The sequence below is a fragment of the Chlamydotis macqueenii genome, chromosome Z (genome assembly GCF_036417535.1).
Source record: "Chlamydotis macqueenii isolate bChlMac1 chromosome Z, bChlMac1.mat, whole genome shotgun sequence".
NCBI classification, from domain to species: domain Eukaryota; kingdom Metazoa; phylum Chordata; class Aves; order Otidiformes; family Otididae; genus Chlamydotis; species Chlamydotis macqueenii.
The window spans coordinates 84,157,889-84,224,946 of record NC_141593.1 but is presented as its reverse complement, the minus strand read 5'-3'; the positions used below and the strand labels follow the sequence as shown (position 1 = coordinate 84,224,946).

General features: G+C 54.4%; 6 protein-coding genes across 6 annotated transcripts in view; all 6 read right to left on the bottom strand.

Moving 5' to 3' along the window:
* Positions 1 to 5,712, bottom strand: part of LOC147596487 (dynein regulatory complex subunit 4-like) — a 6,332-nt gene extending 620 nt beyond the window's left edge. Inside the window, exons 1-8 of the mRNA XM_086771441.1 lie at positions 5,701 to 5,712; positions 5,329 to 5,421; positions 3,928 to 4,059; positions 3,112 to 3,166; positions 2,505 to 2,710; positions 1,641 to 1,727; positions 442 to 651; positions 39 to 104 (exon numbers count right to left, since the gene is read on the bottom strand). Coding sequence (XP_086627567.1) covers positions 39 to 104; positions 442 to 651; positions 1,641 to 1,727; positions 2,505 to 2,710; positions 3,112 to 3,166; positions 3,928 to 4,059; positions 5,329 to 5,421; positions 5,701 to 5,712 — 861 coding nt within the window. The remainder of the gene's footprint in view (positions 1 to 38; positions 105 to 441; positions 652 to 1,640; positions 1,728 to 2,504; positions 2,711 to 3,111; positions 3,167 to 3,927; positions 4,060 to 5,328; positions 5,422 to 5,700) is intronic.
* A 5,889-nt stretch (positions 5,713 to 11,601) lies between these two features.
* Positions 11,602 to 17,921, bottom strand: LOC147596486 (dynein regulatory complex subunit 4-like). The gene is made up of 12 exons (XM_086771440.1): positions 17,910 to 17,921; positions 17,538 to 17,630; positions 16,071 to 16,268; positions 15,668 to 15,874; positions 15,321 to 15,375; positions 14,726 to 14,931; positions 14,285 to 14,452; positions 13,862 to 13,948; positions 12,663 to 12,872; positions 12,260 to 12,325; positions 11,765 to 11,940; positions 11,602 to 11,653 (listed from the first exon to the last, which is right to left on the bottom strand). The coding sequence occupies exons 1-12, from the start codon at positions 17,919 to 17,921 to the stop codon at positions 11,602 to 11,604; spliced, it is 1,530 nt and encodes a 509-aa protein (XP_086627566.1).
* A 5,889-nt stretch (positions 17,922 to 23,810) lies between these two features.
* LOC147596485 (dynein regulatory complex subunit 4-like) lies at positions 23,811 to 29,845 on the bottom strand. Its single transcript, XM_086771439.1, has 11 exons — positions 29,759 to 29,845; positions 28,292 to 28,489; positions 27,889 to 28,095; positions 27,542 to 27,596; positions 26,935 to 27,140; positions 26,494 to 26,661; positions 26,071 to 26,157; positions 24,872 to 25,081; positions 24,469 to 24,534; positions 23,974 to 24,149; positions 23,811 to 23,862 (listed from the first exon to the last, which is right to left on the bottom strand). The coding sequence occupies exons 1-11, from the start codon at positions 29,771 to 29,773 to the stop codon at positions 23,811 to 23,813; spliced, it is 1,440 nt and encodes a 479-aa protein (XP_086627565.1). The 5' UTR covers positions 29,774 to 29,845.
* Positions 29,846 to 36,031: 6,186 nt separating this feature from the next.
* LOC147596484 (dynein regulatory complex subunit 4-like) lies at positions 36,032 to 42,066 on the bottom strand. The gene is made up of 11 exons (XM_086771438.1): positions 41,980 to 42,066; positions 40,513 to 40,710; positions 40,110 to 40,316; positions 39,763 to 39,817; positions 39,156 to 39,361; positions 38,715 to 38,882; positions 38,292 to 38,378; positions 37,093 to 37,302; positions 36,690 to 36,755; positions 36,195 to 36,370; positions 36,032 to 36,083 (listed from the first exon to the last, which is right to left on the bottom strand). The coding sequence occupies exons 1-11, from the start codon at positions 41,992 to 41,994 to the stop codon at positions 36,032 to 36,034; spliced, it is 1,440 nt and encodes a 479-aa protein (XP_086627564.1). The 5' UTR covers positions 41,995 to 42,066.
* A 6,186-nt stretch (positions 42,067 to 48,252) lies between these two features.
* Positions 48,253 to 54,595, bottom strand: LOC147596483 (dynein regulatory complex subunit 4-like). Its single transcript, XM_086771437.1, has 12 exons — positions 54,584 to 54,595; positions 54,212 to 54,304; positions 52,745 to 52,942; positions 52,342 to 52,548; positions 51,995 to 52,049; positions 51,388 to 51,593; positions 50,947 to 51,114; positions 50,524 to 50,610; positions 49,325 to 49,534; positions 48,911 to 48,976; positions 48,416 to 48,591; positions 48,253 to 48,304 (listed from the first exon to the last, which is right to left on the bottom strand). The coding sequence occupies exons 1-12, from the start codon at positions 54,593 to 54,595 to the stop codon at positions 48,253 to 48,255; spliced, it is 1,530 nt and encodes a 509-aa protein (XP_086627563.1).
* A 5,889-nt stretch (positions 54,596 to 60,484) lies between these two features.
* Positions 60,485 to 66,816, bottom strand: LOC147596482 (dynein regulatory complex subunit 4-like). Its single transcript, XM_086771436.1, has 12 exons — positions 66,805 to 66,816; positions 66,433 to 66,525; positions 64,966 to 65,163; positions 64,563 to 64,769; positions 64,216 to 64,270; positions 63,609 to 63,814; positions 63,168 to 63,335; positions 62,745 to 62,831; positions 61,546 to 61,755; positions 61,143 to 61,208; positions 60,648 to 60,823; positions 60,485 to 60,536 (listed from the first exon to the last, which is right to left on the bottom strand). Exons 1-12 carry the CDS (start codon positions 66,814 to 66,816, stop codon positions 60,485 to 60,487), a joined length of 1,530 nt encoding a protein of 509 aa, XP_086627562.1.
* Positions 66,817 to 67,058: the final 242 nt, after the last annotated feature.

The following is a 67,058-nucleotide window of genomic DNA, read 5'->3' as shown; positions in this document are numbered from 1 at the left end:
CCTGCAGGGCTCAGGGAAGCTTCATCCCCTTCCCTCACCTTGCAGACTTGGGCTAGCTGCAGCTGCAGCTGCCTGATGGTGGTGTTCTTCGAACTGACCAAGTCCTGCAAAGGGAGATGGTGCATCAGGCAACAGCTACACGGCCCTGGGGACACGGCGGCTGTGAGCAGTGTGACAGAGTGCACAGAGGAGCTGCTGCGCAGCGGCCGAGCTGGCAGCAGGACTTAGCTTGCAGTACAGCCTGACAGGTGGCCACCGCTCTATGTCCTTCCAGCCAGAACTGCCAGGGACAGCCAGCCCCAGGCAGAGGTGAGGGACATGGATGAGTGACATGGCAGCTTCAGCCACGGAGGACGAGGGCTTGCATGGCTCAGGGTCAGCTTTCACCATAAGGCAGCCTCTGCCCTCCAAGGCCAGCCCTCACCGGGCCCCACACAGTACCTCCAGCTTGCTGGAGACCAAGAAGAGGGCATCCGGGTCGAGGTTGGAGGCTGCAAAGGCCTCACTGAGCTCCACATCCTTTTTCTCCACCATGCTGAGGAGCCCTTTCAGCTTGCGCTCTAGGAGCAAGTTCTTGAAGCCCGTCTTCTGCTGCACCTCTTCTGTGGCTTGGGTGAACTTCTGATAGAGCTCATCTCGCTCCGCCTGCACCTGCTCCCAAAGACAGCGTGCCTTCACACCCGGGCTGGCGGCAACCCCGGGCCAGCACCAGACAGGTCTGGTGGCTTGGCCCTGCCTGCTCCAGCCACGGCCTGGCCATTCCCCATGGCACCTGCAGCCCACAGGAAGGCAGGTGCTGGAGCACAGCTTCTCTCCCTCCCTCCCTTCATGGCTGGCACTCCCTCAGCACCCACACTTCTGCTCTCGCCTCCCCTCCAGGCCCGAGACACCTCTGACAGCAGAATGGCTGGATGGGCACTGGTTTACACTTCAGAGGGGGCCCCACAGCACACAAGGGTCTCTCCTCTCCTCGCAGCTGGCAGGAGTCCCTGGCTCACAGCTGGTTAAGAAGTGTCCTAATTAGGACACAATTTCTCCACCACAGCTTATTTTGGAATGCAATTAATATGTTGCTGCCTTCATGATGGATCGATAACAAGGCCTCAGACCAGTCTTCCTGTTCCTGAGGATTTCTGCTAATTACAAACAAGCTCTCTTCTTGCCTCCAGAGATTTATCTTCGCTGGGAGGGGGAGAGGCTGAGTCTGGGAGAACTCAGACAATGGGACTCATCCCGAGCCACTCCCGCATGGCAAACAAGGGAAGCAACCCCCAAATGCCAGCAGAAGGAGGGAGCGAGCTCCCACCGGGGGTGCTGACCCATGACAATCCCTCGCCACAGCTCTGCTCCAGAACTGCTGCTGCAGCCAGTGGCTCCCTGGCTGGGAGGGGACTACCTGAGCGTGCGCGCTTGCTTAGCCAAGTACAAGGCCAGGCCTGTCTGCTGAGCTGAGTGGAAGATGCCAAAGCTGTGAGAAGCTTCACTGGAAGTAGCAGTTATCTCAGGGCTCTGGATCAGATCTTCTGAAAGCCCTTGGCTAAGCACAAACTCTCTGCTCAGTCCCCATGACCAGCCCTCTGCGGAGGGGCCAGGGTTTTGGAGAGGGAAGTGGGATGCCCAGACCCATCTGCAGCTCTCACCTTGCTGAACCTCTGCTTCAGGACCTCGTGTTCCCACTGAAGAGCCTTCAGTTCCTTCTGGGTGAGTTTCAGATGGGCTCTGATGTTCTGCGAGTGGGAAGGGGCAGTTAAAAAGCACAGGTTTCTCTGGGAGGTGTCGGGGACACGTTCGGGCAAGGCAGGAGAGTGACCAGCAAAGAGAAATGGGTGAGAAAAAAGAAGCAGTACCCGCACCAACACCCTTTCCTCTCTGCTGTGGAGGCGACTCTACTTTCTCGCTACCGGAGTGCCATTTGAGATCGTACAAGCACCCAGCGAAGCCCAAAGGAACTCGGAGGACTTTGCTCAGGGATCTGGCCAAGCCGAGTGGCAGAGGTCACTGCTGAGCGGCTGCCTCCAGGACAGAGCCAGGGCCACTGGGGAGAGGACAGGGCTGGCACTCACCCTCAGGGCCTCCTTGTCCTTGTCATAGTTGGCCAACTTCTTCTGCAGCTCAGACAGCTGCTCGCGGGCCTGCTGCAGGGGCTCCTTCAGCTGCTTGTTCTGGAGCAGCACACGTGCCTTCTCCTTTTCCAAGCGATTCCCTTTCTTCTTCATCTCCTCCATCTGCTCCTGTTCTTGGAAACACAAGTGCCAACTCCTGGGGGCTGCCCAGGTCCTCAGGGCTTCCCCAACCCTCCGGACACCCTCCTGCTGCTGGCCCAGCAAGACCCTGTGCTCAAGAGCTTCACTCCTGGAATGGTAGCAGACCCTCGGGAGAGTAGCAGCACCCACACGGCCGCCTGGGAACCGGCCAGACCTGGGTGAAATCCTCACAGGAGCGGTCCATTGCTGGAATGGTGACACTGCAGGCCAGGCAGGCTGAGGCAGGGGGGCAGGCAGTACCTTGAGCAAGTCTATGAGCGCCATGTTTTTGTCACGCATATCATTGTAGTAGTCCTTGATGTCACGGAAGGCTTTCTCGTGGTTCCTCATCAGCTCATCAATCTGGGTGTTCTTCCCCTCCTCCACTTTGTGGACCTCGGTCGTTCTACACAAGTCAAGCTCGTCCCGCAGCACTTCCATCTTGTTGGTGTACTTGGCCTTGATCTCTGGGGGAGCACACAGAGAGCTGAGTGAGGACCTCCTGGAGATCGCACGTAACATGCCCCAGTGCCATTAATAGGTGAGGTGCCAGAGTGGCGTGTGCCACTGTGGCATCACTGGAGTTCAAGACACTTGTTAGCAGTGTCACCACAGCTGCCACCAGTGTGCGGAGCAGCTACACTGGGACCACGGAGAGCAGAGCAACAGGCGCCCTGCCTGCACCCTCTGGAAACTTGGGGAAAACTGTCCAGAACTCGGGGAAAACAAGCCAGAACTGGAGGGAAACCCATCCCCCTTTCTGCTCGAGGCTCTGCCACGGAGCCCGGCAGCACAGCAGAGCTCGGAGAAGCCTCCCCTGGCACACTGACAAAGGGAGGTCACGCAGGAGCTACGCGCACGGACTCACCTTTCACCTGTCTCTCAAAGTTGTTGTGCAGCTGGGTGATCTCCTCCTCTTGTTTCTGTTAGGGAGAAGCTACATGTCAGAGACACATAATCAAATCCTCAGGCAGCTGCATCCTGAAGGATTCCCTCCTGCTCCCTGGGAAAGGCCCCTGCTGTGGTGCCAGTCCCACGTTATCTCTGCACACGGCAGCTCATGGGTTCTCCAGCAGCTCTCACAGCTCTCCGTTGCAGGAGGGGGATTTCGCAGGAGCTGGGAGCCCCAGGAAGCCCTTCTCCGCAGCCCCACCACCTCCCTCTGCAGCAGATGCACACGGCTCATACATGGCTCCGGCCCGGCCAGGGACCTACCAGGTGCATGTTTTTCAGTGCCTCCTCACTGGCCAGCTCCTGCTCCTTCAGCTCCATTTTCATGGAACGCATGTCCTTCCTCAGCTCCATCTCCTGGGCCCAGTGATCCTTCTGGGCCCGCTTCACGGACAGGGTGCCCTCCCCCTTCAGCTCGGTGAGGTTTTCTTGGTGTTCGTGCAACAAGTGCTTCACCTTCTGCTTGTAAACCTAAAGACAAGCTACAGACTGGGTGAGGGGCTTCTGCAGGAGACATGTGGACCTGGGATTTTTATCTGTGACGCGTCTGGGTTGCATCTCACCCAGCTTCTCCTCCTCTAGCCCTTCCCTCACCTCCTCAGAGCTGCCCAAGGCTCAGACAGAGCTTGGGGCACTCACAACATCTCCCAGCCTCCTGCCCTCCCACCTTCAGCTCCACTTGTTGCTGCTCCTCCGCCTCCTTCATCTCCCACTCCTTCTTCCGCAACTCTGCTTTCTGCTCCTCCAGCTGCCGGCGGGTCATCTCCCAGAAGCTGTGAAACTTGTCACGTTCCAGCTGGAAATAGTTGCGCTCTTCCCGTTCCCGGTCCAGCTCCTCCCGCAGACGCGCAACATGCTTCTCCAGCTGCAAAGCCAAGGGGAAGAGCCAGGGAGGGGAAAAAAGAGGCCTCAGACAGACACCTCCACAAGACACCCGTGGCAAGCCATGTCACAAACCTGGCAGGCCACAGTGGCCATCAATGGGATGGAGGCGCGCAGGAGAGAAGGGGACGGGCCCTGACACAGGGACATCTGGGGACTGTGGGGGTTGCCCAGGGCCTGACAGAACCCATCAGCCCCTGGAAAAGGAGTAACACCATTCCCAGGTGCCTAAATACTACTGATTTGTAGAATCAAATCATAGAATCGTTTAGGTTGGAAAAGACCTTGAATATCACTGAGTCCAACCGTTATCTCAACACTGCCAAGGCCACCACCAATCCATGTCCCTAAGCAGCACATCTGCGTGCCTTTTAAATATCTCTGGGGGTGGTGACTCCACTGCTTCTCTGGGCAGCCTGTTCCAATGCTTGAGAACCCTTTGGGTGAAGGTGGTTTCCTCTCACCCTACCACTTCTTACTTGGGAGAAGAGACCCACAACCTCTCTGCTCCAACCTCCTTTCGGGTAGTTGTAGAGAGCACTAAGATCTCCCCTCAGCCTCCTTTTCTCCAGCACAGGACTCGGGCTCCAGACCCTTCACCAGCGTCGTTGCTCTCCTTTGGGTGTGCTCCAGCACCTCAATGTTTTTCTTTCAGTGAGGGGCCCAAAAGTGAACACAGCACTGGAGGTGCGGCCTCACCAGTGCTGACTACAGGGGACGATCACTGCCCTAATTATCCTGGCTACTCTCTGAGACAATCCAGGATGCTGTAGGCCTTCTTGGCCACCTGGGCATGCTGCTTGCTCTGAGATGTGCAAGATCTTTCCCAAGGAGCAAGGTCCCCAGCCCAGGGCCATCTGCTCCTCTGTTGGTAGGACACTGGGCAAAACAAGGGGACTTGGAGCAACTGAGGGCGCCGCGAGCAAGAGCACAGCAGGCTGCCATCACAGAGCTCCCAGCTGAGCCATCAGCTGGCTGAGCAGGCTGCCGGAGTTATGGAGTCGGGGAGAAGACAGGGAGGGCACAGGGCTGGAGAGCAGAGTGGGCCGGACCAGCAGAAGGGAGGATGGGACGAGGGGGCTGCTCCTTCCAGGACCAGTGAGAATCCCTCACCAGCACAGCTGGCCATCAGGCAGGGAAATGATCCTCAGCTGCTTGTCTCTGTCACCCTCCGCCACCTGTCATTGCCGGAGCCAGGTGCTGAGCTGGGCTTCCTAAGCGGGACTGGTGTGGAAGATGAGGGCTCTCTCACCTGCTCCTTGCTCATCTCCTGCGGGGACAAAGCATCCACCACTGCTGGAGTTTTGCTTTCTTCCCCTTTTTTCCCGCCTTTCTTTTTGGGTGCCTAAGGAGAGAAAGCAAAACACACGAGGTGTGTGCATGGCTCAGGTGCTGGGAAGAAACTGTGCTGCTCAGAGCTCCCACAGCAGCCCAGGCCACCAAATGTCCCTGCTCTCATGGCTGGGACAGGGTGAGGAGGGGGACAGGGAGCCAGGGTCCGTGGAAGGGGCCTGGAAGCCCCTGACAGCCTCCAGCACAGCCACGGCTCATACCCAGCCACTGCTGGCCCAAAGCGAAGCCCAGAATGCCCGTACCCAAAAGAAGGGCTCGGGAGCAGCATCACAGGCCTGGGCATGGCGCTGAGGGGCTCCCTCCCCAGGGCTGGGCCCAGGACAAGCTCAGGCCCTGCTCTCACCATGGCTGCTGCCACTCACACTGTGGTCTCCAAGGCAATGGGAACGCGCATCTGGAGAGAGGTGTGAGGTGGTCGGACACGCCCGTTAGCAACGTGGGGCTGCACCGTGGCAACGGGGGTGGGGCCTAGTCCAGGCCCTGAACCAGGTCGCCACGCCAACAAAGGCAACAAGTGGTGCCGAAACCCGGGAAGTCGCCTGGACGGGTGAACGGCGGCCGGAGCGGCAGGACCAGCCCGGCGGGGAGGACGCTCCCGGACCAACAAGGAGGATGGAAGCCCTTGTGAAGGTCGTATCACAATTACATAAGCAGTGGGGTATTGATTGTAAGCCCAAAGATTTTACTGTCGCAGTTGCGAGGCTTTTACAAATTGGGGTCATTGACCAGCCGGTGGATATTCTCCACCCTGAAGTGTGGGATAAATGCACTAAAGCATTAGCCGAGGAGACGATGTCCTCGGGTAGCGGGAAAAACCTTAAGTCGTGGGGGAAAGTCGTACAGGCCCTGCAGAAGGCCTTACAAGAGCAGGAAACCTGGAGGGCGGCAAGGGACTGTTTGTTAGTCACTCCGAAATTGGGAGTCGGGGCAGCTACGCAGACTCCGCACCCCCCAAACGGCGGTGATTCCACGGAGTCCAAAAACTTACAAGAGGGCGACACGCCCCCTCTACCCCTGAACCCCTCGCCCCCTCAGTCCCCAAACCCTGACCCGATTACGGAGGCACAGAAGCGCGCACTGTCCTTCTGGGGTGGGTTAACTGAGGAAGCCAGGGGCGCTGAAGCCCGGGCGAGACCACCACCTTATGCGCCTCATAATGGCGCCGAACCCCGGGGGGAGGGCGGGGCGAAGATGTCCCCGGTGGGAACAAAGAAGAAGCGCTCGAGCTAAGAAGCGCACACAAAGGTGAAGGGCAGGAGGACAAGAAGGAGAAGAGTGGTGGGGGCGACCGGGGAGGGGAGGGGAGTGTGAGTGAAGCGCCGACAGCCAATCAGAGCGGCCCGCCGAGCAGAAGGCGGGGCGAACCAAAACGGAGGGACAAGCCAAGGGGGAGGGAACGGCCCGCCCACCAAGGAAGTAGGCGGCGCCCAACAAACAGGCATCAGAACCCGGAAGTAACCAGTCAGTCGAGTTCCGACTCCGGAACAGCCGCGAGCTGGGGCGAGCGGCTCGTAACCGATTCAGACTCAGAGGAGGAGGACACGAGGGTAAATAAAATTAAAAGCAAAAATATCCCCAGCCAAAATAAAAAGGAATCGCGAGGGGAAGGAGTTCCTCTCACGGATTGGAGGGAAATAAAGATTGCCTGTGCGGATTGGGTCCCAACAGCCACGCTGGCGTTCCCGGTCCGGGTGGCAGACGGGGGACAAAGGGTTTACTCGCCACACCGTGGTTAACCACCCTGGTATCTACCCTGGGAGGGCCAGTCACAATGATCGTGTTAGCATTGGTCTTCGGACCCTGTATATTAAACAGACTCGTGTCGTTTGTCAAGAGCCGATTAGAGACGGTTAACGTCATGTTAGTGGAACGCATGGAACACCGACAATTGCTTTAAGGTTCTGTTTGTTTAGAATTATCCCTAATCGTTCCCCATTTACCATCCGCCCAGCGTGCCTTACACTCGCTATCGCGAGATGATTACACAGTATTTTCACTCAGGTTTACTAACAGTATTAGGCTTGCCTTCGCTTTTACGCCTACTCACAAAGTGCCGTTAATCGATCTTTTTAAGGTAACAACTATTTTAAGATATATATATTCTTTACGATTGCTGTAAAACGTAGAACAAGAACAGAATATTTGAACTAACTTAACTATACGTTTAGTATGTTTTTATCCGAGATCACGGTGTACGTATTCTTGAACTGGATCCAAAGTGCGTCTTTGTAGTTGCGGTACCAATTTATTGTGTTCTGTCATTGTAGATTTCTTTGTTCCCTTGTAGTGGGACCCCGATGGCCCTGAATGGTATCCTTTACACCGCGATACCTCTTGTAAACCTGTGTTTGTTCCAGAGTGCAAGTAAGTGCTGCAATGAAAAGTTGTGAGCAGTGTTTAGCTGGAATTTCGAGTGTTCTAGGTGAGTAAAGAGAGGGTTGTGTATGTGTACGCTGGAAAGAGGAAGTCGGGCTGAGGGAAGAGAGGAAGTAGTCGCCCAGTCGGATTCTGGGGGAGTGGCAGCACCCCTCAAACTCTGGGGAAGGGGTGGTACAGCAACTGAGTTGCTGGACACGGAGTAAAGACAGGATCAGAGAATGAATCAGTAAATATGGGAGGAGGTCAGAGTGGAGGAACATTAAAGAAAAGCCCTTTAGGTTGTGTACTTGCTCACTGGAAAGATATCGTTGGGACTGGACGTACGGAAAGTAAGAAGACCTCTACCCAGCAGTGGCGGATCCATACGCCCTGCTGACTGTGATGACACCTGAACCACTTTGGCTTGCTGCTCCGGATTTGAAAGGACGCTTTTTTTCTTTTGCCTCCCTCTCCATGAGGCCAGTCAAAATCGTTTGCATTCGAATGGGAAAAGACTGTGATATTTTGATCAATTTAATTACGCATAGGGAGGGGGGAAATGTGGGTAGCTAGGGTCTGGCGACCGGAAGATATCGCGCTGTACAGAAAGATAGGGTCTCTCTCCTGATGACCAATAGCGGTCAGTTTGTGATGCAAGCAGACGGAAATAACGTTGTAAACCTAAGCTATATAAGGTCGTGTTACCCCTCAATAAACGCCATTTGCCGTCCACCACACTGGTGTCAGCGAGCTGATGGACCGAGCGGCCTGGGGTTGGTCGCCGTGCCGTTCCTGAACCAGGTCGCCACGCCAACAAAGGCAACAGGAGGTAGTAGAGAAAATGTTAAGCCCGGGAAGAGGGAGGGGTGGGGGGAGGTTATCTTGTTCCCTGTCTCATTCTCCTGCTAGTTTTAGAAATAAATGAGTGTTTTTCCCCAAGTCGAGTCTGTTTTGCCCGTAACGGTAACTTTAAGGATTTCTCCCTGTCCTTATCTCAAACCTCGAGCTGTTTTTCCTTATATTATCTCTCCCTATTCTCTCGGAGGGTGGGGGGAATGAGAGAGAGACTGCGTAGTCTGGTCCCGATCGGGGCTGAACTACTACACAGCCAAAGAGGGATTATGGTTTTTCATAGGTTGCAGTACATGCTTACAATCATTGTTAGCATTTTCAACAGCCAGTTGTAATAGCAACATCCCTCTTGCATCATCATTGTCGAACTGCTGCTCGAAAGTAGCTTGCAGACGATCTATGAAATCTGCATATGGCTCATTAGCTCCTTGCAGCACCTTAACAAAAGATTGAGGTCCTTCGCCTTTTGATGCTGGGATTTTTCTCACTGCCCTAAGAGCAATATGTCTAATTTGAGCATACGCTTCTCTCGGGAACTGTGCCTGCAGGAGCGAGTTACTATAAGCATTTTCTCCTGCCAGTTGTTCATATCCTGTTGGAATCTGTTGATTTAAATTTTGTAATACTTTGCACAGTCCATCCTTCTTTAAAATCATGGACTGTGTAGGTGTTAACACCATTTTCATTAACAATTTCCAATCATGTGGATCCAGAGTATACGACTCTGCTTTTGCCTCAAGTAAGGGTGTAGTAAAAGAAGAATGTATCCCTCCCTTCTTTACTGTCCGTCGCAGCTCCTTTATAGCATCATAACTGAGAGGCTGCGAAACCAGCTGCTGATTAGCTTGATACATAACTGGACAGGCTAAAACAGTTTGCCAGTCACCATTCTGCATTGCCTCTTTTTTACGCTCTTCCCAGATACCACACATTTCAACATTCACAGCTGCATGACTAACATTCACATTTCACGGAGGAGGGAACAGATCAGGTTTCTTTTCAAAGTCTTTTGAACCCACATTAAATACATCTACCTCCAGAGAGGTTTCGTTATTAGCAAGCGCAGTATCAGGAAAAGAATTGATAGGTGAAACCCGAGGCAAATCTGGCACGCGAGACTGTGGTGACGACAGCGACGGTAAAAGCGTGGAAGCAGGGTGTACAAGTGCAGGTTGCAGGGGAACAGGAATACAGCACGGAGTTTTCTGCCCCGACCCGCGGCACGGAGTTCTCTGTGCTAATCCCTCCCCCCAACCAGTTTCTGGGGAGATGCCATTGTTACAGGGGGACACGCTTACAGGTTGAGGGTCTGGTAATGGAGATGCCGACGCCTCAGGCAAAGAAGAATTAGTAGACTCTGTTGAAACATTGTCGAGGGTTAGCATGATTTGTACCCAAGTGGCTAAGTTTTTGCAAGCTTGGCTGCAAAAAGCTGCTGCAGCGATTTTTTGAAGGCTTGTGCCCACTTTCTCCCAAGCCTCTATTTGAAAAGTCCCGTCTGCAGGAAATTGCGGATGATTTTCACGAATCCACTCTAATAAAGTCATTAACTGTGGGCTGGTAACAGTCCTGCCCTGCGTTTTCAGCATTTTTCCCATTACATCAATGCTTTGCATCTCATCTGAGGATATTTTCCCTCCCATGATTCCCAGTTGCTCACCTGTATGCAAGTGATGAGCGCGCTTTCTGATGTGTGGATCCTCAATCCCGGTTTCTGGATTCCGGCCTCTGGTTCAACTGGGCTATGCCACCAGTGCAGGCTTTGTTCAAGCCTCTTCAGAGTTTCCGTCCTTGTTCCTTTTGAAGTTTAAGTGCGTCCCTGTTTGGGCGCCATCTGTGGCATATTGGTGGGACAGAGTAACGGGCAAGACAGCAAGTGAGCCCAAAAGGCCAAAGTTTATTTTTACAGCAGTGTTTTATACTCTTTACCTGGATGCTCTTTGTCTACGATCTCTATTCCTATAGGGCAACTATTAGCACGATCTCTACCACCCCACTATTTGTCCAATTTGCTTCACGCTTTTGATTGACGTTGTAGCATTGTTCTTCATCACGTACTTCTTCACACCGTTGCTTCTCAGCATGTACTCTCGCTTTGCCCATTGTGCTCAGGTCCTGTTTGCTTTGATACATTCACCCCTATTCCCATCCGCATTACTCACTTTGCTGCATTTGCTTACATCGATACACTTGCTCATATTCCCATCCACTACAGTCTCCCACAAATGGATCACACCAAGTGGGACCCTCTGCAGTGTATTTGAACAAAAAGCCTTTACAGATTCAGCTTTCGAATACATGTGCATTACTATTCTATAGAATGATTGGTTCCAGTCTCCTCGCCCGGCCCGTCAATTCCTACGCGCACTCAGTCCTGTTACTCCCCCCATTTCTTTTAAATCAGTGGTAGGAATGAAGTAGAGGGTTGGTGAGTCAGTGGTCGCAGGGACTGATGCTGGCATGACCTTTTCCCTCATTTCTCCAGTAGCTGTGTCACCAAAATCGGGAATCAAACTCCTGAACAGCAATATAGCATTAAGAAGCAGCATTCTTTGTTGCAGCGCTGGATGCACGGGGGATCCTTCCCCCCAGCATACATGCCGGTCTGAAAATCTGGACAGAATCTATTTAGTGATTTCATACATCATCATTAATAATTCCCTGAACACTAATACATAATCATCAGTTTTCCTGGAAACCATTGTAATATTCCCCACCCACTTGTGCATGCTCAGTCTTTTGAGTCAAGGGTCTTCTGGTGGTCTTGGGGGTTGTCAGAGTGGGCCCTCCTCAAATTCTCTGGCGGAACCCTTCCTTAAAATCTCCATCCGTGGTCTTGGGAAGGTCGCGTTTTCCTTGATTTTCTGGCTCCAAAGTGATGGCTCAGGGCCTATCTTCACAGCTGGGGTTTGAGGCCTGCCTTTGTTCTACCACTCTTCTTAATCACCCCAGACATGCTGGGCTAACTGCTAACAAACGAGATGTTGTAGCAGTTCTGAGACTCCGTGTTCCCTCTAAGGGCACATAGATTTCATACAAAATTTACCCTATGTGACTACAGTGAGCCAAAGGCTCACTGGGCTCTGTTTATTGTCGCAGAGCACCAATGAGGCCCTGCACGGCACAGCGGGTCCCTTCGCGCCAGCTGGCGCCAGGAGGGCACAGCGATGAGTCCCGCAGGGCCCTGTCCCAGCACCTGCCCCAGCACGGGGCTCGCCAGTGGCTTAAAGCCCAGGTTGTCCACGGGGATCCCAAAGGCTCTCAGCTTGGCCTCCAACGTGTGCAGCATGTCATTGTGTGCCTGCAAGAGAAGCGTCCCATGCTCAGCCTGATACCGAGCTCCAGCCCAGCACCTCCCTGCCTTGCCATGGACGCTCTGCACCTCCCTGCATGGAGAGGACCCCAAAATGCCTTCCTTTGCAGGGGAAACCGCAGCCTGGGCTGGCTCCTGCCCAGGCCATGAAGCAGCTCAGCCGGCCTGCTGGAAGTTCCCTTCCATCCACTTGGTGCAAGGCTTGGAGTAGAAATTCCCATTTCCACCCCACCAAGCCACAGCCAGCACCCACCAGGCCCCAGCCCTGACCTGCAGGGCTCAGGGAAGCTTCATCCCCTTCCCTCACCTTGCAGACTTGGGCTAGCTGCAGCTGCAGCTGCCTGATGGTGGTGTTCTTCGAACTGACCAAGTCCTGCAAAGGGAGATGGTGCATCAGGCAACAGCTACACGGCCCTGGGGACACGGCGGCTGTGAGCAGTGTGACAGAGTGCACAGAGGAGCTGCTGCGCAGCGGCCGAGCTGGCAGCAGGACTTAGCTTGCAGTACAGCCTGACAGGTGGCCACCGCTCTATGTCCTTCCAGCCAGAACTGCCAGGGACAGCCAGCCCCAGGCAGAGGTGAGGGACATGGATGAGTGACATGGCAGCTTCAGCCACGGAGGACGAGGGCTTGCATGGCTCAGGGTCAGCTTTCACCATAAGGCAGCCTCTGCCCTCCAAGGCCAGCCCTCACCGGGCCCCACACAGTACCTCCAGCTTGCTGGAGACCAAGAAGAGGGCATCCGGGTCGAGGTTGGAGGCTGCAAAGGCCTCACTGAGCTCCACATCCTTTTTCTCCACCATGCTGAGGAGCCCTTTCAGCTTGCGCTCTAGGAGCAAGTTCTTGAAGCCCGTCTTCTGCTGCACCTCTTCTGTGGCTTGGGTGAACTTCTGATAGAGCTCATCTCGCTCCGCCTGCACCTGCTCCCAAAGACAGCGTGCCTTCACACCCGGGCTGGCGGCAACCCCGGGCCAGCACCAGACAGGTCTGGTGGCTTGGCCCTGCCTGCTCCAGCCACGGCCTGGCCATTCCCCATGGCACCTGCAGCCCACAGGAAGGCAGGTGCTGGAGCACAGCTTCTCTCCCTCCCTCCCTTCATGGCTGGCACTCCCTCAGCACCCACACTTCTGCTCTCGCCTCCCCTCCAGGCCCGAGACACCTCTGACAGCAGAATGGCTGGATGGGCACTGGTTTACACTTCAGAGGGGGCCCCACAGCACACAAGGGTCTCTCCTCTCCTCGCAGCTGGCAGGAGTCCCTGGCTCACAGCTGGTTAAGAAGTGTCCTAATTAGGACACAATTTCTCCACCACAGCTTATTTTGGAATGCAATTAATATGTTGCTGCCTTCATGATGGATCGATAACAAGGCCTCAGACCAGTCTTCCTGTTCCTGAGGATTTCTGCTAATTACAAACAAGCTCTCTTCTTGCCTCCAGAGATTTATCTTCGCTGGGAGGGGGAGAGGCTGAGTCTGGGAGAACTCAGACAATGGGACTCATCCCGAGCCACTCCCGCATGGCAAACAAGGGAAGCAACCCCCAAATGCCAGCAGAAGGAGGGAGCGAGCTCCCACCGGGGTTGCTGACCCATGACAATCCCTCGCCACAGCTCTGCTCCAGAACTGCTGCTGCAGCCAGTGGCTCCCTGGCTGGGAGGGGACTACCTGAGCGTGCGCGCTTGCTTAGCCAAGTACAAGGCCAGGCCTGTCTGCTGAGCTGAGTGGAAGATGCCAAAGCTGTGAGAAGCTTCACTGGAAGTAGCAGTTATCTCAGGGCTCTGGATCAGATCTTCTGAAAGCCCTTGGCTAAGCACAAACTCTCTGCTCAGTCCCCATGACCAGCCCTCTGCGGAGGGGCCAGGGTTTTGGAGAGGGAAGTGGGATGCCCAGACCCATCTGCAGCTCTCACCTTGCTGAACCTCTGCTTCAGGACCTCGTGTTCCCACTGAAGAGCCTTCAGTTCCTTCTGGGTGAGTTTCAGATGGGCTCTGATGTTCTGCGAGTGGGAAGGGGCAGTTAAAAAGCACAGGTTTCTCTGGGAGGTGTCGGGGACACGTTCGGGCAAGGCAGGAGAGTGACCAGCAAAGAGAAATGGGTGAGAAAAAAGAAGCAGTACCCGCACCAACACCCTTTCCTCTCTGCTGTGGAGGCGACTCTACTTTCTCGCTACCGGAGTGCCATTTGAGATCGTACAAGCACCCAGCGAAGCCCAAAGGAACTCGGAGGACTTTGCTCAGGGATCTGGCCAAGCCGAGTGGCAGAGGTCACTGCTGAGCGGCTGCCTCCAGGACAGAGCCAGGGCCACTGGGGAGAGGACAGGGCTGGCACTCACCCTCAGGGCCTCCTTGTCCTTGTCATAGTTGGCCAACTTCTTCTGCAGCTCAGACAGCTGCTCGCGGGCCTGCTGCAGGGGCTCCTTCAGCTGCTTGTTCTGGAGCAGCACACGTGCCTTCTCCTTTTCCAAGCGATTCCCTTTCTTCTTCATCTCCTCCATCTGCTCCTGTTCTTGGAAACACAAGTGCCAACTCCTGGGGGCTGCCCAGGTCCTCAGGGCTTCCCCAACCCTCCGGACACCCTCCTGCTGCTGGCCCAGCAAGACCCTGTGCTCAAGAGCTTCACTCCTGGAATGGCAGCAGACCCTCGGGAGAGTAGCAGCACCCACACGGCCGCCTGGGAACCGGCCAGACCTGGGTGAAATCCTCACAGGAGCGGTCCATTGCTGGAATGGTGACACTGCAGGCCAGGCAGGCTGAGGCAGGGGGGCAGGCAGTACCTTGAGCAAGTCTATGAGCGCCATGTTTTTGTCACGCATATCATTGTAGTAGTCCTTGATGTCACGGAAGGCTTTCTCGTGGTTCCTCATCAGCTCATCAATCTGGGTGTTCTTCCCCTCCTCCACTTTGTGGACCTCGGTCGTTCTACACAAGTCAAGCTCGTCCCGCAGCACTTCCATCTTGTTGGTGTACTTGGCCTTGATCTCTGGGGGAGCACACAGAGAGCTGAGTGAGGACCTCCTGGAGATCGCCCAGTGCCATTAATAGGTGAGGTGCCAGAGTGGCGTGTGCCACTGTGGCATCACTGGAGTTCAAGACACTTGTTAGCAGTGTCACCACAGCTGCCACCAGTGTGCGGAGCAGCTACACTGGGACCACGGAGAGCAGAGCAACAGGCGCCCTGCCTGCACCCTCTGGAAACTTGGGGAAAACTGTCCAGAACTCGGGGAAAACAAGCCAGAACTGGAGGGAAACCCATCCCCCTTTCTGCTCGAGGCTCTGCCACGGAGCCCGGCAGCACAGCAGAGCTCGGAGAAGCCTCCCCTGGCACACTGACAAAGGGAGGTCACGCAGGAGCTACGCGCACGGACTCACCTTTCACCTGTCTCTCAAAGTTGTTGTGCAGCTGGGTGATCTCCTCCTCTTGTTTCTGTTAGGGAGAAGCTACATGTCAGAGACACATAATCAAATCCTCAGGCAGCTGCATCCTGAAGGATTCCCTCCTGCTCCCTGGGAAAGGCCCCTGCTGTGGTGCCAGTCCCACGTTATCTCTGCACACGGCAGCTCATGGGTTCTCCAGCAGCTCTCACAGCTCTCCGTTGCAGGAGGGGGATTTCGCAGGAGCTGGGAGCCCCAGGAAGCCCTTCTCCGCAGCCCCACCACCTCCCTCTGCAGCAGATGCACACGGCTCATACATGGCTCCGGCCCGGCCAGGGACCTACCAGGTGCATGTTTTTCAGTGCCTCCTCACTGGCCAGCTCCTGCTCCTTCAGCTCCATTTTCATGGAACGCATGTCCTTCCTCAGCTCCATCTCCTGGGCCCAGTGATCCTTCTGGGCCCGCTTCACGGACAGGGTGCCCTCCCCCTTCAGCTCGGTGAGGTTTTCTTGGTGTTCGTGCAACAAGTGCTTCACCTTCTGCTTGTAAACCTAAAGACAAGCTACAGACTGGGTGAGGGGCTTCTGCAGGAGACATGTGGACCTGGGATTTTTATCTGTGACGCGTCTGGGTTGCATCTCACCCAGCTTCTCCTCCTCTAGCCCTTCCCTCACCTCCTCAGAGCTGCCCAAGGCTCAGACAGAGCTTGGGGCACTCACAACATCTCCCAGCCTCCTGCCCTCCCACCTTCAGCTCCACTTGTTGCTGCTCCTCCGCCTCCTTCATCTCCCACTCCTTCTTCCGCAACTCTGCTTTCTGCTCCTCCAGCTGCCGGCGGGTCATCTCCCAGAAGCTGTGAAACTTGTCACGTTCCAGCTGGAAATAGTTGCGCTCTTCCCGTTCCCGGTCCAGCTCCTCCCGCAGACGCGCAACATGCTTCTCCAGCTGCAAAGCCAAGGGGAAGAGCCAGGGAGGGGAAAAAAGAGGCCTCAGACAGACACCTCCACAAGACACCCGTGGCAAGCCATGTCACAAACCTGGCAGACCACAGTGGCCATCAATGGGATGGAGGCGCGCAGGAGAGAAGGGGACGGGCCCTGACACAGGGACATCTGGGGACTGTGGGGGTTGCCCAGGGCCTGACAGAACCCATCAGCCCCTGGAAAAGGAGTAACACCATTCCCAGGTGCCTAAATACTACTGATTTGTAGAATCAAATCATAGAATCGTTTAGGTTGGAAAAGACCTTGAATATCACTGAGTCCAACCGTTATCTCAACACTGCCAAGGCCACCACCAATCCATGTCCCTAAGCAGCACATCTGCGTGCCTTTTAAATATCTCTGGGGGTGGTGACTCCACTGCTTCTCTGGGCAGCCTGTTCCAATGCTTGAGAACCCTTTGGGTGAAGGTGGTTTCCTCTCACCCTACCACTTCTTACTTGGGAGAAGAGACCCACAACCTCTCTGCTCCAACCTCCTTTCGGGTAGTTGTAGAGAGCACTAAGATCTCCCCTCAGCCTCCTTTTCTCCAGCACAGGACTCGGGCTCCAGACCCTTCACCAGCGTCGTTGCTCTCCTTTGGGTGTGCTCCAGCACCTCAATGTTTTTCTTTCAGTGAGGGGCCCAAAAGTGAACACAGCACTGGAGGTGCGGCCTCACCAGTGCTGACTACAGGGGACGATCACTGCCCTAATTATCCTGGCTACTCTCTGAGACAATCCAGGATGCTGTAGGCCTTCTTGGCCACCTGGGCATGCTGCTTGCTCTGAGATGTGCAAGATCTTTCCCAAGGAGCAAGGTCCCCAGCCCAAGGCCATCTGCTCCTCTGTTGGTAGGACACTGGGCAAAACAAGGGGACTTGGAGCAACTGAGGGCACCGCGAGCAAGAGCACAGCAGGCTGCCATCACAGAGCTCCCAGCTGAGCCATCAGCTGGCTGAGCAGGCTGCCGGAGTTATGGAGTCGGGGAGAAGACAGGGAGGGCACAGGGCTGGAGAGCAGAGTGGGCCGGACCAGCAGAAGGGAGGATGGGACGAGGGGGCTGCTCCTTCCAGGACCAGTGAGAATCCCTCACCAGCACAGCTGGCCATCAGGCAGGGAAATGATCCTCAGCTGCTTGTCTCTGTCACCCTCCGCCACCTGTCATTGCCGGAGCCAGGTGCTGAGCTGGGCTTCCTAAGCGGGACTGGTGTGGAAGATGAGGGCTCTCTCACCTGCTCCTTGCTCATCTCCTGCGGGGACAAAGCATCCACCACTGCTGGAGTTTTGCTTTCTTCCCCTTTTTTCCCGCCTTTCTTTTTGGGTGCCTAAGGAGAGAAAGCAAAACACACGAGGTGTGTGCATGGCTCAGGTGCTGGGAAGAAACTGTGCTGCTCAGAGCTCCCACAGCAGCCCAGGCCACCAAATGTCCCTGCTGTCATGGCTGGGACAGGGTGAGGAGGGGGACAGGGAGCCAGGGTCCGTGGAAGGGGCCTGGAAGCCCCTGACAGCCTCCAGCACAGCCACGGCTCATACCCAGCCACTGCTGGCCCAAAGCGAAGCCCAGAATGCCCGTACCCAAAAGAAGGGCTCGGGAGCAGCATCACAGGCCTGGGCATGGCGCTGAGGGGCTCCCTCCCCAGGGCTGGGCCCAGGACAAGCTCAGGCCCTGCTCTCACCATGGCTGCTGCCACTCACACTGTGGTCTCCAAGGCAATGGGAACGCGCATCTGGAGAGAGGTGTGAGGTGGTCGGACACGCCCGTTAGCAACGTGGGGCTGCACCGTGGCAACGGGGGTGGGGCCTAGTCCAGGCCCTGAACCAGGTCGCCACGCCAACAAAGGCAACAAGTGGTGCCGAAACCCGGGAAGTCGCCTGGACGGGTGAACGGCGGCCGGAGCGGCAGGACCAGCCCGGCGGGGAGGACGCTCCCGGACCAACAAGGAGGATGGAAGCCCTTGTGAAGGTCGTATCACAATTACATAAGCAGTGGGGTATTGATTGTAAGCCCAAAGATTTTACTGTCGCAGTTGCGAGGCTTTTACAAATTGGGGTCATTGACCAGCCGGTGGATATTCTCCACCCTGAAGTGTGGGATAAATGCACTAAAGCATTAGCCGAGGAGACGATGTCCTCGGGTAGCGGGAAAAACCTTAAGTCGTGGGGGAAAGTCGTACAGGCCCTGCAGAAGGCCTTACAAGAGCAGGAAACCTGGAGGGCGGCAAGGGACTGTTTGTTAGTCACTCCGAAATTGGGAGTCGGGGCAGCTACGCAGACTCCGCACCCCCCAAACGGCGGTGATTCCACGGAGTCCAAAAACTTACAAGAGGGCGACACGCCCCCTCTACCCCTGAACCCCTCGCCCCCTCAGTCCCCAAACCCTGACCCGATTACGGAGGCACAGAAGCGCGCACTGTCCTTCTGGGGTGGGTTAACTGAGGAAGCCAGGGGCGCTGAAGCCCGGGCGAGACCACCACCTTATGCGCCTCATAATGGCGCCGAACCCCGGGGGGAGGGCGGGGCGAAGATGTCCCCGGTGGGAACAAAGAAGAAGCGCTCGAGCTAAGAAGCGCACACAAAGGTGAAGGGCAGGAGGACAAGAAGGAGAAGAGTGGTGGGGGCGACCGGGGAGGGGAGGGGAGTGTGAGTGAAGCGCCGACAGCCAATCAGAGCGGCCCGCCGAGCAGAAGGCGGGGCGAACCAAAACGGAGGGACAAGCCAAGGGGGAGGGAACGGCCCGCCCACCAAGGAAGTAGGCGGCGCCCAACAAACAGGCATCAGAACCCGGAAGTAACCAGTCAGTCGAGTTCCGACTCCGGAACAGCCGCGAGCTGGGGCGAGCGGCTCGTAACCGATTCAGACTCAGAGGAGGAGGACACGAGGGTAAATAAAATTAAAAGCAAAAATATCCCCAGCCAAAATAAAAAGGAATCGCGAGGGGAAGGAGTTCCTCTCACGGATTGGAGGGAAATAAAGATTGCCTGTGCGGATTGGGTCCCAACAGCCACGCTGGCGTTCCCGGTCCGGGTGGCAGACGGGGGACAAAGGGTTTACTCGCCACACCGTGGTTAACCACCCTGGTATCTGCCCTGGGAGGGCCAGTCACAATGATCGTGTTAGCATTGGTCTTCGGACCCTGTATATTAAACAGACTCGTGTCGTTTGTCAAGAGCCGATTAGAGACGGTTAACGTCATGTTAGTGGAACGCATGGAACACCGACAATTGCTTTAAGGTTCTGTTTGTTTAGAATTATCCCTAATCGTTCCCCATTTACCATCCGCCCAGCGTGCCTTACACTCGCTATCGCGAGATGATTACACAGTATTTTCACTCAGGTTTACTAACAGTATTAGGCTTGCCTTCGCTTTTACGCCTACTCACAAAGTGCCGTTAATCGATCTTTTTAAGGTAACAACTATTTTAAGATATATATATTCTTTACGATTGCTGTAAAACGTAGAACAAGAACAGAATATTTGAACTAACTTAACTATACGTTTAGTATGTTTTTATCCGAGATCACGGTGTACGTATTCTTGAACTGGATCCAAAGTGCGTCTTTGTAGTTGCGGTACCAATTTATTGTGTTCTGTCATTGTAGATTTCTTTGTTCCCTTGTAGTGGGATTCCGATGGCCCTGAATGGTATCCTTTACACCGCGATACCTCTTGTAAACCTGTGTTTGTTCCAGAGTGCAAGTAAGTGCTGCAATGAAAAGTTGTGAGCAGTGTTTAGCTGGAATTTCGAGTGTTCTAGGTGAGTAAAGAGAGGGTTGTGTATGTGTACGCTGGAAAGAGGAAGTCGGGCTGAGGGAAGAGAGGAAGTAGTCGCCCAGTCGGATTCTGGGGGAGTGGCAGCACCCCTCAAACTCTGGGGAAGGGGTGGTACAGCAACTGAGTTGCTGGACACGGAGTAAAGACAGGATCAGAGAATGAATCAGTAAATATGGGAGGAGGTCAGAGTGGAGGAACATTAAAGAAAAGCCCTTTAGGTTGTGTACTTGCTCACTGGAAAGATATCGTTGGGACTGGACGTACGGAAAGTAAGAAGACCTCTACCCAGCAGTGGCGGATCCATACGCCCTGCTGACTGTGATGACACCTGAACCACTTTGGCTTGCTGCTCCGGATTTGAAAGGACGCTTTTTTTCTTTTGCCTCCCTCTCCATGAGGCCAGTCAAAATCGTTTGCATTCGAATGGGAAAAGACTGTGATATTTTGATCAATTTAATTACGCATAGGGAGGGGGGAAATGTGGGTAGCTAGGGTCTGGCGACCGGAAGATATCGCGCTGTACGGAAAGATAGGGTCTCTCTCCTGATGACCAATAGCGGTCAGTTTGTGATGCAAGCAGACGGAAATAACGTTGTAAACCTAAGCTATATAAGGTCGTGTTACCCCTCAATAAACGCCATTTGCCGTCCACCACACTGGTGTCAGCGAGCTGATGGACCGAGCGGCCTGGGGTTGGTCGCCGTGCCGTTCCTGAACCAGGTCGCCACGCCAACAAAGGCAACAGGAGGTAGTAGAGAAAATGTTAAGCCCGGGAAGAGGGAGGGGTGGGGGGAGGTTATCTTGTTCCCTGTCTCATTCTCCTGCTAGTTTTAGAAATAAATGAGTGTTTTTCCCCAAGTCGAGTCTGTTTTGCCCGTAACGGTAACTTTAAGGATTTCTCCCTGTCCTTATCTCAAACCTCGAGCTGTTTTTCCTTATATTATCTCTCCCTATTCTCTCGGAGGGTGGGGGGAATGAGAGAGAGACTGCGTAGTCTGGTCCCGATCGGGGCTGAACTACTACACAGCCAAAGAGGGATTATGGTTTTTCATAGGTTGCAGTACATGCTTACAATCATTGTTAGCATTTTCAACAGCCAGTTGTAATAGCAACATCCCTCTTGCATCATCATTGTCGAACTGCTGCTCGAAAGTAGCTTGCAGACGATCTATGAAATCTGCATATGGCTCATTAGCTCCTTGCAGCACCTTAACAAAAGATTGAGGTCCTTCGCCTTTTGATGCTGGGATTTTTCTCACTGCCCTAAGAGCAATATGTCTAATTTGAGCATACGCTTCTCTCGGGAACTGTGCCTGCAGGAGCGAGTTACTATAAGCATTTTCTCCTGCCAGTTGTTCATATCCTATTGGAATCTGTTGATTTAAATTTTGTAATACTTTGCACAGTACATCCTTCTTTAAAATCATGGACTGTGTAGGTGTTAACACCATTTTCATTAACAATTTCCAATCATGTGGATCCAGAGTATACGACTCTGCTTTTGCCTCAAGTAAGGGTGTAGTAAAAGAAGAATGTATCCCTCCCTTCTTTACTGTCCGTCGCAGCTCCTTTATAGCATCATAACTGAGAGGCTGCGAAACCAGCTGCTGATTAGCTTGATACATAACTGGACAGGCTAAAACAGTTTGCCAGTCACCATTCTGCATTGCCTCTTTTTTACGCTCTTCCCAGATACCACACATTTCAACATTCACAGCTGCATGACTAACATTCACATTTCACGGAGGAGGGAACAGATCAGGTTTCTTTTCAAAGTCTTTTGAACCCACATTAAATACATCTACCTCCAGAGAGGTTTCGTTATTAGCAAGCGCAGTATCAGGAAAAGAATTGATAGGTGAAACCCGAGGCAAATCTGGCACGCGAGACTGTGGTGACGACAGCGACGGTAAAAGCGTGGAAGCAGGGTGTACAAGTGCAGGTTGCAGGGGAACAGGAATACAGCACGGAGTTTTCTGCCCCGACCCGCGGCACGGAGTTCTCTGTGCTAATCCCTCCCCCCAACCAGTTTCTGGGGAGATGCCATTGTTACAGGGGGACACGCTTACAGGTTGAGGGTCTGGTAATGGAGATGCCGACGCCTCAGGCAAAGAAGAATTAGTAGACTCTGTTGAAACATTGTCGAGGGTTAGCATGATTTGTACCCAAGTGGCTAAGTTTTTGCAAGCTTGGCTGCAAAAAGCTGCTGCAGCGATTTTTTGAAGGCTTGTGCCCACTTTCTCCCAAGCCTCTATTTGAAAAGTCCCGTCTGCAGGAAATTGCGGATGATTTTCACGAATCCACTCTAATAAAGTCATTAACTGTGGGCTGGTAACAGTCCTGCCCTGCGTTTTCAGCATTTTTCCCATTACATCAATGCTTTGCATCTCATCTGAGGATATTTTCCCTCCCATGATTCCCAGTTGCTCACCTGTATGCAAGTGATGAGCGCGCTTTCTGATGTGTGGATCCTCAATCCCGGTTTCTGGATTCCGGCCTCTGGTTCAACTGGGCTATGCCACCAGTGCAGGCTTTGTTCAAGCCTCTTCAGAGTTTCCGTCCTTGTTCCTTTTGAAGTTTAAGTGCGTCCCTGTTTGGGCGCCATCTGTGGCATATTGGTGGGACAGAGTAACGGGCAAGACAGCAAGTGAGCCCAAAAGGCCAAAGTTTATTTTTACAGCAGTGTTTTATACTCTTTACCTGGATGCTCTTTGTCTACGATCTCTATTCCTATAGGGCAACTATTAGCACGATCTCTACCACCCCACTATTTGTCCAATTTGCTTCACGCTTTTGATTGACGTTGTAGCATTGTTCTTCATCACGTACTTCTTCACACCGTTGCTTCTCAGCATGTACTCTCGCTTTGCCCATTGTGCTCAGGTCCTGTTTGCTTTGATACATTCACCCCTATTCCCATCCGCATTACTCACTTTGCTGCATTTGCTTACATCGATACACTTGCTCATATTCCCATCCACTACAGTCTCCCACAAATGGATCACACCAAGTGGGACCCTCTGCAGTGTATTTGAACAAAAAGCCTTTACAGATTCAGCTTTCGAATACATGTGCATTACTATTCTATAGAATGATTGGTTCCAGTCTCCTCGCCCGGCCCGTCAATTCCTACGCGCACTCAGTCCTGTTACTCCCCCCATTTCTTTTAAATCAGTGGTAGGAATGAAGTAGAGGGTTGGTGAGTCAGTGGTCGCAGGGACTGATGCTGGCATGACCTTTTCCCTCATTTCTCCAGTAGCTGTGTCACCAAAATCGGGAATCAAACTCCTGAACAGCAATATAGCATTAAGAAGCAGCATTCTTTGTTGCAGCGCTGGATGCACGGGGGATCCTTCCACCCAGCATACATGCCGGTCTGAAAATCTGGACAGAATCTATTTAGTGATTTCATACATCATCATTAATAATTCCCTGAACACTAATACATAATCATCAGTTTTCCTGGAAACCATTGTAATATTCCCCACCCACTTGTGCATGCTCAGTCTTTTGAGTCAAGGGTCTTCTGGTGGTCTTGGGGGTTGTCAGAGTGGGCCCTCCTCAAATTCTCTGGCGGAACCCTTCCTTAAAATCTCCATCCGTGGTCTTGGGAAGGTCGCGTTTTCCTTGATTTTCTGGCTCCAAAGTGATGGCTCAGGGCCTATCTTCACAGCTGGGGTTTGAGGCCTGCCTTTGTTCTACCACTCTTCTTAATCACCCCAGACATGCTGGGCTAACTGCTAACAAACGAGATGTTGTAGCAGTTCTGAGACTCCGTGTTCCCTCTAAGGGCACATAGATTTCATACAAAATTTACCCTATGTGACTACAGTGAGCCAAAGGCTCACTGGGCTCTGTTTATTGTCGCGGAGCACCAATGAGGCCCTGCACGGCACAGCGGGTCCCTTCGCGCCAGCTGGCGCCAGGAGGGCACAGCGATGAGTCCCGCAGGGCCCTGTCCCAGCACCTGCCCCAGCACGGGGCTCGCCAGTGGCTTAAAGCCCAGGTTGTCCACGGGGATCCCAAAGGCTCTCAGCTTGGCCTCCAACGTGTGCAGCATGTCATTGTGTGCCTGCAAGAGAAGCGTCCCATGCTCAGCCTGATACCGAGCTCCAGCCCAGCACCTCCCTGCCTTGCCATGGACGCTCTGCACCTCCCTGCATGGAGAGGACCCCAAAATGCCTTCCTTTGCAGGGGAAACCGCAGCCTGGGCTGGCTCCTGCCCAGGCCATGAAGCAGCTCAGCCGGCCTGCTGGAAGTTCCCTTCCATCCACTTGGTGCAAGGCTTGGAGTAGAAATTCCCATTTCCACCCCACCAAGCCACAGCCAGCACCCACCAGGCCCCAGCCCTGACCTGCAGGGCTCAGGGAAGCTTCATCCCCTTCCCTCACCTTGCAGACTTGGGCTAGCTGCAGCTGCAGCTGCCTGATGGTGGTGTTCTTCGAACTGACCAAGTCCTGCAAAGGGAGATGGTGCATCAGGCAACAGCTACACGGCCCTGGGGACACGGCGGCTGTGAGCAGTGTGACAGAGTGCACAGAGGAGCTGCTGCGCAGCGGCCGAGCTGGCAGCAGGACTTAGCTTGCAGTACAGCCTGACAGGTGGCCACCGCTCTATGTCCTTCCAGCCAGAACTGCCAGGGACAGCCAGCCCCAGGCAGAGGTGAGGGACATGGATGAGTGACATGGCAGCTTCAGCCACGGAGGACGAGGGCTTGCATGGCTCAGGGTCAGCTTTCACCATAAGGCAGCCTCTGCCCTCCAAGGCCAGCCCTCACCGGGCCCCACACAGTACCTCCAGCTTGCTGGAGACCAAGAAGAGGGCATCCGGGTCGAGGTTGGAGGCTGCAAAGGCCTCACTGAGCTCCACATCCTTTTTCTCCACCATGCTGAGGAGCCCTTTCAGCTTGCGCTCTAGGAGCAAGTTCTTGAAGCCCGTCTTCTGCTGCACCTCTTCTGTGGCTTGGGTGAACTTCTGATAGAGCTCATCTCGCTCCGCCTGCACCTGCTCCCAAAGACAGCGTGCCTTCACACCCGGGCTGGCGGCAACCCCGGGCCAGCACCAGACAGGTCTGGTGGCTTGGCCCTGCCTGCTCCAGCCACGGCCTGGCCATTCCCCATGGCACCTGCAGCCCACAGGAAGGCAGGTGCTGGAGCACAGCTTCTCTCCCTCCCTCCCTTCATGGCTGGCACTCCCTCAGCACCCACACTTCTGCTCTCGCCTCCCCTCCAGGCCCGAGACACCTCTGACAGCAGAATGGCTGGATGGGCACTGGTTTACACTTCAGAGGGGGCCCCACAGCACACAAGGGTCTCTCCTCTCCTCGCAGCTGGCAGGAGTCCCTGGCTCACAGCTGGTTAAGAAGTGTCCTAATTAGGACACAATTTCTCCACCACAGCTTATTTTGGAATGCAATTAATATGTTGCTGCCTTCATGATGGATCGATAACAAGGCCTCAGACCAGTCTTCCTGTTCCTGAGGATTTCTGCTAATTACAAACAAGCTCTCTTCTTGCCTCCAGAGATTTATCTTCGCTGGGAGGGGGAGAGGCTGAGTCTGGGAGAACTCAGACAATGGGACTCATCCCGAGCCACTCCCGCATGGCAAACAAGGGAAGCAACCCCCAAATGCCAGCAGAAGGAGGGAGCGAGCTCCCACCGGGGGTGCTGACCCATGACAATCCCTCGCCACAGCTCTGCTCCAGAACTGCTGCTGCAGCCAGTGGCTCCCTGGCTGGGAGGGGACTACCTGAGCGTGCGCGCTTGCTTAGCCAAGTACAAGGCCAGGCCTGTCTGCTGAGCTGAGTGGAAGATGCCAAAGCTGTGAGAAGCTTCACTGGAAGTAGCAGTTATCTCAGGGCTCTGGATCAGATCTTCTGAAAGCCCTTGGCTAAGCACAAACTCTCTGCTCAGTCCCCATGACCAGCCCTCTGCGGAGGGGCCAGGGTTTTGGAGAGGGAAGTGGGATGCCCAGACCCATCTGCAGCTCTCACCTTGCTGAACCTCTGCTCCAGGACCTCGTGTTCCCACTGAAGAGCCTTCAGTTCCTTCTGGGTGAGTTTCAGATGGGCTCTGATGTTCTGCGAGTGGGAAGGGGCAGTTAAAAAGCACAGGTTTCTCTGGGAGGTGTGGGGGACACGTTCGGGCAAGGCAGGAGAGTGACCAGCAAAGAGAAATGGGTGAGAAAAAAGAAGCAGTACCCGCACCAACACCCTTTCCTCTCTGCTGTGGAGGCGACTCTACTTTCTCGCTACCGGAGTGCCATTTGAGATCGTACAAGCACCCAGCGAAGCCCAAAGGAACTCGGAGGACTTTGCTCAGGGATCTGGCCAAGCCGAGTGGCAGAGGTCACTGCTGAGCGGCTGCCTCCAGGACAGAGCCAGGGCCACTGGGGAGAGGACAGGGCTGGCACTCACCCTCAGGGCCTCCTTGTCCTTGTCATAGTTGGCCAACTTCTTCTGCAGCTCAGACAGCTGCTCGCGGGCCTGCTGCAGGGGCTCCTTCAGCTGCTTGTTCTGGAGCAGCACACGTGCCTTCTCCTTTTCCAAGCGATTCCCTTTCTTCTTCATCTCCTCCATCTGCTCCTGTTCTTGGAAACACAAGTGCCAACTCCTGGGGGCTGCCCAGGTCCTCAGGGCTTCCCCAACCCTCCGGACACCCTCCTGCTGCTGGCCCAGCAAGACCCTGTGCTCAAGAGCTTCACTCCTGGAATGGTAGCAGACCCTCAGGAGAGTAGCAGCACCCACACGGCCGCCTGGGAACCGGCCAGACCTGGGTGAAATCCTCACAGGAGCGGTCCATTGCTGGAATGGTGACACTGCAGGCCAGGCAGGCTGAGGCAGGGGGGCAGGCAGTACCTTGAGCAAGTCTATGAGCGCCATGTTTTTGTCACGCATATCATTGTAGTAGTCCTTGATGTCACGGAAGGCTTTCTCGTGGTTCCTCATCAGCTCATCAATCTGGGTGTTCTTCCCCTCCTCCACTTTGTGGACCTCGGTCGTTCTACACAAGTCAAGCTCGTCCCGCAGCACTTCCATCTTGTTGGTGTACTTGGCCTTGATCTCTGGGGGAGCACACAGAGAGCTGAGTGAGGACCTCCTGGAGATCGCACGTAACATGCCCCAGTGCCATTAATAGGTGAGGTGCCAGAGTGGCGTGTGCCACTGTGGCATCACTGGAGTTCAAGACACTTGTTAGCAGTGTCACCACAGCTGCCACCAGTGTGCGGAGCAGCTACACTGGGACCACGGAGAGCAGAGCAACAGGCGCCCTGCCTGCACCCTCTGGAAACTTGGGGAAAACTGTCCAGAACTCGGGGAAAACAAGCCAGAACTGGAGGGAAACCCATCCCCCTTTCTGCTCGAGGCTCTGCCACGGAGCCCGGCAGCACAGCAGAGCTCGGAGAAGCCTCCCCTGGCACACTGACAAAGGGAGGTCACGCAGGAGCTACGCGCACGGACTCACCTTTCACCTGTCTCTCAAAGTTGTTGTGCAGCTGGGTGATCTCCTCCTCTTGTTTCTGTTAGGGAGAAGCTACATGTCAGAGACACATAATCAAATCCTCAGGCAGCTGCATCCTGAAGGATTCCCTCCTGCTCCCTGGGAAAGGCCCCTGCTGTGGTGCCAGTCCCACGTTATCTCTGCACACGGCAGCTCATGGGTTCTCCAGCAGCTCTCACAGCTCTCCGTTGCAGGAGGGGGATTTCGCAGGAGCTGGGAGCCCCAGGAAGCCCTCCTCCGCAGCCCCACCACCTCCCTCTGCAGCAGATGCACACGGCTCATACATGGCTCCGGCCCGGCCAGGGACCTACCAGGTGCATGTTTTTCAGTGCCTCCTCACTGGCCAGCTCCTGCTCCTTCAGCTCCATTTTCATGGAACGCATGTCCTTCCTCAGCTCCATCTCCTGGGCCCAGTGATCCTTCTGGGCCCGCTTCACGGACAGGGTGCCCTCCCCCTTCAGCTCGGTGAGGTTTTCTTGGTGTTCGTGCAACAAGTGCTTCACCTTCTGCTTGTAAACCTAAAGACAAGCTACAGACTGGGTGAGGGGCTTCTGCAGGAGACATGTGGACCTGGGATTTTTATCTGTGACGCGTCTGGGTTGCATCTCACCCAGCTTCTCCTCCTCTAGCCCTTCCCTCACCTCCTCAGAGCTGCCCAAGGCTCAGACAGAGCTTGGGGCACTCACAACATCTCCCAGCCTCCTGCCCTCCCACCTTCAGCTCCACTTGTTGCTGCTCCTCCGCCTCCTTCATCTCCCACTCCTTCTTCCGCAACTCTGCTTTCTGCTCCTCCAGCTGCCGGCGGGTCATCTCCCAGAAGCTGTGAAACTTGTCACGTTCCAGCTGGAAATAGTTGCGCTCTTCCCGTTCCCGGTCCAGCTCCTCCCGCAGACGCGCAACATGCTTCTCCAGCTGCAAAGCCAAGGGGAAGAGCCAGGGAGGGGAAAAAAGAGGCCTCAGACAGACACCTCCACAAGACACCCGTGGCAAGCCATGTCACAAACCTGGCAGACCACAGTGGCCATCAATGGGATGGAGGCGCGCAGGAGAGAAGGGGACGGGCCCTGACACAGGGACATCTGGGGACTGTGGGGGTTGCCCAGGGCCTGACAGAACCCATCAGCCCCTGGAAAAGGAGTAACACCATTCCCAGGTGCCTAAATACTACTGATTTGTAGAATCAAATCATAGAATCGTTTAGGTTGGAAAAGACCTTGAATATCACTGAGTCCAACCGTTATCTCAACACTGCCAAGGCCACCACCAATCCATGTCCCTAAGCAGCACATCTGCGTGCCTTTTAAATATCTCTGGGGGTGGTGACTCCACTGCTTCTCTGGGCAGCCTGTTCCAATGCTTGAGAACCCTTTGGGTGAAGGTGGTTTCCTCTCACCCTACCACTTCTTACTTGGGAGAAGAGACCCACAACCTCTCTGCTCCAACCTCCTTTCGGGTAGTTGTAGAGAGCACTAAGATCTCCCCTCAGCCTCCTTTTCTCCAGCACAGGACTCGGGCTCCAGACCCTTCACCAGCGTCGTTGCTCTCCTTTGGGTGTGCTCCAGCACCTCAATGTTTTTCTTTCAGTGAGGGGCCCAAAAGTGAACACAGCACTGGAGGTGCGGCCTCACCAGTGCTGACTACAGGGGACGATCACTGCCCTAATTATCCTGGCTACTCTCTGAGACAATCCAGGATGCTGTAGGCCTTCTTGGCCACCTGGGCATGCTGCTTGCTCTGAGATGTGCAAGATCTTTCTCAAGGAGCAAGGTCCCCAGCCCAGGGCCATCTGCTCCTCTGTTGGTAGGACACTGGGCAAAACAAGGGGACTTGGAGCAACTGAGGGCGCCGCGAGCAAGAGCACAGCAGGCTGCCATCACAGAGCTCCCAGCTGAGCCATCAGCTGGCTGAGCAGGCTGCCGGAGTTATGGAGTCGGGGAGAAGACAGGGAGGGCACAGGGCTGGAGAGCAGAGTGGGCCGGACCAGCAGAAGGGAGGATGGGACGAGGGGGCTGCTCCTTCCAGGACCAGTGAGAATCCCTCACCAGCACAGCTGGCCATCAGGCAGGGAAATGATCCTCAGCTGCTTGTCTCTGTCACCCTCCGCCACCTGTCATTGCCGGAGCCAGGTGCTGAGCTGGGCTTCCTAAGCGGGACTGGTGTGGAAGATGAGGGCTCTCTCACCTGCTCCTTGCTCATCTCCTGCGGGGACAAAGCATCCACCACTGCTGGAGTTTTGCTTTCTTCCCCTTTTTTCCCGCCTTTCTTTTTGGGTGCCTAAGGAGAGAAAGCAAAACACACGAGGTGTGTGCATGGCTCAGGTGCTGGGAAGAAACTGTGCTGCTCAGAGCTCCCACAGCAGCCCAGGCCACCAAATGTCCCTGCTCTCATGGCTGGGACAGGGTGAGGAGGGGGACAGGGAGCCAGGGTCCGTGGAAGGGGCCTGGAAGCCCCTGACAGCCTCCAGCACAGCCACGGCTCATACCCAGCCACTGCTGGCCCAAAGCGAAGCCCAGAATGCCCGTACCCAAAAGAAGGGCTCGGGAGCAGCATCACAGGCCTGGGCATGGCGCTGAGGGGCTCCCTCCCCAGGGCTGGGCCCAGGACAAGCTCAGGCCCTGCTCTCACCATGGCTGCTGCCACTCACACTGTGGTCTCCAAGGCAATGGGAACGCGCATCTGGAGAGAGGTGTGAGGTGGTCGGACACGCCCGTTAGCAACGTGGGGCTGCACCGTGGCAACGGGGGTGGGGCCTAGTCCAGGCCCTGAACCAGGTCGCCACGCCAACAAAGGCAACAAGTGGTGCCGAAACCCGGGAAGTCGCCTGGACGGGTGAACGGCGGCCGGAGCGGCAGGACCAGCCCGGCGGGGAGGACGCTCCCGGACCAACAAGGAGGATGGAAGCCCTTGTGAAGGTCGTATCACAATTACATAAGCAGTGGGGTATTGATTGTAAGCCCAAAGATTTTACTGTCGCAGTTGCGAGGCTTTTACAAATTGGGGTCATTGACCAGCCGGTGGATATTCTCCACCCTGAAGTGTGGGATAAATGCACTAAAGCATTAGCCGAGGAGACGATGTCCTCGGGTAGCGGGAAAAACCTTAAGTCGTGGGGGAAAGTCGTACAGGCCCTGCAGAAGGCCTTACAAGAGCAGGAAACCTGGAGGGTGGCAAGGGACTGTTTGTTAGTCACTCCGAAATTGGGAGTCGGGGCAGCTACGCAGACTCCGCACCCCCCAAACGGCGGTGATTCCACGGAGTCCAAAAACTTACAAGAGGGCGACACGCCCCCTCTACCCCTGAACCCCTCGCCCCCTCAGTCCCCAAACCCTGACCCGATTACGGAGGCACAGAAGCGCGCACTGTCCTTCTGGGGTGGGTTAACTGAGGAAGCCAGGGGCGCTGAAGCCCGGGCGAGACCACCACCTTATGCGCCTCATAATGGCGCCGAACCCCGGGGGGAGGGCGGGGCGAAGATGTCCCCGGTGGGAACAAAGAAGAAGCGCTCGAGCTAAGAAGCGCACACAAAGGTGAAGGGCAGGAGGACAAGAAGGAGAAGAGTGGTGGGGGCGACCGGGGAGGGGAGGGGAGTGTGAGTGAAGCGCCGACAGCCAATCAGAGCGGCCCGCCGAGCAGAAGGCGGGGCGAACCAAAACGGAGGGACAAGCCAAGGGGGAGGGAACGGCCCGCCCACCAAGGAAGTAGGCGGCGCCCAACAAACAGGCATCAGAACCCGGAAGTAACCAGTCAGTCGAGTTCCGACTCCGGAACAGCCGCGGGCTGGGGCGAGCGGCTCGTAACCGATTCAGACTCAGAGGAGGAGGACACGAGGGTAAATAAAATTAAAAGCAAAAATATCCCCAGCCAAAATAAAAAGGAATCGCGAGGGGAAGGAGTTCCTCTCACGGATTGGAGGGAAATAAAGATTGCCTGTGCGGATTGGGTCCCAACAGCCACGCTGGCGTTCCCGGTCCGGGTGGCAGACGGGGGACAAAGGGTTTACTCGCCACACCGTGGTTAACCACCCTGGTATCTACCCTGGGAGGGCCAGTCACAATGATCGTGTTAGCATTGGTCTTCGGACCCTGTATATTAAACAGACTCGTGTCGTTTGTCAAGAGCCGATTAGAGACGGTTAACGTCATGTTAGTGGAACGCATGGAACACCGACAATTGCTTTAAGGTTCTGTTTGTTTAGAATTATCCCTAATCGTTCCCCATTTACCATCCGCCCAGCGTGCCTTACACTCGCTATCGCGAGATGATTACACAGTATTTTCACTCAGGTTTACTAACAGTATTAGGCTTGCCTTCGCTTTTACGCCTACTCACAAAGTGCCGTTAATCGATCTTTTTAAGGTAACAACTATTTTAAGATATATATATTCTTTACGATTGCTGTAAAACGTAGAACAAGAACAGAATATTTGAACTAACTTAACTATACGTTTAGTATGTTTTTATCCGAGATCACGGTGTACGTATTCTTGAACTGGATCCAAAGTGCGTCTTTGTAGTTGCGGTACGAATTTATTGTGTTCTGTCATTGTAGATTTCTTTGTTCCCTTGTAGTGGGACCCCGATGGCCCTGAATGGTATCCTTTACACCGCGATACCTCTTGTAAACCTGTGTTTGTTCCAGAGTGCAAGTAAGTGCTGCAATGAAAAGTTGTGAGCAGTGTTTAGCTGGAATTTCGAGTGTTCTAGGTGAGTAAAGAGAGGGTTGTGTATGTGTACGCTGGAAAGAGGAAGTCGGGCTGAGGGAAGAGAGGAAGTAGTCGCCCAGTCGGATTCTGGGGGAGTGGCAGCACCCCTCAAACTCTGGGGAAGGGGTGGTACAGCAACTGAGTTGCTGGACACGGAGTAAAGACAGGATCAGAGAATGAATCAGTAAATATGGGAGGAGGTCAGAGTGGAGGAACATTAAAGAAAAGCCCTTTAGGTTGTGTACTTGCTCACTGGAAAGATATCGTTGGGACTGGACGTACGGAAAGTAAGAAGACCTCTACCCAGCAGTGGCGGATCCATACGCCCTGCTGACTGTGATGACACCTGAACCACTTTGGCTTGCTGCTCCGGATTTGAAAGGACGCTTTTTTTCTTTTGCCTCCCTCTCCATGAGGCCAGTCAAAATCGTTTGCATTCGAATGGGAAAAGACTGTGATATTTTGATCAATTTAATTACGCATAGGGAGGGGGGAAATGTGGGTAGCTAGGGTCTGGCGACCGGAAGATATCGCGCTGTACGGAAAGATAGGGTCTCTCTCCTGATGACCAATAGCGGTCAGTTTGTGATGCAAGCAGACGGAAATAACGTTGTAAACCTAAGCTATATAAGGTCGTGTTACCCCTCAATAAACGCCATTTGCCGTCCACCACACTGGTGTCAGCGAGCTGATGGACCGAGCGGCCTGGGGTTGGTCGCCGTGCCGTTCCTGAACCAGGTCGCCACGCCAACAAAGGCAACAGGAGGTAGTAGAGAAAATGTTAAGCCCGGGAAGAGGGAGGGGTGGGGGGAGGTTATCTTGTTCCCTGTCTCATTCTCCTGCTAGTTTTAGAAATAAATGAGTGTTTTTCCCCAAGTCGAGTCTGTTTTGCCCGTAACGGTAACTTTAAGGATTTCTCCCTGTCCTTATCTCAAACCTCGAGCTGTTTTTCCTTATATTATCTCTCCCTATTCTCTCGGAGGGTGGGGGGAATGAGAGAGAGACTGCGTAGTCTGGTCCCGATCGGGGCTGAACTACTACACAGCCAAAGAGGGATTATGGTTTTTCATAGGTTGCAGTACATGCTTACAATCATTGTTAGCATTTTCAACAGCCAGTTGTAATAGCAACATCCCTCTTGCATCATCATTGTCGAACTGCTGCTCGAAAGTAGCTTGCAGACGATCTATGAAATCTGCATATGGCTCATTAGCTCCTTGCAGCACCTTAACAAAAGATTGAGGTCCTTCGCCTTTTGATGCTGGGATTTTTCTCACTGCCCTAAGAGCAATATGTCTAATTTGAGCATACGCTTCTCTCGGGAACTGTGCCTGCAGGAGCGAGTTACTATAAGCATTTTCTCCTGCCAGTTGTTCATATCCTATTGGAATCTGTTGATTTAAATTTTGTAATACTTTGCACAGTACATCCTTCTTTAAAATCATGGACTGTGTAGGTGTTAACACCATTTTCATTAACAATTTCCAATCATGTGGATCCAGAGTATACGACTCTGCTTTTGCCTCAAGTAAGGGTGTAGTAAAAGAAGAATGTATCCCTCCCTTCTTTACTGTCCGTCGCAGCTCCTTTATAGCATCATAACTGAGAGGCTGCGAAACCAGCTGCTGATTAGCTTGATACATAACTGGACAGGCTAAAACAGTTTGCCAGTCACCATTCTGCATTGCCTCTTTTTTACGCTCTTCCCAGATACCACACATTTCAACATTCACAGCTGCATGACTAACATTCACATTTCACGGAGGAGGGAACAGATCAGGTTTCTTTTCAAAGTCTTTTGAACCCACATTAAATACATCTACCTCCAGAGAGGTTTCGTTATTAGCAAGCGCAGTATCAGGAAAAGAATTGATAGGTGAAACCCGAGGCAAATCTGGCACGCGAGACTGTGGTGACGACAGCGACGGTAAAAGCGTGGAAGCAGGGTGTACAAGTGCAGGTTGCAGGGGAACAGGAATACAGCACGGAGTTTTCTGCCCCGACCCGCGGCACGGAGTTCTCTGTGCTAATCCCTCCCCCCAACCAGTTTCTGGGGAGATGCCATTGTTACAGGGGGACACGCTTACAGGTTGAGGGTCTGGTAATGGAGATGCCGACGCCTCAGGCAAAGAAGAATTAGTAGACTCTGTTGAAACATTGTCGAGGGTTAGCATGATTTGTACCCAAGTGGCTAAGTTTTTGCAAGCTTGGCTGCAAAAAGCTGCTGCAGCGATTTTTTGAAGGCTTGTGCCCACTTTCTCCCAAGCCTCTATTTGAAAAGTCCCGTCTGCAGGAAATTGCGGATGATTTTCACGAATCCACTCTAATAAAGTCATTAACTGTGGGCTGGTAACAGTCCTGCCCTGCGTTTTCAGCATTTTTCCCATTACATCAATGCTTTGCATCTCATCTGAGGATATTTTCCCTCCCATGATTCCCAGTTGCTCACCTGTATGCAAGTGATGAGCGCGCTTTCTGATGTGTGGATCCTCAATCCCGGTTTCTGGATTCCGGCCTCTGGTTCAACTGGGCTATGCCACCAGTGCAGGCTTTGTTCAAGCCTCTTCAGAGTTTCCGTCCTTGTTCCTTTTGAAGTTTAAGTGCGTCCCTGTTTGGGCGCCATCTGTGGCATATTGGTGGGACAGAGTAACGGGCAAGACAGCAAGTGAGCCCAAAAGGCCAAAGTTTATTTTTACAGCAGTGTTTTATACTCTTTACCTGGATGCTCTTTGTCTACGATCTCTATTCCTATAGGGCAACTATTAGCACGATCTCTACCACCCCACTATTTGTCCAATTTGCTTCACGCTTTTGATTGACGTTGTAGCATTGTTCTTCATCACGTACTTCTTCACACCGTTGCTTCTCAGCATGTACTCTCGCTTTGCCCATTGTGCTCAGGTCCTGTTTGCTTTGATACATTCACCCCTATTCCCATCCGCATTACTCACTTTGCTGCATTTGCTTACATCGATACACTTGCTCATATTCCCATCCACTACAGTCTCCCACAAATGGATCACACCAAGTGGGACCCTCTGCAGTGTATTTGAACAAAAAGCCTTTACAGATTCAGCTTTCGAATACATGTGCATTACTATTCTATAGAATGATTGGTTCCAGTCTCCTCGCCCGGCCCGTCAATTCCTACGCGCACTCAGTCCTGTTACTCCCCCCATTTCTTTTAAATCAGTGGTAGGAATGAAGTAGAGGGTTGGTGAGTCAGTGGTCGCAGGGACTGATGCTGGCATGACCTTTTCCCTCATTTCTCCAGTAGCTGTGTCACCAAAATCGGGAATCAAACTCCTGAACAGCAATATAGCATTAAGAAGCAGCATTCTTTGTTGCAGCGCTGGATGCACGGGGGATCCTTCCACCCAGCATACATGCCGGTCTGAAAATCTGGACAGAATCTATTTAGTGATTTCATACATCATCATTAATAATTCCCTGAACACTAATACATAATCATCAGTTTTCCTGGAAACCATTGTAATATTCCCCACCCACTTGTGCATGCTCAGTCTTTTGAGTCAAGGGTCTTCTGGTGGTCTTGGGGGTTGTCAGAGTGGGCCCTCCTCAAATTCTCTGGCGGAACCCTTCCTTAAAATCTCCATCCGTGGTCTTGGGAAGGTCGCGTTTTCCTTGATTTTCTGGCTCCAAAGTGATGGCTCAGGGCCTATCTTCACAGCTGGGGTTTGAGGCCTGCCTTTGTTCTACCACTCTTCTTAATCACCCCAGACATGCTGGGCTAACTGCTAACAAACGAGATGTTGTAGCAGTTCTGAGACTCCGTGTTCCCTCTAAGGGCACATAGATTTCATACAAAATTTACCCTATGTGACTACAGTGAGCCAAAGGCTCACTGGGCTCTGTTTATTGTCGCGGAGCACCAATGAGGCCCTGCACGGCACAGCGGGTCCCTTCGCGCCAGCTGGCGCCAGGAGGGCACAGCGATGAGTCCCGCAGGGCCCTGTCCCAGCACCTGCCCCAGCACGGGGCTCGCCAGTGGCTTAAAGCCCAGGTTGTCCACGGGGATCCCAAAGGCTCTCAGCTTGGCCTCCAACGTGTGCAGCATGTCATTGTGTGCCTGCAAGAGAAGCGTCCCATGCTCAGCCTGATACCGAGCTCCAGCCCAGCACCTCCCTGCCTTGCCATGGACGCTCTGCACCTCCCTGCATGGAGAGGACCCCAAAATGCCTTCCTTTGCAGGGGAAACCGCAGCCTGGGCTGGCTCCTGCCCAGGCCATGAAGCAGCTCAGCCGGCCTGCTGGAAGTTCCCTTCCATCCACTTGGTGCAAGGCTTGGAGTAGAAATTCCCATTTCCACCCCACCAAGCCACAGCCAGCACCCACCAGGCCCCAGCCCTGACCTGCAGGGCTCAGGGAAGCTTCATCCCCTTCCCTCACCTTGCAGACTTGGGCTAGCTGCAGCTGCAGCTGCCTGATGGTGGTGTTCTTCGAACTGACCAAGTCCTGCAAAGGGAGATGGTGCATCAGGCAACAGCTACACGGCCCTGGGGACACGGCGGCTGTGAGCAGTGTGACAGAGTGCACAGAGGAGCTGCTGCGCAGCGGCCGAGCTGGCAGCAGGACTTAGCTTGCAGTACAGCCTGACAGGTGGCCACCGCTCTATGTCCTTCCAGCCAGAACTGCCAGGGACAGCCAGCCCCAGGCAGAGGTGAGGGACATGGATGAGTGACATGGCAGCTTCAGCCACGGAGGACGAGGGCTTGCATGGCTCAGGGTCAGCTTTCACCATAAGGCAGCCTCTGCCCTCCAAGGCCAGCCCTCACCGGGCCCCACACAGTACCTCCAGCTTGCTGGAGACCAAGAAGAGGGCATCCGGGTCGAGGTTGGAGGCTGCAAAGGCCTCACTGAGCTCCACATCCTTTTTCTCCACCATGCTGAGGAGCCCTTTCAGCTTGCGCTCTAGGAGCAAGTTCTTGAAGCCCGTCTTCTGCTGCACCTCTTCTGTGGCTTGGGTGAACTTCTGATAGAGCTCATCTCGCTCCGCCTGCACCTGCTCCCAAAGACAGCGTGCCTTCACACCCGGGCTGGCGGCAACCCCGGGCCAGCACCAGACAGGTCTGGTGGCTTGGCCCTGCCTGCTCCAGCCACGGCCTGGCCATTCCCCATGGCACCTGCAGCCCACAGGAAGGCAGGTGCTGGAGCACAGCTTCTCTCCCTCCCTCCCTTCATGGCTGGCACTCCCTCAGCACCCACACTTCTGCTCTCGCCTCCCCTCCAGGCCCGAGACACCTCTGACAGCAGAATGGCTGGATGGGCACTGGTTTACACTTCAGAGGGGGCCCCACAGCACACAAGGGTCTCTCCTCTCCTCGCAGCTGGCAGGAGTCCCTGGCTCACAGCTGGTTAAGAAGTGTCCTAATTAGGACACAATTTCTCCACCACAGCTTATTTTGGAATGCAATTAATATGTTGCTGCCTTCATGATGGATCGATAACAAGGCCTCAGACCAGTCTTCCTGTTCCTGAGGATTTCTGCTAATTACAAACAAGCTCTCTTCTTGCCTCCAGAGATTTATCTTCGCTGGGAGGGGGAGAGGCTGAGTCTGGGAGAACTCAGACAATGGGACTCATCCCGAGCCACTCCCGCATGGCAAACAAGGGAAGCAACCCCCAAATGCCAGCAGAAGGAGGGAGCGAGCTCCCACCGGGGGTGCTGACCCATGACAATCCCTCGCCACAGCTCTGCTCCAGAACTGCTGCTGCAGCCAGTGGCTCCCTGGCTGGGAGGGGACTACCTGAGCGTGCGCGCTTGCTTAGCCAAGTACAAGGCCAGGCCTGTCTGCTGAGCTGAGTGGAAGATGCCAAAGCTGTGAGAAGCTTCACTGGAAGTAGCAGTTATCTCAGGGCTCTGGATCAGATCTTCTGAAAGCCCTTGGCTAAGCACAAACTCTCTGCTCAGTCCCCATGACCAGCCCTCTGCGGAGGGGCCAGGGTTTTGGAGAGGGAAGTGGGATGCCCAGACCCATCTGCAGCTCTCACCTTGCTGAACCTCTGCTCCAGGACCTCGTGTTCCCACTGAAGAGCCTTCAGTTCCTTCTGGGTGAGTTTCAGATGGGCTCTGATGTTCTGCGAGTGGGAAGGGGCAGTTAAAAAGCACAGGTTTCTCTGGGAGGTGTGGGGGACACGTTCGGGCAAGGCAGGAGAGTGACCAGCAAAGAGAAATGGGTGAGAAAAAAGAAGCAGTACCCGCACCAACACCCTTTCCTCTCTGCTGTGGAGGCGACTCTACTTTCTCGCTACCGGAGTGCCATTTGAGATCGTACAAGCACCCAGCGAAGCCCAAAGGAACTCGGAGGACTTTGCTCAGGGATCTGGCCAAGCCGAGTGGCAGAGGTCACTGCTGAGCGGCTGCCTCCAGGACAGAGCCAGGGCCACTGGGGAGAGGACAGGGCTGGCACTCACCCTCAGGGCCTCCTTGTCCTTGTCATAGTTGGCCAACTTCTTCTGCAGCTCAGACAGCTGCTCGCGGGCCTGCTGCAGGGGCTCCTTCAGCTGCTTGTTCTGGAGCAGCACACGTGCCTTCTCCTTTTCCAAGCGATTCCCTTTCTTCTTCATCTCCTCCATCTGCTCCTGTTCTTGGAAACACAAGTGCCAACTCCTGGGGGCTGCCCAGGTCCTCAGGGCTTCCCCAACCCTCCGGACACCCTCCTGCTGCTGGCCCAGCAAGACCCTGTGCTCAAGAGCTTCACTCCTGGAATGGTAGCAGACCCTCAGGAGAGTAGCAGCACCCACACGGCCGCCTGGGAACCGGCCAGACCTGGGTGAAATCCTCACAGGAGCGGTCCATTGCTGGAATGGTGACACTGCAGGCCAGGCAGGCTGAGGCAGGGGGGCAGGCAGTACCTTGAGCAAGTCTATGAGCGCCATGTTTTTGTCACGCATATCATTGTAGTAGTCCTTGATGTCACGGAAGGCTTTCTCGTGGTTCCTCATCAGCTCATCAATCTGGGTGTTCTTCCCCTCCTCCACTTTGTGGACCTCGGTCGTTCTACACAAGTCAAGCTCGTCCCGCAGCACTTCCATCTTGTTGGTGTACTTGGCCTTGATCTCTGGGGGAGCACACAGAGAGCTGAGTGAGGACCTCCTGGAGATCGCACGTAACATGCCCCAGTGCCATTAATAGGTGAGGTGCCAGAGTGGCGTGTGCCACTGTGGCATCACTGGAGTTCAAGACACTTGTTAGCAGTGTCACCACAGCTGCCACCAGTGTGCGGAGCAGCTACACTGGGACCACGGAGAGCAGAGCAACAGGCGCCCTGCCTGCACCCTCTGGAAACTTGGGGAAAACTGTCCAGAACTCGGGGAAAACAAGCCAGAACTGGAGGGAAACCCATCCCCCTTTCTGCTCGAGGCTCTGCCACGGAGCCCGGCAGCACAGCAGAGCTCGGAGAAGCCTCCCCTGGCACACTGACAAAGGGAGGTCACGCAGGAGCTACGCGCACGGACTCACCTTTCACCTGTCTCTCAAAGTTGTTGTGCAGCTGGGTGATCTCCTCCTCTTGTTTCTGTTAGGGAGAAGCTACATGTCAGAGACACATAATCAAATCCTCAGGCAGCTGCATCCTGAAGGATTCCCTCCTGCTCCCTGGGAAAGGCCCCTGCTGTGGTGCCAGTCCCACGTTATCTCTGCACACGGCAGCTCATGGGTTCTCCAGCAGCTCTCACAGCTCTCCGTTGCAGGAGGGGGATTTCGCAGGAGCTGGGAGCCCCAGGAAGCCCTCCTCCGCAGCCCCACCACCTCCCTCTGCAGCAGATGCACACGGCTCATACATGGCTCCGGCCCGGCCAGGGACCTACCAGGTGCATGTTTTTCAGTGCCTCCTCACTGGCCAGCTCCTGCTCCTTCAGCTCCATTTTCATGGAACGCATGTCCTTCCTCAGCTCCATCTCCTGGGCCCAGTGATCCTTCTGGGCCCGCTTCACGGACAGGGTGCCCTCCCCCTTCAGCTCGGTGAGGTTTTCTTGGTGTTCGTGCAACAAGTGCTTCACCTTCTGCTTGTAAACCTAAAGACAAGCTACAGACTGGGTGAGGGGCTTCTGCAGGAGACATGTGGACCTGGGATTTTTATCTGTGACGCGTCTGGGTTGCATCTCACCCAGCTTCTCCTCCTCTAGCCCTTCCCTCACCTCCTCAGAGCTGCCCAAGGCTCAGACAGAGCTTGGGGCACTCACAACATCTCCCAGCCTCCTGCCCTCCCACCTTCAGCTCCACTTGTTGCTGCTCCTCCGCCTCCTTCATCTCCCACTCCTTCTTCCGCAACTCTGCTTTCTGCTCCTCCAGCTGCCGGCGGGTCATCTCCCAGAAGCTGTGAAACTTGTCACGTTCCAGCTGGAAATAGTTGCGCTCTTCCCGTTCCCGGTCCAGCTCCTCCCGCAGACGCGCAACATGCTTCTCCAGCTGCAAAGCCAAGGGGAAGAGCCAGGGAGGGGAAAAAAGAGGCCTCAGACAGACACCTCCACAAGACACCCGTGGCAAGCCATGTCACAAACCTGGCAGACCACAGTGGCCATCAATGGGATGGAGGCGCGCAGGAGAGAAGGGGACGGGCCCTGACACAGGGACATCTGGGGACTGTGGGGGTTGCCCAGGGCCTGACAGAACCCATCAGCCCCTGGAAAAGGAGTAACACCATTCCCAGGTGCCTAAATACTACTGATTTGTAGAATCAAATCATAGAATCGTTTAGGTTGGAAAAGACCTTGAATATCACTGAGTCCAACCGTTATCTCAACACTGCCAAGGCCACCACCAATCCATGTCCCTAAGCAGCACATCTGCGTGCCTTTTAAATATCTCTGGGGGTGGTGACTCCACTGCTTCTCTGGGCAGCCTGTTCCAATGCTTGAGAACCCTTTGGGTGAAGGTGGTTTCCTCTCACCCTACCACTTCTTACTTGGGAGAAGAGACCCACAACCTCTCTGCTCCAACCTCCTTTCGGGTAGTTGTAGAGAGCACTAAGATCTCCCCTCAGCCTCCTTTTCTCCAGCACAGGACTCGGGCTCCAGACCCTTCACCAGCGTCGTTGCTCTCCTTTGGGTGTGCTCCAGCACCTCAATGTTTTTCTTTCAGTGAGGGGCCCAAAAGTGAACACAGCACTGGAGGTGCGGCCTCACCAGTGCTGACTACAGGGGACGATCACTGCCCTAATTATCCTGGCTACTCTCTGAGACAATCCAGGATGCTGTAGGCCTTCTTGGCCACCTGGGCATGCTGCTTGCTCTGAGATGTGCAAGATCTTTCTCAAGGAGCAAGGTCCCCAGCCCAGGGCCATCTGCTCCTCTGTTGGTAGGACACTGGGCAAAACAAGGGGACTTGGAGCAACTGAGGGCGCCGCGAGCAAGAGCACAGCAGGCTGCCATCACAGAGCTCCCAGCTGAGCCATCAGCTGGCTGAGCAGGCTGCCGGAGTTATGGAGTCGGGGAGAAGACAGGGAGGGCACAGGGCTGGAGAGCAGAGTGGGCCGGACCAGCAGAAGGGAGGATGGGACGAGGGGGCTGCTCCTTCCAGGACCAGTGAGAATCCCTCACCAGCACAGCTGGCCATCAGGCAGGGAAATGATCCTCAGCTGCTTGTCTCTGTCACCCTCCGCCACCTGTCATTGCCGGAGCCAGGTGCTGAGCTGGGCTTCCTAAGCGGGACTGGTGTGGAAGATGAGGGCTCTCTCACCTGCTCCTTGCTCATCTCCTGCGGGGACAAAGCATCCACCACTGCTGGAGTTTTGCTTTCTTCCCCTTTTTTCCCGCCTTTCTTTTTGGGTGCCTAAGGAGAGAAAGCAAAACACACGAGGTGTGTGCATGGCTCAGGTGCTGGGAAGAAACTGTGCTGCTCAGAGCTCCCACAGCAGCCCAGGCCACCAAATGTCCCTGCTCTCATGGCTGGGACAGGGTGAGGAGGGGGACAGGGAGCCAGGGTCCGTGGAAGGGGCCTGGAAGCCCCTGACAGCCTCCAGCACAGCCACGGCTCATACCCAGCCACTGCTGGCCCAAAGCGAAGCCCAGAATGCCCGTACCCAAAAGAAGGGCTCGGGAGCAGCATCACAGGCCTGGGCATGGCGCTGAGGGGCTCCCTCCCCAGGGCTGGGCCCAGGACAAGCTCAGGCCCTGCTCTCACCATGGCTGCTGCCACTCACACTGTGGTCTCCAAGGCAATGGGAACGCGCATCTGGAGAGAGGTGTGAGGTGGTCGGACACGCCCGTTAGCAACGTGGGGCTGCACCGTGGCAACGGGGGTGGGGCCTAGTCCAGGCCCTGAACCAGGTCGCCACGCCAACAAAGGCAACAAGTGGTGCCGAAACCCGGGAAGTCGCCTGGACGGGTGAACGGCGGCCGGAGCGGCAGGACCAGCCCGGCGGGGAGGACGCTCCCGGACCAACAAGGAGGATGGAAGCCCTTGTGAAGGTCGTATCACAATTACATAAGCAGTGGGGTATTGATTGTAAGCCCAAAGATTTTACTGTCGCAGTTGCGAGGCTTTTACAAATTGGGGTCATTGACCAGCCGGTGGATATTCTCCACCCTGAAGTGTGGGATAAATGCACTAAAGCATTAGCCGAGGAGACGATGTCCTCGGGTAGCGGGAAAAACCTTAAGTCGTGGGGGAAAGTCGTACAGGCCCTGCAGAAGGCCTTACAAGAGCAGGAAACCTGGAGGGTGGCAAGGGACTGTTTGTTAGTCACTCCGAAATTGGGAGTCGGGGCAGCTACGCAGACTCCGCACCCCCCAAACGGCGGTGATTCCACGGAGTCCAAAAACTTACAAGAGGGCGACACGCCCCCTCTACCCCTGAACCCCTCGCCCCCTCAGTCCCCAAACCCTGACCCGATTACGGAGGCACAGAAGCGCGCACTGTCCTTCTGGGGTGGGTTAACTGAGGAAGCCAGGGGCGCTGAAGCCCGGGCGAGACCACCACCTTATGCGCCTCATAATGGCGCCGAACCCCGGGGGGAGGGCGGGGCGAAGATGTCCCCGGTGGGAACAAAGAAGAAGCGCTCGAGCTAAGAAGCGCACACAAAGGTGAAGGGCAGGAGGACAAGAAGGAGAAGAGTGGTGGGGGCGACCGGGGAGGGGAGGGGAGTGTGAGTGAAGCGCCGACAGCCAATCAGAGCGGCCCGCCGAGCAGAAGGCGGGGCGAACCAAAACGGAGGGACAAGCCAAGGGGGAGGGAACGGCCCGCCCACCAAGGAAGTAGGCGGCGCCCAACAAACAGGCATCAGAACCCGGAAGTAACCAGTCAGTCGAGTTCCGACTCCGGAACAGCCGCGGGCTGGGGCGAGCGGCTCGTAACCGATTCAGACTCAGAGGAGGAGGACACGAGGGTAAATAAAATTAAAAGCAAAAATATCCCCAGCCAAAATAAAAAGGAATCGCGAGGGGAAGGAGTTCCTCTCACGGATTGGAGGGAAATAAAGATTGCCTGTGCGGATTGGGTCCCAACAGCCACGCTGGCGTTCCCGGTCCGGGTGGCAGACGGGGGACAAAGGGTTTACTCGCCACACCGTGGTTAACCACCCTGGTATCTACCCTGGGAGGGCCAGTCACAATGATCGTGTTAGCATTGGTCTTCGGACCCTGTATATTAAACAGACTCGTGTCGTTTGTCAAGAGCCGATTAGAGACGGTTAACGTCATGTTAGTGGAACGCATGGAACACCGACAATTGCTTTAAGGTTCTGTTTGTTTAGAATTATCCCTAATCGTTCCCCATTTACCATCCGCCCAGCGTGCCTTACACTCGCTATCGCGAGATGATTACACAGTATTTTCACTCAGGTTTACTAACAGTATTAGGCTTGCCTTCGCTTTTACGCCTACTCACAAAGTGCCGTTAATCGATCTTTTTAAGGTAACAACTATTTTAAGATATATATATTCTTTACGATTGCTGTAAAACGTAGAACAAGAACAGAATATTTGAACTAACTTAACTATACGTTTAGTATGTTTTTATCCGAGATCACGGTGTACGTATTCTTGAACTGGATCCAAAGTGCGTCTTTGTAGTTGCGGTACGAATTTATTGTGTTCTGTCATTGTAGATTTCTTTGTTCCCTTGTAGTGGGACCCCGATGGCCCTGAATGGTATCCTTTACACCGCGATACCTCTTGTAAACCTGTGTTTGTTCCAGAGTGCAAGTAAGTGCTGCAATGAAAAGTTGTGAGCAGTGTTTAGCTGGAATTTCGAGTGTTCTAGGTGAGTAAAGAGAGGGTTGTGTATGTGTACGCTGGAAAGAGGAAGTCGGGCTGAGGGAAGAGAGGAAGTAGTCGCCCAGTCGGATTCTGGGGGAGTGGCAGCACCCCTCAAACTCTGGGGAAGGGGTGGTACAGCAACTGAGTTGCTGGACACGGAGTAAAGACAGGATCAGAGAATGAATCAGTAAATATGGGAGGAGGTCAGAGTGGAGGAACATTAAAGAAAAGCCCTTTAGGTTGTGTACTTGCTCACTGGAAAGATATCGTTGGGACTGGACGTACGGAAAGTAAGAAGACCTCTACCCAGCAGTGGCGGATCCATACGCCCTGCTGACTGTGATGACACCTGAACCACTTTGGCTTGCTGCTCCGGATTTGAAAGGACGCTTTTTTTCTTTTGCCTCCCTCTCCATGAGGCCAGTCAAAATCGTTTGCATTCGAATGGGAAAAGACTGTGATATTTTGATCAATTTAATTACGCATAGGGAGGGGGGAAATGTGGGTAGCTAGGGTCTGGCGACCGGAAGATATCGCGCTGTACGGAAAGATAGGGTCTCTCTCCTGATGACCAATAGCGGTCAGTTTGTGATGCAAGCAGACGGAAATAACGTTGTAAACCTAAGCTATATAAGGTCGTGTTACCCCTCAATAAACGCCATTTGCCGTCCACCACACTGGTGTCAGCGAGCTGATGGACCGAGCGGCCTGGGGTTGGTCGCCGTGCCGTTCCTGAACCAGGTCGCCACGCCAACAAAGGCAACAGGAGGTAGTAGAGAAAATGTTAAGCCCGGGAAGAGGGAGGGGTGGGGGGAGGTTATCTTGTTCCCTGTCTCATTCTCCTGCTAGTTTTAGAAATAAATGAGTGTTTTTCCCCAAGTCGAGTCTGTTTTGCCCGTAACGGTAACTTTAAGGATTTCTCCCTGTCCTTATCTCAAACCTCGAGCTGTTTTTCCTTATATTATCTCTCCCTATTCTCTCGGAGGGTGGGGGGAATGAGAGAGAGACTGCGTAGTCTGGTCCCGATCGGGGCTGAACTACTACACAGCCAAAGAGGGATTATGGTTTTTCATAGGTTGCAGTACATGCTTACAATCATTGTTAGCATTTTCAACAGCCAGTTGTAATAGCAACATCCCTCTTGCATCATCATTGTCGAACTGCTGCTCGAAAGTAGCTTGCAGACGATCTATGAAATCTGCATATGGCTCATTAGCTCCTTGCAGCACCTTAACAAAAGATTGAGGTCCTTCGCCTTTTGATGCTGGGATTTTTCTCACTGCCCTAAGAGCAATATGTCTAATTTGAGCATACGCTTCTCTCGGGAACTGTGCCTGCAGGAGCGAGTTACTATAAGCATTTTCTCCTGCCAGTTGTTCATATCCTATTGGAATCTGTTGATTTAAATTTTGTAATACTTTGCACAGTACATCCTTCTTTAAAATCATGGACTGTGTAGGTGTTAACACCATTTTCATTAACAATTTCCAATCATGTGGATCCAGAGTATACGACTCTGCTTTTGCCTCAAGTAAGGGTGTAGTAAAAGAAGAATGTATCCCTCCCTTCTTTACTGTCCGTCGCAGCTCCTTTATAGCATCATAACTGAGAGGCTGCGAAACCAGCTGCTGATTAGCTTGATACATAACTGGACAGGCTAAAACAGTTTGCCAGTCACCATTCTGCATTGCCTCTTTTTTACGCTCTTCCCAGATACCACACATTTCAACATTCACAGCTGCATGACTAACATTCACATTTCACGGAGGAGGGAACAGATCAGGTTTCTTTTCAAAGTCTTTTGAACCCACATTAAATACATCTACCTCCAGAGAGGTTTCGTTATTAGCAAGCGCAGTATCAGGAAAAGAATTGATAGGTGAAACCCGAGGCAAATCTGGCACGCGAGACTGTGGTGACGACAGCGACGGTAAAAGCGTGGAAGCAGGGTGTACAAGTGCAGGTTGCAGGGGAACAGGAATACAGCACGGAGTTTTCTGCCCCGACCCGCGGCACGGAGTTCTCTGTGCTAATCCCTCCCCCCAACCAGTTTCTGGGGAGATGCCATTGTTACAGGGGGACACGCTTACAGGTTGAGGGTCTGGTAATGGAGATGCCGACGCCTCAGGCAAAGAAGAATTAGTAGACTCTGTTGAAACATTGTCGAGGGTTAGCATGATTTGTACCCAAGTGGCTAAGTTTTTGCAAGCTTGGCTGCAAAAAGCTGCTGCAGCGATTTTTTGAAGGCTTGTGCCCACTTTCTCCCAAGCCTCTATTTGAAAAGTCCCGTCTGCAGGAAATTGCGGATGATTTTCACGAATCCACTCTAATAAAGTCATTAACTGTGGGCTGGTAACAGTCCTGCCCTGCGTTTTCAGCATTTTTCCCATTACATCAATGCTTTGCATCTCATCTGAGGATATTTTCCCTCCCATGATTCCCAGTTGCTCACCTGTATGCAAGTGATGAGCGCGCTTTCTGATGTGTGGATCCTCAATCCCGGTTTCTGGATTCCGGCCTCTGGTTCAACTGGGCTATGCCACCAGTGCAGGCTTTGTTCAAGCCTCTTCAGAGTTTCCGTCCTTGTTCCTTTTGAAGTTTAAGTGCGTCCCTGTTTGGGCGCCATCTGTGGCATATTGGTGGGACAGAGTAACGGGCAAGACAGCAAGTGAGCCCAAAAGGCCAAAGTTTATTTTTACAGCAGTGTTTTATACTCTTTACCTGGATGCTCTTTGTCTACGATCTCTATTCCTATAGGGCAACTATTAGCACGATCTCTACCACCCCACTATTTGTCCAATTTGCTTCACGCTTTTGATTGACGTTGTAGCATTGTTCTTCATCACGTACTTCTTCACACCGTTGCTTCTCAGCATGTACTCTCGCTTTGCCCATTGTGCTCAGGTCCTGTTTGCTTTGATACATTCACCCCTATTCCCATCCGCATTACTCACTTTGCTGCATTTGCTTACATCGATACACTTGCTCATATTCCCATCCACTACAGTCTCCCACAAATGGATCACACCAAGTGGGACCCTCTGCAGTGTATTTGAACAAAAAGCCTTTACAGATTCAGCTTTCGAATACATGTGCATTACTATTCTATAGAATGATTGGTTCCAGTCTCCTCGCCCGGCCCGTCAATTCCTACGCGCACTCAGTCCTGTTACTCCCCCCATTTCTTTTAAATCAGTGGTAGGAATGAAGTAGAGGGTTGGTGAGTCAGTGGTCGCAGGGACTGATGCTGGCATGACCTTTTCCCTCATTTCTCCAGTAGCTGTGTCACCAAAATCGGGAATCAAACTCCTGAACAGCAATATAGCATTAAGAAGCAGCATTCTTTGTTGCAGCGCTGGATGCACGGGGGATCCTTCCACCCAGCATACATGCCGGTCTGAAAATCTGGACAGAATCTATTTAGTGATTTCATACATCATCATTAATAATTCCCTGAACACTAATACATAATCATCAGTTTTCCTGGAAACCATTGTAATATTCCCCACCCACTTGTGCATGCTCAGTCTTTTGAGTCAAGGGTCTTCTGGTGGTCTTGGGGGTTGTCAGAGTGGGCCCTCCTCAAATTCTCTGGCGGAACCCTTCCTTAAAATCTCCATCCGTGGTCTTGGGAAGGTCGCGTTTTCCTTGATTTTCTGGCTCCAAAGTGATGGCTCAGGGCCTATCTTCACAGCTGGGGTTTGAGGCCTGCCTTTGTTCTACCACTCTTCTTAATCACCCCAGACATGCTGGGCTAACTGCTAACAAACGAGATGTTGTAGCAGTTCTGAGACTCCGTGTTCCCTCTAAGGGCACATAGATTTCATACAAAATTTACCCTATGTGACTACAGTGAGCCAAAGGCTCACTGGGCTCTGTTTATTGTCGCGGAGCACCAATGAGGCCCTGCACGGCACAGCGGGTCCCTTCGCGCCAGCTGGCGCCAGGAGGGCACAGCGATGAGTCCCGCAGGGCCCTGTCCCAGCACCTGCCCCAGCACGGGGCTCGCCAGTGGCTTAAAGCCCAGGTTGTCCACGGGGATCCCAAAGGCTCTCAGCTTGGCCTCCAACGTGTGCAGCATGTCATTGTGTGCCTGCAAGAGAAGCGTCCCATGCTCAGCCTGATACCGAGCTCCAGCCCAGCACCTCCCTGCCTTGCCATGGACGCTCTGCACCTCCCTGCATGGAGAGGACCCCAAAATGCCTTCCTTTGCAGGGGAAACCGCAGCCTGGGCTGGCTCCTGCCCAGGCCATGAAGCAGCTCAGCCGGCCTGCTGGAAGTTCCCTTCCATCCACTTGGTGCAAGGCTTGGAGTAGAAATTCCCATTTCCACCCCACCAAGCCACAGCCAGCACCCACCAGGCCCCAGCCCTGACCTGCAGGGCTCAGGGAAGCTTCATCCCCTTCCCTCACCTTGCAGACTTGGGCTAGCTGCAGCTGCAGCTGCCTGATGGTGGTGTTCTTCGAACTGACCAAGTCCTGCAAAGGGAGATGGTGCATCAGGCAACAGCTACACGGCCCTGGGGACACGGCGGCTGTGCCACAGGTGTGAGCAGTGTGACAGAGTGCACAGAGGAGCTGCTGCGCAGCGGCCGAGCTGGCAGCAGGACTTAGCTTGCAGTACAGCCTGACAGGTGGCCACCGCTCTATGTCCTTCCAGCCAGAACTGCCAGGGACAGCCAGCCCCAGGCAGAGGTGAGGGACATGGATGAGTGACATGGCAGCTTCAGCCACGGAGGACGAGGGCTTGCATGGCTCAGGGTCAGCTTTCACCATAAGGCAGCCTCTGCCCTCCAAGGCCAGCCCTCACCGGGCCCCACACAGTACCTCCAGCTTGCTGGAGACCAAGAAGAGGGCATCCGGGTCGAGGTTGGAGGCTGCAAAGGCCTCACTGAGCTCCACATCCTTTTTCTCCACCATGCTGAGGAGCCCTTTCAGCTTGCGCTCTAGGAGCAAGTTCTTGAAGCCCGTCTTCTGCTGCACCTCTTCTGTGGCTTGGGTGAACTTCTGATAGAGCTCATCTCGCTCCGCCTGCACCTGCTCCCAAAGACAGCGTGCCTTCACACCCGGGCTGGCGGCAACCCCGGGCCAGCACCAGACAGGTCTGGTGGCTTGGCCCTGCCTGCTCCAGCCACGGCCTGGCCATTCCCCATGGCACCTGCAGCCCACAGGAAGGCAGGTGCTGGAGCACAGCTTCTCTCCCTCCCTCCCTTCATGGCTGGCACTCCCTCAGCACCCACACTTCTGCTCTCGCCTCCCCTCCAGGCCCGAGACACCTCTGACAGCAGAATGGCTGGATGGGCACTGGTTTACACTTCAGAGGGGGCCCCACAGCACACAAGGGTCTCTCCTCTCCTCGCAGCTGGCAGGAGTCCCTGGCTCACAGCTGGTTAAGAAGTGTCCTAATTAGGACACAATTTCTCCACCACAGCTTATTTTGGAATGCAATTAATATGTTGCTGCCTTCATGATGGATCGATAACAAGGCCTCAGACCAGTCTTCCTGTTCCTGAGGATTTCTGCTAATTACAAACAAGCTCTCTTCTTGCCTCCAGAGATTTATCTTCGCTGGGAGGGGGAGAGGCTGAGTCTGGGAGAACTCAGACAATGGGACTCATCCCGAGCCACTCCCGCATGGCAAACAAGGGAAGCAACCCCCAAATGCCAGCAGAAGGAGGGAGCGAGCTCCCACCGGGGGTGCTGACCCATGACAATCCCTCGCCACAGCTCTGCTCCAGAACTGCTGCTGCAGCCAGTGGCTCCCTGGCTGGGAGGGGACTACCTGAGCGTGCGCGCTTGCTTAGCCAAGTACAAGGCCAGGCCTGTCTGCTGAGCTGAGTGGAAGATGCCAAAGCTGTGAGAAGCTTCACTGGAAGTAGCAGTTATCTCAGGGCTCTGGATCAGATCTTCTGAAAGCCCTTGGCTAAGCACAAACTCTCTGCTCAGTCCCCATGACCAGCCCTCTGCGGAGGGGCCAGGGTTTTGGAGAGGGAAGTGGGATGCCCAGACCCATCTGCAGCTCTCACCTTGCTGAACCTCTGCTTCAGGACCTCGTGTTCCCACTGAAGAGCCTTCAGTTCCTTCTGGGTGAGTTTCAGATGGGCTCTGATGTTCTGCGAGTGGGAAGGGGCAGTTAAAAAGCACAGGTTTCTCTGGGAGGTGTCGGGGACACGTTCGGGCAAGGCAGGAGAGTGACCAGCAAAGAGAAATGGGTGAGAAAAAAGAAGCAGTACCCGCACCAACACCCTTTCCTCTCTGCTGTGGAGGCGACTCTACTTTCTCGCTACCGGAGTGCCATTTGAGATCGTACAAGCACCCAGCGAAGCCCAAAGGAACTCGGAGGACTTTGCTCAGGGATCTGGCCAAGCCGAGTGGCAGAGGTCACTGCTGAGCGGCTGCCTCCAGGACAGAGCCAGGGCCACTGGGGAGAGGACAGGGCTGGCACTCACCCTCAGGGCCTCCTTGTCCTTGTCATAGTTGGCCAACTTCTTCTGCAGCTCAGACAGCTGCTCGCGGGCCTGCTGCAGGGGCTCCTTCAGCTGCTTGTTCTGGAGCAGCACACGTGCCTTCTCCTTTTCCAAGCGATTCCCTTTCTTCTTCATCTCCTCCATCTGCTCCTGTTCTTGGAAACACAAGTGCCAACTCCTGGGGGCTGCCCAGGTCCTCAGGGCTTCCCCAACCCTCCGGACACCCTCCTGCTGCTGGCCCAGCAAGACCCTGTGCTCAAGAGCTTCACTCCTGGAATGGCAGCAGACCCTCGGGAGAGTAGCAGCACCCACACGGCCGCCTGGGAACCGGCCAGACCTGGGTGAAATCCTCACAGGAGCGGTCCATTGCTGGAATGGTGACACTGCAGGCCAGGCAGGCTGAGGCAGGGGGGCAGGCAGTACCTTGAGCAAGTCTATGAGCGCCATGTTTTTGTCACGCATATCATTGTAGTAGTCCTTGATGTCACGGAAGGCTTTCTCGTGGTTCCTCATCAGCTCATCAATCTGGGTGTTCTTCCCCTCCTCCACTTTGTGGACCTCGGTCGTTCTACACAAGTCAAGCTCGTCCCGCAGCACTTCCATCTTGTTGGTGTACTTGGCCTTGATCTCTGGGGGAGCACACAGAGAGCTGAGTGAGGACCTCCTGGAGATCGCACGTAACATGCCCCAGTGCCATTAATAGGTGAGGTGCCAGAGTGGCGTGTGCCACTGTGGCATCACTGGAGTTCAAGACACTTGTTAGCAGTGTCACCACAGCTGCCACCAGTGTGCGGAGCAGCTACACTGGGACCACGGAGAGCAGAGCAACAGGCGCCCTGCCTGCACCCTCTGGAAACTTGGGGAAAACTGTCCAGAACTCGGGGAAAACAAGCCAGAACTGGAGGGAAACCCATCCCCCTTTCTGCTCGAGGCTCTGCCACGGAGCCCGGCAGCACAGCAGAGCTCGGAGAAGCCTCCCCTGGCACACTGACAAAGGGAGGTCACGCAGGAGCTACGCGCACGGACTCACCTTTCACCTGTCTCTCAAAGTTGTTGTGCAGCTGGGTGATCTCCTCCTCTTGTTTCTGTTAGGGAGAAGCTACATGTCAGAGACACATAATCAAATCCTCAGGCAGCTGCATCCTGAAGGATTCCCTCCTGCTCCCTGGGAAAGGCCCCTGCTGTGGTGCCAGTCCCACGTTATCTCTGCACACGGCAGCTCATGGGTTCTCCAGCAGCTCTCACAGCTCTCCGTTGCAGGAGGGGGATTTCGCAGGAGCTGGGAGCCCCAGGAAGCCCTTCTCCGCAGCCCCACCACCTCCCTCTGCAGCAGATGCACACGGCTCATACATGGCTCCGGCCCGGCCAGGGACCTACCAGGTGCATGTTTTTCAGTGCCTCCTCACTGGCCAGCTCCTGCTCCTTCAGCTCCATTTTCATGGAACGCATGTCCTTCCTCAGCTCCATCTCCTGGGCCCAGTGATCCTTCTGGGCCCGCTTCACGGACAGGGTGCCCTCCCCCTTCAGCTCGGTGAGGTTTTCTTGGTGTTCGTGCAACAAGTGCTTCACCTTCTGCTTGTAAACCTAAAGACAAGCTACAGACTGGGTGAGGGGCTTCTGCAGGAGACATGTGGACCTGGGATTTTTATCTGTGACGCGTCTGGGTTGCATCTCACCCAGCTTCTCCTCCTCTAGCCCTTCCCTCACCTCCTCAGAGCTGCCCAAGGCTCAGACAGAGCTTGGGGCACTCACAACATCTCCCAGCCTCCTGCCCTCCCACCTTCAGCTCCACTTGTTGCTGCTCCTCCGCCTCCTTCATCTCCCACTCCTTCTTCCGCAACTCTGCTTTCTGCTCCTCCAGCTGCCGGCGGGTCATCTCCCAGAAGCTGTGAAACTTGTCACGTTCCAGCTGGAAATAGTTGCGCTCTTCCCGTTCCCGGTCCAGCTCCTCCCGCAGACGCGCAACATGCTTCTCCAGCTGCAAAGCCAAGGGGAAGAGCCAGGGAGGGGAAAAAAGAGGCCTCAGACAGACACCTCCACAAGACACCCGTGGCAAGCCATGTCACAAACCTGGCAGGCCACAGTGGCCATCAATGGGATGGAGGCGCGCAGGAGAGAAGGGGACGGGCCCTGACACAGGGACATCTGGGGACTGTGGGGGTTGCCCAGGGCCTGACAGAACCCATCAGCCCCTGGAAAAGGAGTAACACCATTCCCAGGTGCCTAAATACTACTGATTTGTAGAATCAAATCATAGAATCGTTTAGGTTGGAAAAGACCTTGAATATCACTGAGTCCAACCGTTATCTCAACACTGCCAAGGCCACCACCAATCCATGTCCCTAAGCAGCACATCTGCGTGCCTTTTAAATATCTCTGGGGGTGGTGACTCCACTGCTTCTCTGGGCAGCCTGTTCCAATGCTTGAGAACCCTTTGGGTGAAGGTGGTTTCCTCTCACCCTACCACTTCTTACTTGGGAGAAGAGACCCACAACCTCTCTGCTCCAACCTCCTTTCGGGTAGTTGTAGAGAGCACTAAGATCTCCCCTCAGCCTCCTTTTCTCCAGCACAGGACTCGGGCTCCAGACCCTTCACCAGCGTCGTTGCTCTCCTTTGGGTGTGCTCCAGCACCTCAATGTTTTTCTTTCAGTGAGGGGCCCAAAAGTGAACACAGCACTGGAGGTGCGGCCTCACCAGTGCTGACTACAGGGGACGATCACTGCCCTAATTATCCTGGCTACTCTCTGAGACAATCCAGGATGCTGTAGGCCTTCTTGGCCACCTGGGCATGCTGCTTGCTCTGAGATGTGCAAGATCTTTCCCAAGGAGCAAGGTCCCCAGCCCAGGGCCATCTGCTCCTCTGTTGGTAGGACACTGGGCAAAACAAGGGGACTTGGAGCAACTGAGGGCGCCGCGAGCAAGAGCACAGCAGGCTGCCATCACAGAGCTCCCAGCTGAGCCATCAGCTGGCTGAGCAGGCTGCCGGAGTTATGGAGTCGGGGAGAAGACAGGGAGGGCACAGGGCTGGAGAGCAGAGTGGGCCGGACCAGCAGAAGGGAGGATGGGACGAGGGGGCTGCTCCTTCCAGGACCAGTGAGAATCCCTCACCAGCACAGCTGGCCATCAGGCAGGGAAATGATCCTCAGCTGCTTGTCTCTGTCACCCTCCGCCACCTGTCATTGCCGGAGCCAGGTGCTGAGCTGGGCTTCCTAAGCGGGACTGGTGTGGAAGATGAGGGCTCTCTCACCTGCTCCTTGCTCATCTCCTGCGGGGACAAAGCATCCACCACTGCTGGAGTTTTGCTTTCTTCCCCTTTTTTCCCGCCTTTCTTTTTGGGTGCCTAAGGAGAGAAAGCAAAACACACGAGGTGTGTGCATGGCTCAGGTGCTGGGAAGAAACTGTGCTGCTCAGAGCTCCCACAGCAGCCCAGGCCACCAAATGTCCCTGCTGTCATGGCTGGGACAGGGTGAGGAGGGGGACAGGGAGCCAGGGTCCGTGGAAGGGGCCTGGAAGCCCCTGACAGCCTCCAGCACAGCCACGGCTCATACCCAGCCACTGCTGGCCCAAAGCGAAGCCCAGAATGCCCATACCCAAAAGAAGGGCTCGGGAGCAGCATCACAGGCCTGGGCATGGCGCTGAGGGGCTCCCTCCCCAGGGCTGGGCCCAGGACAAGCTCAGGCCCTGCTCTCACCATGGCTGCTGCCACTCACACTGTGGTCTCCAAGGCAATGGGAACGCGCATCTGGAGAGAGGTGTGAGGTGGTCGGACACGCCCGTTAGCAACGTGGGGCTGCACCGTGGCAACGGGGGTGGGGCCTAGTCCAGGCCCTGAACCAGGTCGCCACGCCAACAAAGGCAACAAGTGGTGCCGAAACCCGGGAAGTCGCCTGGACGGGTGAACGGCGGCCGGAGCGGCAGGACCAGCCCGGCGGGGAGGACGCTCCCGGACCAACAAGGAGGATGGAAGCCCTTGTGAAGGTCGTATCACAATTACATAAGCAGTGGGGTATTGATTGTAAGCCCAAAGATTTTACTGTCGCAGTTGCGAGGCTTTTACAAATTGGGGTCATTGACCAGCCGGTGGATATTCTCCACCCTGAAGTGTGGGATAAATGCACTAAAGCATTAGCCGAGGAGACGATGTCCTCGGGTAGCGGGAAAAACCTTAAGTCGTGGGGGAAAGTCGTACAGGCCCTGCAGAAGGCCTTACAAGAGCAGGAAACCTGGAGGGCGGCAAGGGACTGTTTGTTAGTCACTCCGAAATTGGGAGTCGGGGCAGCTACGCAGACTCCGCACCCCCCAAACGGCGGTGATTCCACGGAGTCCAAAAACTTACAAGAGGGCGACACGCCCCCTCTACCCCTGAACCCCTCGCCCCCTCAGTCCCCAAACCCTGACCCGATTACGGAGGCACAGAAGCGCGCACTGTCCTTCTGGGGTGGGTTAACTGAGGAAGCCAGGGGCGCTGAAGCCCGGGCGAGACCACCACCTTATGCGCCTCATAATGGCGCCGAACCCCGGGGGGAGGGCGGGGCGAAGATGTCCCCGGTGGGAACAAAGAAGAAGCGCTCGAGCTAAGAAGCGCACACAAAGGTGAAGGGCAGGAGGACAAGAAGGAGAAGAGTGGTGGGGGCGACCGGGGAGGGGAGGGGAGTGTGAGTGAAGCGCCGACAGCCAATCAGAGCGGCCCGCCGAGCAGAAGGCGGGGCGAACCAAAACGGAGGGACAAGCCAAGGGGGAGGGAACGGCCCGCCCACCAAGGAAGTAGGCGGCGCCCAACAAACAGGCATCAGAACCCGGAAGTAACCAGTCAGTCGAGTTCCGACTCCGGAACAGCCGCGAGCTGGGGCGAGCGGCTCGTAACCGATTCAGACTCAGAGGAGGAGGACACGAGGGTAAATAAAATTAAAAGCAAAAATATCCCCAGCCAAAATAAAAAGGAATCGCGAGGGGAAGGAGTTCCTCTCACGGATTGGAGGGAAATAAAGATTGCCTGTGCGGATTGGGTCCCAACAGCCACGCTGGCGTTCCCGGTCCGGGTGGCAGACGGGGGACAAAGGGTTTACTCGCCACACCGTGGTTAACCACCCTGGTATCTACCCTGGGAGGGCCAGTCACAATGATCGTGTTAGCATTGGTCTTCGGACCCTGTATATTAAACAGACTCGTGTCGTTTGTCAAGAGCCGATTAGAGACGGTTAACGTCATGTTAGTGGAACGCATGGAACACCGACAATTGCTTTAAGGTTCTGTTTGTTTAGAATTATCCCTAATCGTTCCCCATTTACCATCCGCCCAGCGTGCCTTACACTCGCTATCGCGAGATGATTACACAGTATTTTCACTCAGGTTTACTAACAGTATTAGGCTTGCCTTCGCTTTTACGCCTACTCACAAAGTGCCGTTAATCGATCTTTTTAAGGTAACAACTATTTTAAGATATATATATTCTTTACGATTGCTGTAAAACGTAGAACAAGAACAGAATATTTGAACTAACTTAACTATACGTTTAGTATGTTTTTATCCGAGATCACGGTGTACGTATTCTTGAACTGGATCCAAAGTGCGTCTTTGTAGTTGCGGTACGAATTTATTGTGTTCTGTCATTGTAGATTTCTTTGTTCCCTTGTAGTGGGACCCCGATGGCCCTGAATGGTATCCTTTACACCGCGATACCTCTTGTAAACCTGTGTTTGTTCCAGAGTGCAAGTAAGTGCTGCAATGAAAAGTTGTGAGCAGTGTTTAGCTGGAATTTCGAGTGTTCTAGGTGAGTAAAGAGAGGGTTGTGTATGTGTACGCTGGAAAGAGGAAGTCGGGCTGAGGGAAGAGAGGAAGTAGTCGCCCAGTCGGATTCTGGGGGAGTGGCAGCACCCCTCAAACTCTGGGGAAGGGGTGGTACAGCAACTGAGTTGCTGGACACGGAGTAAAGACAGGATCAGAGAATGAATCAGTAAATATGGGAGGAGGTCAGAGTGGAGGAACATTAAAGAAAAGCCCTTTAGGTTGTGTACTTGCTCACTGGAAAGATATCGTTGGGACTGGACGTACGGAAAGTAAGAAGACCTCTACCCAGCAGTGGCGGATCCATACGCCCTGCTGACTGTGATGACACCTGAACCACTTTGGCTTGCTGCTCCGGATTTGAAAGGACGCTTTTTTTCTTTTGCCTCCCTCTCCATGAGGCCAGTCAAAATCGTTTGCATTCGAATGGGAAAAGACTGTGATATTTTGATCAATTTAATTACGCATAGGGAGGGGGGAAATGTGGGTAGCTAGGGTCTGGCGACCGGAAGATATCGCGCTGTACGGAAAGATAGGGTCTCTCTCCTGATGACCAATAGCGGTCAGTTTGTGATGCAAGCAGACGGAAATAACGTTGTAAACCTAAGCTATATAAGGTCGTGTTACCCCTCAATAAACGCCATTTGCCGTCCACCACACTGGTGTCAGCGAGCTGATGGACCGAGCGGCCTGGGGTTGGTCGCCGTGCCGTTCCTGAACCAGGTCGCCACGCCAACAAAGGCAACAGGAGGTAGTAGAGAAAATGTTAAGCCCGGGAAGAGGGAGGGGTGGGGGGAGGTTATCTTGTTCCCTGTCTCATTCTCCTGCTAGTTTTAGAAATAAATGAGTGTTTTTCCCCAAGTCGAGTCTGTTTTGCCCGTAACGGTAACTTTAAGGATTTCTCCCTGTCCTTATCTCAAACCTCGAGCTGTTTTTCCTTATATTATCTCTCCCTATTCTCTCGGAGGGTGGGGGGAATGAGAGAGAGACTGCGTAGTCTGGTCCCGATCGGGGCTGAACTACTACACAGCCAAAGAGGGATTATGGTTTTTCATAGGTTGCAGTACATGCTTACAATCATTGTTAGCATTTTCAACAGCCAGTTGTAATAGCAACATCCCTCTTGCATCATCATTGTCGAACTGCTGCTCGAAAGTAGCTTGCAGACGATCTATGAAATCTGCATATGGCTCATTAGCTCCTTGCAGCACCTTAACAAAAGATTGAGGTCCTTCGCCTTTTGATGCTGGGATTTTTCTCACTGCCCTAAGAGCAATATGTCTAATTTGAGCATACGCTTCTCTCGGGAACTGTGCCTGCAGGAGCGAGTTACTATAAGCATTTTCTCCTGCCAGTTGTTCATATCCTATTGGAATCTGTTGATTTAAATTTTGTAATACTTTGCACAGTACATCCTTCTTTAAAATCATGGACTGTGTAGGTGTTAACACCATTTTCATTAACAATTTCCAATCATGTGGATCCAGAGTATACGACTCTGCTTTTGCCTCAAGTAAGGGTGTAGTAAAAGAAGAATGTATCCCTCCCTTCTTTACTGTCCGTCGCAGCTCCTTTATAGCATCATAACTGAGAGGCTGCGAAACCAGCTGCTGATTAGCTTGATACATAACTGGACAGGCTAAAACAGTTTGCCAGTCACCATTCTGCATTGCCTCTTTTTTACGCTCTTCCCAGATACCACACATTTCAACATTCACAGCTGCATGACTAACATTCACATTTCACGGAGGAGGGAACAGATCAGGTTTCTTTTCAAAGTCTTTTGAACCCACATTAAATACATCTACCTCCAGAGAGGTTTCGTTATTAGCAAGCGCAGTATCAGGAAAAGAATTGATAGGTGAAACCCGAGGCAAATCTGGCACGCGAGACTGTGGTGACGACAGCGACGGTAAAAGCGTGGAAGCAGGGTGTACAAGTGCAGGTTGCAGGGGAACAGGAATACAGCACGGAGTTTTCTGCCCCGACCCGCGGCACGGAGTTCTCTGTGCTAATCCCTCCCCCCAACCAGTTTCTGGGGAGATGCCATTGTTACAGGGGGACACGCTTACAGGTTGAGGGTCTGGTAATGGAGATGCCGACGCCTCAGGCAAAGAAGAATTAGTAGACTCTGTTGAAACATTGTCGAGGGTTAGCATGATTTGTACCCAAGTGGCTAAGTTTTTGCAAGCTTGGCTGCAAAAAGCTGCTGCAGCGATTTTTTGAAGGCTTGTGCCCACTTTCTCCCAAGCCTCTATTTGAAAAGTCCCGTCTGCAGGAAATTGCGGATGATTTTCACGAATCCACTCTAATAAAGTCATTAACTGTGGGCTGGTAACAGTCCTGCCCTGCGTTTTCAGCATTTTTCCCATTACATCAATGCTTTGCATCTCATCTGAGGATATTTTCCCTCCCATGATTCCCAGTTGCTCACCTGTATGCAAGTGATGAGCGCGCTTTCTGATGTGTGGATCCTCAATCCCGGTTTCTGGATTCCGGCCTCTGGTTCAACTGGGCTATGCCACCAGTGCAGGCTTTGTTCAAGCCTCTTCAGAGTTTCCGTCCTTGTTCCTTTTGAAGTTTAAGTGCGTCCCTGTTTGGGCGCCATCTGTGGCATATTGGTGGGACAGAGTAACGGGCAAGACAGCAAGTGAGCCCAAAAGGCCAAAGTTTATTTTTACAGCAGTGTTTTATACTCTTTACCTGGATGCTCTTTGTCTACGATCTCTATTCCTATAGGGCAACTATTAGCACGATCTCTACCACCCCACTATTTGTCCAATTTGCTTCACGCTTTTGATTGACGTTGTAGCATTGTTCTTCATCACGTACTTCTTCACACCGTTGCTTCTCAGCATGTACTCTCGCTTTGCCCATTGTGCTCAGGTCCTGTTTGCTTTGATACATTCACCCCTATTCCCATCCGCATTACTCACTTTGCTGCATTTGCTTACATCGATACACTTGCTCATATTCCCATCCACTACAGTCTCCCACAAATGGATCACACCAAGTGGGACCCTCTGCAGTGTATTTGAACAAAAAGCCTTTACAGATTCAGCTTTCGAATACATGTGCATTACTATTCTATAGAATGATTGGTTCCAGTCTCCTCGCCCGGCCCGTCAATTCCTACGCGCACTCAGTCCTGTTACTCCCCCCATTTCTTTTAAATCAGTGGTAGGAATGAAGTAGAGGGTTGGTGAGTCAGTGGTCGCAGGGACTGATGCTGGCATGACCTTTTCCCTCATTTCTCCAGTAGCTGTGTCACCAAAATCGGGAATCAAACTCCTGAACAGCAATATAGCATTAAGAAGCAGCATTCTTTGTTGCAGCGCTGGATGCACGGGGGATCCTTCCACCCAGCATACATGCCGGTCTGAAAATCTGGACAGAATCTATTTAGTGATTTCATACATCATCATTAATAATTCCCTGAACACTAATACATAATCATCAGTTTTCCTGGAAACCATTGTAATATTCCCCACCCACTTGTGCATGCTCAGTCTTTTGAGTCAAGGGTCTTCTGGTGGTCTTGGGGGTTGTCAGAGTGGGCCCTCCTCAAATTCTCTGGCGGAACCCTTCCTTAAAATCTCCATCCGTGGTCTTGGGAAGGTCGCGTTTTCCTTGATTTTCTGGCTCCAAAGTGATGGCTCAGGGCCTATCTTCACAGCTGGGGTTTGAGGCCTGCCTTTGTTCTACCACTCTTCTTAATCACCCCAGACATGCTGGGCTAACTGCTAACAAACGAGATGTTGTAGCAGTTCTGAGACTCCGTGTTCCCTCTAAGGGCACATAGATTTCATACAAAATTTACCCTATGTGACTACAGTGAGCCAAAGGCTCACTGGGCTCTGTTTATTGTCGCGGAGCACCAATGAGGCCCTGCACGGCACAGCGGGTCCCTTCGCGCCAGCTGGCGCCAGGAGGGCACAGCGATGAGTCCCGCAGGGCCCTGTCCCAGCACCTGCCCCAGCACGGGGCTCGCCAGTGGCTTAAAGCCCAGGTTGTCCACGGGGATCCCAAAGGCTCTCAGCTTGGCCTCCAACGTGTGCAGCATGTCATTGTGTGCCTGCAAGAGAAGCGTCCCATGCTCAGCCTGATACCGAGCTCCAGCCCAGCACCTCCTTGCCTTGCCATGGACGCTCTGCACCTCCCTGCATGGAGAGGACCCCAAAATGCCTTCCTTTGCAGGGGAAACCGCAGCCTGGGCTGGCTCCTGCCCAGGCCATGAAGCAGCTCAGCCGGCCTGCTGGAAGTTCCCTTCCATCCACTTGGTGCAAGGCTTGGAGTAGAAATTCCCATTTCCACCCCACCAAGCCACAGCCAGCACCCACCAGGCCCCAGCCCTGACCTGCAGGGCTCAGGGAAGCTTCATCCCCTTCCCTCACCTTGCAGACTTGGGCTAGCTGCAGCTGCAGCTGCCTGATGGTGGTGTTCTTCGAACTGACCAAGTCCTGCAAAGGGAGATGGTGCATCAGGCAACAGCTACACGGCCCTGGGGACACGGCGGCTGTGAGCAGTGTGACAGAGTGCACAGAGGAGCTGCTGCGCAGCGGCCGAGCTGGCAGCAGGACTTAGCTTGCAGTACAGCCTGACAGGTGGCCACCGCTCTATGTCCTTCCAGCCAGAACTGCCAGGGACAGCCAGCCCCAGGCAGAGGTGAGGGACATGGATGAGTGACATGGCAGCTTCAGCCACGGAGGACGAGGGCTTGCATGGCTCAGGGTCAGCTTTCACCATAAGGCAGCCTCTGCCCTCCAAGGCCAGCCCTCACCGGGCCCCACACAGTACCTCCAGCTTGCTGGAGACCAAGAAGAGGGCATCCGGGTCGAGGTTGGAGGCTGCAAAGGCCTCACTGAGCTCCACATCCTTTTTCTCCACCATGCTGAGGAGCCCTTTCAGCTTGCGCTCTAGGAGCAAGTTCTTGAAGCCCGTCTTCTGCTGCACCTCTTCTGTGGCTTGGGTGAACTTCTGATAGAGCTCATCTCGCTCCGCCTGCACCTGCTCCCAAAGACAGCGTGCCTTCACACCCGGGCTGGCGGCAACCCCGGGCCAGCACCAGACAGGTCTGGTGGCTTGGCCCTGCCTGCTCCAGCCACGGCCTGGCCATTCCCCATGGCACCTGCAGCCCACAGGAAGGCAGGTGCTGGAGCACAGCTTCTCTCCCTCCCTCCCTTCATGGCTGGCACTCCCTCAGCACCCACACTTCTGCTCTCGCCTCCCCTCCAGGCCCGAGACACCTCTGACAGCAGAATGGCTGGATGGGCACTGGTTTACACTTCAGAGGGGGCCCCACAGCACACAAGGGTCTCTCCTCTCCTCGCAGCTGGCAGGAGTCCCTGGCTCACAGCTGGTTAAGAAGTGTCCTAATTAGGACACAATTTCTCCACCACAGCTTATTTTGGAATGCAATTAATATGTTGCTGCCTTCATGATGGATCGATAACAAGGCCTCAGACCAGTCTTCCTGTTCCTGAGGATTTCTGCTAATTACAAACAAGCTCTCTTCTTGCCTCCAGAGATTTATCTTCGCTGGGAGGGGGAGAGGCTGAGTCTGGGAGAACTCAGACAATGGGACTCATCCCGAGCCACTCCCGCATGGCAAACAAGGGAAGCAACCCCCAAATGCCAGCAGAAGGAGGGAGCGAGCTCCCACCGGGGGTGCTGACCCATGACAATCCCTCGCCACAGCTCTGCTCCAGAACTGCTGCTGCAGCCAGTGGCTCCCTGGCTGGGAGGGGACTACCTGAGCGTGCGCGCTTGCTTAGCCAAGTACAAGGCCAGGCCTGTCTGCTGAGCTGAGTGGAAGATGCCAAAGCTGAGAGAAGCTTCACTGGAAGTAGCAGTTATCTCAGGGCTCTGGATCAGATCTTCTGAAAGCCCTTGGCTAAGCACAAACTCTCTGCTCAGTCCCCATGACCAGCCCTCTGCGGAGGGGCCAGGGTTTTGGAGAGGGAAGTGGGATGCCCAGACCCATCTGCAGCTCTCACCTTGCTGAACCTCTGCTTCAGGACCTCGTGTTCCCACTGAAGAGCCTTCAGTTCCTTCTGGGTGAGTTTCAGATGGGCTCTGATGTTCTGCGAGTGGGAAGGGGCAGTTAAAAAGCACAGGTTTCTCTGGGAGGTGTCGGGGACACGTTCGGGCAAGGCAGGAGAGTGACCAGCAAAGAGAAATGGGTGAGAAAAAAGAAGCAGTACCCGCACCAACACCCTTTCCTCTCTGCTGTGGAGGCGACTCTACTTTCTCGCTACCGGAGTGCCATTTGAGATCGTACAAGCACCCAGCGAAGCCCAAAGGAACTCGGAGGACTTTGCTCAGGGATCTGGCCAAGCCGAGTGGCAGAGGTCACTGCTGAGCGGCTGCCTCCAGGACAGAGCCAGGGCCACTGGGGAGAGGACAGGGCTGGCACTCACCCTCAGGGCCTCCTTGTCCTTGTCATAGTTGGCCAACTTCTTCTGCAGCTCAGACAGCTGCTCGCGGGCCTGCTGCAGGGGCTCCTTCAGCTGCTTGTTCTGGAGCAGCACACGTGCCTTCTCCTTTTCCAAGCGATTCCCTTTCTTCTTCATCTCCTCCATCTGCTCCTGTTCTTGGAAACACAAGTGCCAACTCCTGGGGGCTGCCCAGGTCCTCAGGGCTTCCCCAACCCTCCGGACACCCTCCTGCTGCTGGCCCAGCAAGACCCTGTGCTCAAGAGCTTCACTCCTGGAATGGCAGCAGACCCTCGGGAGAGTAGCAGCACCCACACGGCCGCCTGGGAACCGGCCAGACCTGGGTGAAATCCTCACAGGAGCGGTCCATTGCTGGAATGGTGACACTGCAGGCCAGGCAGGCTGAGGCAGGGGGGCAGGCAGTACCTTGAGCAAGTCTATGAGCGCCATGTTTTTGTCACGCATATCATTGTAGTAGTCCTTGATGTCACGGAAGGCTTTCTCGTGGTTCCTCATCAGCTCATCAATCTGGGTGTTCTTCCCCTCCTCCACTTTGTGGACCTCGGTCGTTCTACACAAGTCAAGCTCGTCCCGCAGCACTTCCATCTTGTTGGTGTACTTGGCCTTGATCTCTGGGGGAGCACACAGAGAGCTGAGTGAGGACCTCCTGGAGATCGCACGTAACATGCCCCAGTGCCATTAATAGGTGAGGTGCCAGAGTGGCGTGTGCCACTGTGGCATCACTGGAGTTCAAGACACTTGTTAGCAGTGTCACCACAGCTGCCACCAGTGTGCGGAGCAGCTACACTGGGACCACGGAGAGCAGAGCAACAGGCGCCCTGCCTGCACCCTCTGGAAACTTGGGGAAAACTGTCCAGAACTCGGGGAAAACAAGCCAGAACTGGAGGGAAACCCATCCCCCTTTCTGCTCGAGGCTCTGCCACGGAGCCCGGCAGCACAGCAGAGCTCGGAGAAGCCTCCCCTGGCACACTGACAAAGGGAGGTCACGCAGGAGCTACGCGCACGGACTCACCTTTCACCTGTCTCTCAAAGTTGTTGTGCAGCTGGGTGATCTCCTCCTCTTGTTTCTGTTAGGGAGAAGCTACATGTCAGAGACACATAATCAAATCCTCAGGCAGCTGCATCCTGAAGGATTCCCTCCTGCTCCCTGGGAAAGGCCCCTGCTGTGGTGCCAGTCCCACGTTATCTCTGCACACGGCAGCTCATGGGTTCTCCAGCAGCTCTCACAGCTCTCCGTTGCAGGAGGGGGATTTCGCAGGAGCTGGGAGCCCCAGGAAGCCCTTCTCCGCAGCCCCACCACCTCCCTCTGCAGCAGATGCACACGGCTCATACATGGCTCCGGCCCGGCCAGGGACCTACCAGGTGCATGTTTTTCAGTGCCTCCTCACTGGCCAGCTCCTGCTCCTTCAGCTCCATTTTCATGGAACGCATGTCCTTCCTCAGCTCCATCTCCTGGGCCCAGTGATCCTTCTGGGCCCGCTTCACGGACAGGGTGCCCTCCCCCTTCAGCTCGGTGAGGTTTTCTTGGTGTTCGTGCAACAAGTGCTTCACCTTCTGCTTGTAAACCTAAAGACAAGCTACAGACTGGGTGAGGGGCTTCTGCAGGAGACATGTGGACCTGGGATTTTTATCTGTGACGCGTCTGGGTTGCATCTCACCCAGCTTCTCCTCCTCTAGCCCTTCCCTCACCTCCTCAGAGCTGCCCAAGGCTCAGACAGAGCTTGGGGCACTCACAACATCTCCCAGCCTCCTGCCCTCCCACCTTCAGCTCCACTTGTTGCTGCTCCTCCGCCTCCTTCATCTCCCACTCCTTCTTCCGCAACTCTGCTTTCTGCTCCTCCAGCTGCCGGCGGGTCATCTCCCAGAAGCTGTGAAACTTGTCACGTTCCAGCTGGAAATAGTTGCGCTCTTCCCGTTCCCGGTCCAGCTCCTCCCGCAGACGCGCAACATGCTTCTCCAGCTGCAAAGCCAAGGGGAAGAGCCAGGGAGGGGAAAAAAGAGGCCTCAGACAGACACCTCCACAAGACACCCGTGGCAAGCCATGTCACAAACCTGGCAGGCCACAGTGGCCATCAATGGGATGGAGGCGCGCAGGAGAGAAGGGGACGGGCCCTGACACAGGGACATCTGGGGACTGTGGGGGTTGCCCAGGGCCTGACAGAACCCATCAGCCCCTGGAAAAGGAGTAACACCATTCCCAGGTGCCTAAATACTACTGATTTGTAGAATCAAATCATAGAATCGTTTAGGTTGGAAAAGACCTTGAATATCACTGAGTCCAACCGTTATCTCAACACTGCCAAGGCCACCACCAATCCATGTCCCTAAGCAGCACATCTGCGTGCCTTTTAAATATCTCTGGGGGTGGTGACTCCACTGCTTCTCTGGGCAGCCTGTTCCAATGCTTGAGAACCCTTTGGGTGAAGGTGGTTTCCTCTCACCCTACCACTTCTTACTTGGGAGAAGAGACCCACAACCTCTCTGCTCCAACCTCCTTTCGGGTAGTTGTAGAGAGCACTAAGATCTCCCCTCAGCCTCCTTTTCTCCAGCACAGGACTCGGGCTCCAGACCCTTCACCAGCGTCGTTGCTCTCCTTTGGGTGTGCTCCAGCACCTCAATGTTTTTCTTTCAGTGAGGGGCCCAAAAGTGAACACAGCACTGGAGGTGCGGCCTCACCAGTGCTGACTACAGGGGACGATCACTGCCCTAATTATCCTGGCTACTCTCTGAGACAATCCAGGATGCTGTAGGCCTTCTTGGCCACCTGGGCATGCTGCTTGCTCTGAGATGTGCAAGATCTTTCCCAAGGAGCAAGGTCCCCAGCCCAGGGCCATCTGCTCCTCTGTTGGTAGGACACTGGGCAAAACAAGGGGACTTGGAGCAACTGAGGGCGCCGCGAGCAAGAGCACAGCAGGCTGCCATCACAGAGCTCCCAGCTGAGCCATCAGCTGGCTGAGCAGGCTGCCGGAGTTATGGAGTCGGGGAGAAGACAGGGAGGGCACAGGGCTGGAGAGCAGAGTGGGCCGGACCAGCAGAAGGGAGGATGGGACGAGGGGGCTGCTCCTTCCAGGACCAGTGAGAATCCCTCACCAGCACAGCTGGCCATCAGGCAGGGAAATGATCCTCAGCTGCTTGTCTCTGTCACCCTCCGCCACCTGTCATTGCCGGAGCCAGGTGCTGAGCTGGGCTTCCTAAGCGGGACTGGTGTGGAAGATGAGGGCTCTCTCACCTGCTCCTTGCTCATCTCCTGCGGGGACAAAGCATCCACCACTGCTGGAGTTTTGCTTTCTTCCCCTTTTTTCCCGCCTTTCTTTTTGGGTGCCTAAGGAGAGAAAGCAAAACACACGAGGTGTGTGCATGGCTCAGGTGCTGGGAAGAAACTGTGCTGCTCAGAGCTCCCACAGCAGCCCAGGCCACCAAATGTCCCTGCTCTCATGGCTGGGACAGGGTGAGGAGGGGGACAGGGAGCCAGGGTCCGTGGAAGGGGCCTGGAAGCCCCTGACAGCCTCCAGCACAGCCACGGCTCATACCCAGCCACTGCTGGCCCAAAGCGAAGCCCAGAATGCCCGTACCCAAAAGAAGGGCTCGGGAGCAGCATCACAGGCCTGGGCATGGCGCTGAGGGGCTCCCTCCCCAGGGCTGGGCCCAGGACAAGCTCAGGCCCTGCTCTCACCATGGCTGCTGCCACTCACACTGTGGTCTCCAAGGCAATGGGAACGCGCATCTGGAGAGAGGTGTGAGGTGGTCGGACACGCCCGTTAGCAACGTGGGGCTGCACCGTGGCAACGGGGGTGGGGCCTAGTCCAGGCCCTGAACCAGGTCGCCACGCCAACAAAGGCAACAAGTGGTGCCGAA

What these genes read in the sequence shown, in the direction of transcription:
- LOC147596485 (XM_086771439.1), bottom strand. An exon ending in TGGTCTCCAGCAAGCTGGAG is followed by an intron (nt 24,535 to 24,871) that starts GTACTGTGTGGG and finishes CTCCCTTTGCAG; the next exon opens with GACTTGGTCAGTTCGAAGAA. An exon ending in AGCTAGCCCAAGTCTGCAAG is followed by an intron (nt 24,150 to 24,468) that starts GTGAGGGAAGGG and finishes CTTCTCTTGCAG; the next exon opens with GCACACAATGACATGCTGCA.
- LOC147596484 (XM_086771438.1), bottom strand. An exon ending in CGCTCATAGACTTGCTCAAG is followed by an intron (nt 38,883 to 39,155) that starts GTACTGCCTGCC and finishes TTCCAAGAACAG; the next exon opens with GAGCAGATGGAGGAGATGAA. An exon ending in TGGAGCAGAGGTTCAGCAAG is followed by an intron (nt 37,303 to 38,291) that starts GTGAGAGCTGCA and finishes CTTTGGGAGCAG; the next exon opens with GTGCAGGCGGAGCGAGATGA.
- LOC147596483 (XM_086771437.1), bottom strand. An exon ending in CTTTGAGAGACAGGTGAAAG is followed by an intron (nt 51,594 to 51,994) that starts GTGAGTCCGTGC and finishes GTGCTCCCCCAG; the next exon opens with AGATCAAGGCCAAGTACACC. An exon ending in TGGTCTCCAGCAAGCTGGAG is followed by an intron (nt 48,977 to 49,324) that starts GTACTGTGTGGG and finishes CTCCCTTTGCAG; the next exon opens with GACTTGGTCAGTTCGAAGAA.
- LOC147596486 (XM_086771440.1), bottom strand. An exon ending in AGGAGATGAGCAAGGAGCAG is followed by an intron (nt 16,269 to 17,537) that starts GTGAGAGAGCCC and finishes TTGGCTTTGCAG; the next exon opens with CTGGAGAAGCATGTTGCGCG. An exon ending in AGGACAAGGAGGCCCTGAGG is followed by an intron (nt 13,949 to 14,284) that starts GTGAGTGCCAGC and finishes TCCCACTCGCAG; the next exon opens with AACATCAGAGCCCATCTGAA.
- LOC147596482 (XM_086771436.1), bottom strand. An exon ending in CTTTGAGAGACAGGTGAAAG is followed by an intron (nt 63,815 to 64,215) that starts GTGAGTCCGTGC and finishes GTGCTCCCCCAG; the next exon opens with AGATCAAGGCCAAGTACACC. An exon ending in TGAAGCAGAGGTTCAGCAAG is followed by an intron (nt 61,756 to 62,744) that starts GTGAGAGCTGCA and finishes CTTTGGGAGCAG; the next exon opens with GTGCAGGCGGAGCGAGATGA.